The 72,089-nt window shown below is 36.8% G+C and overlaps 1 non-coding gene across 1 annotated transcript; it reads right to left on the minus strand.

Moving 5' to 3' along the window:
• Positions 1 to 39,743: 39,743 nt before the first annotated feature.
• Positions 39,744 to 39,850, minus strand: LOC131174228 (small nucleolar RNA R71). Its single transcript, XR_009144476.1, has one exon. It is a non-coding gene; the product is annotated as a small nucleolar RNA R71 (small nucleolar RNA).
• Positions 39,851 to 72,089: the final 32,239 nt, after the last annotated feature.

A 72,089-nucleotide genomic window follows, 5' to 3' on the forward strand; every position in this document is an offset into this window, starting at 1 on the left:
GAAATGTCATTGCCTATGCTTCATGCCAGCTTAAGCCACATGAGAGGAATTACCCTACACATGACTTGGAGCTAGCAGCAATAGTTTTTGCCTTAAAAATTTAGAGACACTACTTGTATGAGAAGAAATGCTACATATATACAGACCACAAGAGTTTGAAGTATTTGGGTACCCAGAAGGAACTGAATTTGAGCCAGAGGAGATGGTTAGAGCTGATAAAAGATTATGACTGCTTGATAAATTACCAGCCTGGGAGAACAAATGTAGTAGCTGATGCCTTAAGTCACAAAACCATGGCTAGTTTGAGAGTTTCACCTATATCCATGGTGCACGATTTAAGGGCATTACATGCAAATTTGGAGATAGATGATGAGGGACGAATGGTAGCTACTTAGCAAGTAAAGCCAGTGTTGATTAACCAAATTAAAATGGCAACTCAGAATCATGATGAATATGTGAAGTTCATAGAAGAGGCTCGAGATGGCAAGAAACCAAAATTTTCAGTGAATGATGAGGGCTTATTGCTATACCAGGGTAGAATGTGCATTCCTGATGATGTTGAATTAAGGCAAATTATTTTGAAGGAAGCACATGACTCACCATTTGCTATGACCCCTGGTAGAACTAAAATGTATAGAAACATGAAAGAACACTATTGGTGGATAGGTATGAAGAAACATATTTCAGAATATGTGGCCAAATGCCTAACTTGTCAGCAAGTAAAGGCAGAACACTAAGTGCCAGCAGGGTTGCTACAGCCATTGCAGATTCCCGAGTGGAAATGGGAAAGAATTACTATGGATTTCGTGATGGGACTTCCACGTACACAGAAGAATCATGATACAGTTTGGGTCATTGTGGACAGATTAACTAAGTTTGCACATTTTTTGCTAGTGAGAATGAACTACAGTCTAGACAGATTGGCTAAATTATACATTGATGAAGTGGTACGATTGCATGGAGTGCCATTATCCATTGTGTCTGACAGAGATCTAAGGTTCACTTCTAGATTCTGGGGTAGTCTTCAAAAAGCCCTAGGAACAAGATTGAACTTCAACACTGCATTCGATCCACAGATAGATGGCCAGTTTGAGAGAATCATCCTGATTTTAGAGGATATGCTTTGGGCTTGTGTGATTGAATTTGAAGGAAGTTGGGACACACACTTGCCTTTGATTGAATTTGCTTACAATAGCAGTTATCAGTCAAGCATTGGGATGCCTCCATATAAAGCTCTATATGGTAGAAAATATAGAACTCCCTTGTGTTGGGATGAAGTGAGTAAGAGAAAATTGATTAGCCCCGAAATTGTGCAACAGACGGAAGAAAAGATTAAGCTCATTCGAGACAGACTCAAGGCTGTATCAGACAAACAGAAGTCCTACATAGATCTGAAGAGACGGGATATTGAGTACAGTGTGGGTGACAAGGTTTTCTTAAAAGTTTTTCCACGGAAGAAGATTATGAGATTTGGCAAAAAGGGAAAACTAAGTCCTCGCTTCATCGAGCCATATGAGGTTTTAGAAAAAGTGGGTCCGCTAACATATAGACTTGCATTACCTCTGGAGTTGGAGAAGATCCACCATATTTTTCATGTCTCCATGTTAAGGAGGTATAGATCTGACCTATCCCACATCTTGCCAGTAGAGGAGATTGAGGTGAATCCAGATTTGACTTATGATGAAGAGCCCATAAAGATTGTGACATATGAAGTGAAACAGCTAGGGAACAAGCAGATACCATTGATCAAAGTGTTGTGGAACCATCATTCGGGCTAGAAAGCTACATGGGAACACGAGGAGGACATGAGGAGACAACACCCACAACTATTCAAAGATTGATACCAGGTAAAATTTTGAGATAAAATTTTCTTTTAAGGAGGGGAGTATTGCAACACCCTTATACTAAGTAGTTCTGTACATTCTACTATTCTGGTGACTAACGTCTGTCCGGACAACTAGAATGTCTGAAACTAAATTTAAATTACATAGAGAAATCGTAAACAAAAGTAATAAAGATTAAATGAAGTTTGATGAAAATAAGAGTAATGAAGCACAAATAGGTTAAATGAGCCTACGTCCTAGCGATGAGTGATCTACACGAAAAGTGACTATAAGTTCAGTTACTACCCTAAATTCGTGTGGGACCTTATTGGAGACCTTAATGAAGAATTATTTAGAAATTATTGGGAATGTGAAAATCATAGAAATAAAAAGGGAACAAGGACCAATAAGTGAATCAAAACCTAAAGACTCATCGGGTGTTATGGAAAAAAATGGACTATAACCCGGTGAGGGGCATTTTGGTCAATTCACTTTAAGAGTTGACTTTTGACCAAAATATACATTAATTTGAGTAATATTAAAACATTGAAAAAGAAGTAAAAATATGAATAAGAGTATGGAAAGAAAAGAAAATAAGTGAAAATCTAAATTTTATTTGAATTATGACATAAACATGACCTCATCATGACATAATTAAAATAATAATAATTAAATATTTATATTTGGATAATTATATAAAAAGACAAAAGAAAAAAAATTAAAATAAAAAAAGTCATCTTCCTCCTTTAAATGGCCGGCCTCACTCTCCCTCTTCCTTCCCTCACTTTCCTCCATTGTTAAGTGAATCTTAAGCTACCCTATTTTCATCCACAAATCCCACAAAAAATTAGTAGAAAACTTAGAATCAACACTAAATTAGAAGATTTGGAAGCAAGAAATTGGGAGAAAGTTGAAGATTAAGAAGATTGAGAAGAGCACCATTTACATCCAAGCTTGAATTACCTTATAATTTTTGAAATTGAGATTAATTATGAAGAATAAACATGAAAAATGAAAGAAATCATGCTTGTATGGGGGAAGGGAATTTTTGTCAGCCAAAGGAGAGTAAGGTTTTGATGTGTTTTAAAATAATTGAGTATGAATTCTAGCTTGATTAAGGTTGTATATGTGATTGGTGTATTGAAATTGCATGAATTTTGAAGATGAGCAATTAGGGTTTATGGGAAATTAGGGCTTTTGTGGTATGTTATGCAATTGATGTTTATAAGAGCAAATTATGGTCATTTGGTATGCTTTGGTTGAGAATTGATGTGAATTGATGAAAGGAATGAATGAATTGGTAGTGTGTTGAATTACTGGAATCTAGACACTTGAGTCCAGTGTGCTTAATAGCCTAAAAAGTGAGCTACACAACTCCAATTAGTATGAAACCAATAGGAAAAGAAAGCTAAGACATAATGCTAAATTTTTCATGAAGACATCAAGCCAAAAAAATAACCATAGGATACCTCAAATTAGGCTTGAATCTGGGTTACCAATTTTGGACCTGGAGAAAATGACCATATGAACAACTCACTTTAGAAAACTCTAAATTAGGTGATTCTTGAACCAGTGGAAACCTGAGACATAGGAGAACAATCCTTATAAGGACCATAGAGCCAAATTATGACTCTAACTTGATCAAATTACTAGACAAAGTTGGTCTAGCAAACTTGCCCTGATTTTAGACTAACCTGGAAATCCTGAACAACTACCTATCCGACCAGTTTTGGCAAAATTGCCATAATTTGAGCTACAAAATTGCAAATGTAGTAATTCCAAAGCTAAAATTCTCATAAGACAGAGACCTAAAGGCTTCATGTTTTGACCATAACCTAGTTCTTAGGAAAAAGTAGGGGAATTGCTAGGATAAGTCAGGAATCCCAAATCTGCAGCACCTTAGCAAATTGGCCCTGTGACCTCTAAATGGTTATCAAGCCATAACATTCTCTACAAAACTCCAATTAAAGAGATTCAAAATTATTTGGAAACCTAAGACAAAGACCTAAAACATTGGTTTAGGGTCTAGGGCTAAATTATGAGCTTAAGATGCCCGGATATGGAAAGCAAATTTAGGATACAAATCTGGAAAACCTGGAATTTCAGAATATGGCAACCAGAATAATGTTTAGTAATTTAGCCATAACTTGAGATCCAGAACTGCAAATTGAGTGATTCAAAAAGGAAACTAAAACTAAGACATAGAAGAATAACTTTCATTAAGATTACCTTCCTAAATTATGACTTGAACTAGGTTGAAATAGGGTTGTAAAGTCAGCGTTCCAAACTATCCAAAACAAGAATTTATTGAAATTGCATAGCCAACTTAGGAAATTCATTAGGCATTTATTGAATAACTTTTAGAGATAATTGAGATGAGTATTGAGACATTTTAATTGTGTTTCAGTAGAAAAGGAGACCTTCGGAGATAAGAAAAAGTAAATCAAGAGAAAGAAAATCCATTGAGGTTTGTGCACAACTAACCTTTTTCCTTGGTTTTAACCTTGTAATTGATTTGAATGAATTTATTTTGAATGAGTTATAATTTTTCTTGCATTGAGAACTTTAATTTAGGAAATGAATTTGTGAATGTGGAAAGACGGATGTTGGCCCTTTTATATTATTGTGGTATGGGGGTGGGCCAGTTTTGAATTGTCACACCCTACCCCTCTGTAAGGCATGACATGATCCCATAGTATACCTAATGAATTACCAACTCCGTCTACTGATAACCCATTAAATACACTACAAGGGATTTTAAAAACTTTTCTTACTTCTTTTACAGTGATGAGCACTATTTACAGGTGTTAAAAACCTTTTTCAACTGAAGTGATAGAACTAACACATTTGAATTAATTGGAATTTCTGTAAAAATTTTGGCAGAGTGCCATCTGTATTTTGGATAAAATAGTTATTCAGAAAACCTGTAAAAAGCACTTCAATATATTTCCAAATCTCAACTCCAACATATTTCTCACACAACATATTTCTCAACTTAAATCCACAGTGATTTTTCAAATATAATACAATTTTTACAAGTCAAAATAACTCATAATTATTTTACAACTTCAATGTACAATTTGAATTTACAACTGCTCAAAATAAAAAACAATATGTACATACAGTGAACATACATTACAGTACAAAATGCAAAATGTGGTATACTCGTTATACCCAAAAATCTCTCGCTGGATGTACTAGCAGCCTAGTCTGCTGCCCTGTCCGTCTGTCACACTGCAATGACAATAAAGCTATCATTTGAGACAATGTCTCAGTGGTGCACAACATTAACCAAATACAACTTTAAATCACAATTCATAAATCATATAAATGATGGATACGTAAAATCATAGTTAAATTCAAGACAATGAATGTCAGAAGGAATTTAACACAATATCACAATAAATCTCAGAAATCCAAACATAGTTAAATTCAAAAGACAGTGAATGTTAATAAGAATTTAAATTCATTTCACAATCTCACAATACATATCAATAAATCACAAACAGCTTAATCATGTTCCAAAGTTCAATTCATCCCAAAAGCCGATGGCTAATGAGGTATTCAATTCGTCCCAAAAGTCAATGACTAATGAGGAATAACATAGCTAGCTAGCAAAAATATGAGTACTCATCCAATTCGTCCTCAACAGGCACACATCTCAGCACTTCAGCCAGAGAGGGAATTCAATTCGTCCCACTAAACAAGCTAGCGAGGAACACAATCAATATACATGATAGCTGTGGTTTCAAATCATTTCCAATGCTTTTCAATCAATCAGTATCCATCAATATCATTCAAACAATTTTTCACAATTTCAAACCATTTACAATGCTTTCCAAGCAATAAATATTCATTCAAACACATTTCCACAATTTAAAACAATAATGTACAAATAGTCATAATTCATTTCAATTGAAAAATTCAAAAGAAATAGCTATTGTGCACAAACCTCTGATAACTGTCTCCTGGTCTTGACTCAGTGTTTCCTTCTTTTTTCCTGAGTCTTTGCTAACTGAGAAACACAATTTGAAGTGTTTTAGTACTAAATTAAACTGTCTCTAACGATAATGTTTGATAAATAATTCATTGAATGTTATTAATTGCTTAATCAACCTAATATATCGACCCTCAATGCATTCTAGGTAAATTAGGTTTTAATGTTACTAACATGTCACATTCGATAGTCTTTTAGGGTTGGTACATGTTACCAAGTTCATTTCCGCGTATACTGCATTTTCTTGCAATTTGCTGGATTCTGGGATACTAGTTTGACCTAGCCGGATGATATAGTTCCCTCGGTTTTCGGGTTTCGGTCAAAACTACAAACTTGTAGATCTATATCTTATGGAACGCAGGACAAAATTTCAGGTCATTCTGAGTTATGTAGACCAAGTTATGGTCATTTTACTATTGCTGGTCAGATTGCACCAAAATTGGCCTTTTTAGGTCACTTTAGGTCATTTTAGGTTCGGCCAGTTTTTGGACCCGAACTTGTGCAAGCTGATTGACTTGCTTATGGTCATTTCTGGGCTTTGGTGTCTTCATAAGACTTGTAGATATGGGTCTTAAATATTCATGGTTAAAATTTCAGGTCAATTGGACCTGTTTTGAGAGAGTTATGGCCTAAACACTAACTGCTGCCCAAATGGTCAATTTTCAGGCCTTACTTGCACTTAATCCGGATTTGGTCATTTTTCAAGCTACCTTGTAAGCAGAATTTTGGTAAGCTTCCTTCATGAAAGTTGGCACATTTTGTGCCTAGTTTCACCTTCAATTGGTCTCATACCAATTGGAGCCACACAATTAAAGTTCTAGGCCTAAAACTCAAACTGCCTTATTGCAATTCTTGCATACATATCAAACATCACTTTTAACACTCACCAAACTTAACATTCAAACTAATTCTGGTTGTACCACAACCTAAACATAATTTAAAATATGTTATAGGTCATTTTGGCAGCTTACAATTACATTCAATGTGCACCAACAAGTGCAGAATTTGTCCAATTCAATTTACAACAATTCAATCACCAATTCATGCTCATTTACATGTCCCACTTAACACCACCATACATACACTCAAACTACCATAACAACCAACACATTTTAACATCATTATTCCATAAACCAAGCATGAATTCCAGCATTTCTCAAGAGTTAGCAAACTGCCACAATGGTACACTTACATTCCATTACTTTCCAAGCTTTAAATCTCATTTTACATTTACATATACTAAGTATACATTACCCAAACAATTTCCTACACAATATACATTTAATCAATCATTTAATTCACCATTTACAAGCACAATTAAACTGCCTTCAAGGTGCTTCCATGGCTGCCAAAAGTGTACATTCCCATTCAACATTAAACCTCAAAAATTTCTTCATAAATCAAACACCCATAACACCCTTACAAACTTTAACAAAGCAACAATCAAAAACTCAACTTACCTATGGATGAGACTTCTTAAATCTTCACTAAAACTTCTTAATATTGGTATCTACTTCTTCCTTGTAAAGTGGGGATCAAGATTAGTGAAGGAACTTTGGTGTTTGGAGGTGAAAATGGAGGAGGTTTGAAGCTTCACTCAAGTTTCGGCTATGGAGGTTTCCTAAGGTTTCATTTCGGTTTGGTGGTCATCAAAGGTTGAAGATGAAGTTTTAGTGGAGTAATCTGCCCACTTAATACATATTATAATCCTTAGTGGTCCACTCACATAAAATCAATCATATTTTATGTTTAAATATGTTAATTACCTAATTTGAACCCTATTTTTGCTATTTATATTAGGTACCCCTAATTTAATTTTTCATTATATTTTCCAAGTGTAATATTATTTATTTTCAATGAAAATTTAGGTCAAAAGACAACTCGAGGTGTCAAATGACGACAATGCCCCTGTTCGGGTTGCATTCCCGATTTTTCGGTAACACCGGGTTTTGTCCGTTTTTCGATTTCTCACTTTTCTTTATACTAATTATTTAATTTTTCTTTGATATTTCTAATGATATTTATACTTCAATTGATGTCTATTTAAGTCCTAAAAATATTTTCCAGGGTTCCCCGCGGTCCAGGGCTAGCCAACGGTTCACGCCGTGACTTCCCGGTGCGGTCACCCATCGCTAGGGTTCTCGGCTCGCTTAACTTGGTTGCATTTCTTTACTATTATTTTTCCTTTGTTTTTCTTATATTTTCTTTTCTTGTATTTCATTATTTTATGTCTCCTCACTCATATCGAAGTGTAGTTCTAGGCATCCTAGCTGTCCGGACAACACTGGTCACCGGAACAGTAGCACGCACTACCGAACATAGGGGTGTTACAATTCTCCCCCCCTTAAATAAATTTCGTCTCAAAATTTTACCTGGCATTAGTCTCTGAACAGCTGTGGGTGCTGTCTCCTATATCCTCTTCACGTTCCCAAGTAGCTTCCTGGCCTGAATGATGGTTTCACAGCACTTTAACCAGGTGTATCTGTTTGTTCCTCAGCTGCTTCACCTCATACGCCAGAATTTTTATGGGTTCTTCCTCATATGAGAGGTCTGGATTTACTTCAATCTCTTCAACTGATAGTACATGAGATGGGTCAGATCTGTACCTCCTTAACATGGACACATGGAAGACATTGTGTATCCTTGCTAACTCTGGAGGTAATGCCAGCCGATATGCCAAAGGACCCACTCTTTCCAGAACCTCATATGGTCCGATGAAACAAGGACTCAGTTTCCCCTTTCTGCCAAATCTCACAATCCTCTTCCAAGGAGAAACTTTGAGGAATACCTTATCACCCACTGCATATTCAATATCTCTTCTTTTTATATCAACATAGGACTTCTGACGGTCTGATGTAGCCTTGAGTCTATCTCTGATCAATCTGATTTTTTCCTCTGTCTGCTGAACAATTTTTGGCCCAATCATCTTCCTTTCACCTACTTCATCCCAACATAAGGGAGTTCTACACTTCCTGCCATACAAAGCTTCATATGGAGGCATTCCAATGCTTGATTGGTAGCTGTTGTTATAAGCAAACTCAATAAAAGGCAAGTGTGTATCCCAACTACCTTCAAATTCAATCACACAAGCCCATAGCATATCCTTCAATATCTGAATAACCCTCTCGGGTGGCCATGCATGCGTGGGTGGAATCTTTGTCTTTGAAGTTCAATCTAGTTCCTAGGGCTCTCTGAAGACTACCCCAGAATCTAGAAGTGAACCTAGGATCTCTGTCAGACACAATTGATACTGGCACTCCATGCAGTTTTACAATCTCATATATGTATAATTTGGCCAATCTTTCCAGGCTATAGTCCATCCACACTGGCAAAAAGTGAGCAGACTTGGTTAATCTATTAACTATAACCCATACTGCATCATGACTACTCTGTGTCCTTGGAAGTCCTATAACAAAATCCATAGTTATTCGTTCCCATTTCCACTCTGGTACTGACAAAGGATGTAACAAACCAGCTGGAACTTGATGTTCTGCCTTTACTTGCTGACAAGTTAGGCATTTGGAAACAAATTCAGCTATATCTCTCTTCATACCCATCCACCAGTAATGCTCTTTCAGCCCTTTGTACATTTTAGTTCCACCAGGGTGCATAGCAAATGGAGACTCATGTGCTTCCTTCATAATGATTTGTCTCAATTCCACATCACTAGGAACGCACATTCTGCCCTGATGTAGCAATAAACCATCATCTCTCACAGAAAATTCAGGTTTCTTGCCCTGCTGGACTTCTTTCAGTAGCTTCTAATATTTTTCATCACTCTGAGCAGCCATTCTGATCTGATCAATCAACACTGGCTGTACATGCCATGCAACTACTGTCTGTCCCTCATCATCAATCTCTAAACTGGCATGCTGTGCTTTCAATTCATATACCATGGACAAAGGAGAAACTCTGAGACTTGCCATAGTCTTGCGACTTAAGGCGTCAGCCACCACATTTGCTTTCCCTGGCTGATAGTCTATTAAGCAATCATAATCTTGAATGAGTTCTAACCATCTCCTCTGCCTCAAATTTAATTCCTTCTGGGTGCCCAAATACTTCAAGCTCTTGTGATCTGTGTAAATGTAGCATTTCTCCCCATACAAATAGTGTCTCCAGATCTTTAGAGCAAAAACAATGGCTGCTAGCTCCAGATCATGTGTTGGGTAGTTCCTCTCATGCGGTTTCAGCTGGCGTGATGCATAAGCAATGACATTCCGATCTTGCATCGATACAGCCTAACCCATTGTGAGAAGCATCACTATAAATCGTGTATTCTTTACGGAGTAGGTAAAGTGAGGTGAGCTTGATTAAAAACCTCTTCAACTCATAAAAACTTTGCTGGCTTTTATCAGTCAACTTAAATTTTACATCTTTCCTAAGCATTTTGGTCATTGGATAATATAACATAGAAAACCCCTTCACAAATCGCGGTAATATCGGCTAAACCCGAGCTGCGAATTTACGTGATGTTCTTGGCGGCTTCCAATTAAGGATAGCTTCTACCTTCTTGGAATCTACCTTGATCCCTTGGTGACACAACATGTCCCAAAAAGGAGATTTCTTTTAGCCAAAATTCACATTTCGACAATTTGGCGTATAGCTATTTCTCCCTTAAAGTCTGCAGTACAATCCGCAGATGTCTGTCATGCTCTTCTGCATTCCTCGAGTATATCAAAATGTCATCAATAAACACCACCACAAATTGATCGAGATATGGTCTGAAGAGTGTTCATCAGATCCATAAAAGCAGCTGGAGCATTTGTTAACCCGAATGGCATTACTAGAAACTCATAGTGGCCATACCGAGTTCTCAGCGCTTTTGGAATACTCTGCTCTTGCACCTTCAACTGATAATAACCAGATCGTAAATCAATTTTGGAGAATACAGCTGCACCCTTCAACTGATCAAACAGATCATCAATGCGAGGCAATGGATATCTGTTCTTTATTGTCACCTTATTCAACTGCCGGTAGTCAATGCATAAGCGGAGAGTACCATCCTTCTTCTTAACAAACAACACTGGTGCTCCCCAAGGTGACACACTAGGGCGGATGAAGCCCTTTTCAAGTAATTCTTTCAATTGTATCTTCAACTCCTTCAACTCTGCTGGTGTCATTCTGTATGGCGTTATGGAGATTGGATCCACACCAGGCATAACATTAATTTCAAACTGCACTTCTCTTTTCGGAGGTAATCCTGGCAATTCATCAGGAAACACATCTAGAAAGTCATATACTATAGGGATGTCCTTCAATGCTGGACTCCCCACTTGGGTGTCTACCATATGTGCCAAGTATGCTTCACACCCCTTTCTGATCATTTTTCTGGCTAGTGCAGCCGAAATGATGTTTGATGGCAATAACTGCCTTTCCCCATGTATTACCACATCACTGTATTGAGGGAGACCAAAAGTGACTGTCTTCAGCCTACAGTAAATCATGGCATGATGCCTAGCTAACCAATCCATGCCCAAGATGATATCATAATCTCTGAAGGGCATTTCAATAAAATCAGACAGAAAAGTGTGTCCTTAGATCACCAAAGGACAATCTCTATACATTCTATTAACCCTGACCTCCTGTCCTAGCGGACTTGTTACTAGCACCTCAAAGTCCATTTGTGTACATGGAACAGCAATGCAATCAATGATGCTAGCACTCACATAAGAATGGGTAGAAACTGGATCAAATAACACAAACACATCTTGGTTAAAAGTTGAGAAGGTACCAGCCACAACATCAGATGTCTTGGCCTCTTCTCTCTGTCTCATTACATAGATTCTGACTGGAGCACTGTCTTGCTCTGATTGTTTCACTGTGCCTTGGCTGCCTGTTGGGCTACCTCTACCCCTGCCTCTACCTCTGCTGGGTGGTTGTGAACTTCTAGTGATAGGGCTCTGAACTGACCCTTCTGCAGTAGTAGGAGGTGGTCCAACTCTATGACTACTAGTGCAGTCCTTGGCAAAGTATCCTGTGCCTCCACAGTTATAACAGGCTCCAATAGCCTTGTAGCATATCCCACCATGATTTCTTCTATAAGTTTCACATTGGCGGGGAGGGTAAGAACCTCTGGTACTCTGCTGACCAGATAGAGGAGGCTTCTGTCCTGAATATCTTCCCCTACCAGACTTCTTGCCACCTCTGCCATGTCCCCCATGATTCCTCCTCTTTCCAGTAGGACCACTGGAACTCTGTTCTACTGATTTTCCCTCTTTCTCTATTTTCTCTGATTTCTTTTTCTCAGGAGCTACTTCAGACTCAATTCTTTCCAACTCTAGGGCTTGAGAAACAAGTTCAGAGAAGTTAGTGTGTTTGAACCCGAACACTTGTAATCTGATACTGGGCTTCAATCCAGTTTCAAACCTCTTGCATCTCTCCCTGCTGGTAGAAAGTAGACTTACTGCATAATGGCTTAGGCGGGAAAATTCTCTTTCATACTCAGCCACTGATCTGCTTCCCTGTTTCAGACTTAGGAACTCTTGTAGCTTTTGGTCTACATAAGCATTAGGGACATACTTTTGTCTGAATCCCTGAGAAAGTCATTCCATGTTAATACTGCAGGTTCTACCAGACTGTGGGGAATGGTTTTCCACCAGTCATAAGCATCCCCCTGTAGCAAAGATACAGAGTATTCAAATCTGAGCTCCTCCATGCAATGCAGTTTCTTGAATACCCTATCCATCCTATCTAACCGCTGTTTAGCTTTTAGAGGATCTACTGTCCCCTTGAACTCTGTAGCCCCATACTTCATCAATTTGTCATACTGCCTAGTAGGAGACTGCAGTTGTACCACTTGTGTCTGTATTGGGACTTGAGTAGGCACATTACCAGCCATTTGTTGGAACATTGCAGCCATCTGCTGAGCGAATTGAGCAGGAAACTGCGGTACTACAGTCTTTGGTCTTCTTGAACCACGACATTGTCTAGGCACAGGGCATCCTTGCACCTCGGCCTCAATAGATTGATCATTGACGATCACCCTCTTCCATAGTCAATGCGAGGATTTTAAATCTCCTGAACAAATAACATAAGGAGATTTCCTCCCGTTAGTGCATATTTATAATGTAATGTACTGTATGTATCAAACAATGATATTGAGCAGTTGTACTATGAAGAAAGAATATTCAAATAACAGGTGAAAAAAGAATTTAAAAACTAGCTTTGATACCACTAAAACATGTCACACCCTACCCCTCTATAAGGCATGACATGATCCCGCAGTATACCTAATGAATTACCAACTCTGTCTACTGATAACCCATTAAATACACTACAAGGGATTTTAAAAACTTTTCTTACTTCTTTTACAGTGGTGAGCACTATTTACAGGTGTTAAAAACCTTTTTGAACTGAAGTGATAAAACTAACACATTTGAATTAATTAGAATTTCTGTAAAAATTTTGGCAGAGTGCCATCTGTATTTTGGATAAAACAGTTCTTCAAAAAACCTGTAAAAAGCACTTCAATATATTTCCAAATCTCAACTCCAACATATTCTCAACACAACATATTTCTCAACTCAAATCCACAGTGATTTTTCAAATATAATACAATTTTTACAAGTCAAAATAACTCATAATTATTTTACAACTTCAATGTATAATTTGAATTTACAACTGCTCAAAATCAAAAACAATATGTACATACAGTGAACATACATTACAGTACAAAATGCAAAATGTGGTATACTCGTTATACCCAAAAATCTCTCGCTGGATGTACTAGCAGCCTAGTCTGTCACCCGTCTGTCTACTGCGGCGGCAATAAAAGCTATTCTTTGAGACAATGTCTCAGTGGTGCACAACATTAACCAAATACAACTTTAAATCACAATTCATAAATCATATAAATGATGGATACGTAAAATCATAGTTAAATTCAAGATAATGAATGTCAGAAGGAATTTAACACAATATCACAATAAATCTCAGAAATCCAAACATAGTTAAATTCAAAAGACAGTGAATGTTAATAAGAATTTAAATTCATTTCACAATCTCACAATACATATCAATAAATCACAAATAGCTTAATCATGTTCCAAAGTTCAATTCATCCCAAAAGCCGATGGCTAATGAGGTATTCAATTCGTCCCAAAAGTCAATGACTAATGAGGAATAACATAGCTAGCTAGCAAAAATATGAGTACTCATCCAATTCGTCCTCAACAGGCACACACCTCAGCACTTCAGCCAGAGAGGGAATTCAATTCGTCCCACTAGACAAGCTAGCGAGGAACACAATCAATATACATGATAGCTGTGGTTTCAAATCATTTCCAATGCTTTTCAATCAATCAGTATCCATCAATATCATTCAAACAAATTTTCACAATTTCAAACCATTTACAATGCTTTCCAAGCAATAAATATTCATTCAAACACATTTCCACAATTTAAAACAATAATGTACAAATAGTCATAATTCATTTCAATTGAAAAATTCAAAACAAATAGCTGTTGTGCACAAACCTCTGATAATTGTCTCCTGGTCTTGACTCAGTGTTTCCTTCCCTTTTCCTGAGTCTTTGCTAACTGAGAAACACAATTTGAAGTGTTTTAGTACTAAATTAAACTGTCTCTAATGATGATGTTTGATAAATAATTCACTGAATGTTATTATTTGCTTAATCAACCTAATATATCGACCCTCGATGCATTCTAGGTAAATTAGGTTTTAATTGTAACACCCCTCACCCGACTACAGTGTAGCCGAGCAAAGTGTGCTACATTCGGTGCCGGAGCACCCTATCTTATCTTACTTTATTCCTTTCATATTTTGATCTTATTATATTTTAATATTAATTATTTTTCAACGGAGAAACCAGCGGAGTTTCCCCTATTTTATTACCAGTTGACGTAATTTACTATTTACCTGTTTGAAAGTTTCAATAATATTTTACAAATAAAATCTCATCATTTATTTCATAACCATCTCATAATTCACATCTCATTCATATATCTCAATTTCATATTCATTTCCATGCATTATCTATATATTTCAAATCTGTCTTCGAATCCATACAATCTCATTCATGCTCAAATCACATAAGTAAAATTTTCAAATTTCTTTAATTTACATAATTTCATAATTTACATGATATATAAATTAATTACATATGAAAAAGCTAATTTATTAAATTACATTATATTTCTATTAATTACCTGCTCATAATCTACATTATAATACAATATCTAGCATTTTATACTAAATACAAAATATGATCTATATGGGCCCTATCTACATGCATTCTTTGAGAGGTGACAACCTTGAATACTCCAGCCATACGCAGATCTGGACTCCAAAAATCTTAGTCAAAGTACCTGCGAGAAACAAATCCATCGCGCTAAGCATTGCTGCTTAGTGGTGCAATAATAGAACAAGAAAATAAAATATACAAATAAAGAAAGAAAGAAGCATAATTTGAATATTTAAGAATCAATTTAATTTAATACAATGTGTCTAATATTAATTATCCTTTGTTCTAATTTGTTCCGCTTTGGAAGCGTTTAATTCCTAAATTCACAGAGATAATGTACAATATAGTAATTAATAAAAATACTCAATTTATATTCATATGGCAATAGAAGGTACATTTAAAATATTTAGTTAAGTTATACCTATTTTTGCAACTCTTTTATCATTTTATTTAACAATTTTTATGTGATTTGGATCATTTCATAATTCTAACTAATTCTTTTGAAGTCTTATTAACTCATTTATTTGATTTCTAATATTTTTAATTACTAATAGTCTTAATTTATTTCAATAAATTACACTGCCCAAGTAACCTACGACAGGCTGACTAAACTGGATAACGGGTCGTTGGCACTTTGGACAGCGGTGCCTCGTGCCTTCATACCATGGGGCCGGGCGTCAACCACGTATGCAGTCAGTATGGCTAAAAAGCCATGATAACACATAATCGGGCATAAAAGCCATGAATACAGGCATAAAGCCATGAATGTGGGCATAAAGCCATGAATACAGGCATAAAGCCTTGAATACAGGCATAAAGCCTTTCGCAGTACTGCTAAAACAATACCCTATTGGCATGCCAAACTATCCAATCTGACACACATGTCTAGGTAATACAAGGGCACATAATATCATTAAATATTAATATATTGTGTTTTATGACTTTATTATTTCATGATAAATTTCAATTATAATTCATACATTCATTTGATCATTTATATGATCACAATTCACATCAATTATCCTTTTATACCATTTTACTCAAAATACTTCTCCTCTCTACAATAATGAGAACTAATGTCTCATTTATACATTAATATGGTTTATTTATTTATTCATTATGTTATTCATATTGATCACAATTCTAAACAATGGTTCACATGTACCATTGTATTCAAAATATTTTTTCCTTTCTCATTTATACATTCAAGAATCTACTTATGTAATTACAAATTTTATATTTCAAGTTGAGTTACTAATATTTTATGAATTCCATTTGTGATGGGCATATAAGCCCTAACTATCTATTCACATCAATTAGGTGACTTATTTTTCATGTTTCAAGTAATCCATAAACATTTCATGGATTTCAAATTTATGGCCTTAATTCCTTTTTAACAATTTTGACTAGGATGCATAGTCTACATTTGTCATACAATTCTAAGCATTTAAGCTTAGAATTGGTTCTAGGTTTTCATCTAAATTTACTAATCATTTTGATTACTATTCACCTTACTAGTCAACCAAAATGTTGACTTTTTCATACTTAGTAGATATATTAATTCTAATTACACCAAGATCCCACATTTTGAGCTTTACATTTGCTAGTATTAATTGCCAATTGCAATTTAAAGTCCCCTAGATGCATTTCTAATTTCAAATTTTGAATTTCAAGTTTTGGTGTCACTATTCACCTCATTGGTCAACAAAAATGTTGACTTTTGGATAGAAAATAGGTACATTGGTTTTAACACCCCCAATGTACCACATTTTACATTTAAAACTTGTTGGAATTAACCACCAAATCCATTTCCAATCCTAAAACCAAAAGAGCAGAACTTTCAGTTTTTGTGACCCAAATTTACTGTTCCATTGGGTCCTGTTGCAGTGGGAATTTGAGGAAATGGTAAACATGAAAGTTGTTCCTTATTTTGTCTAGTTGAATTTCTTTTTTTGAATTACTCCATTTGGAGTTTTGTAGCTCCAGATATGGTCCAAAAACCACAGCTGGCCGGATTTCAATTCTACAGAATTTACCAAATCTACAGTACCATAAACAGTGACTGCCACTGCCATTTGGGTTAGGTTATGGTCATAATTTGGGGTAGGTTTCTTCATGAAAGTTGTTTGTCTATGTCTTAACTTGTTGCTGTAAAAATTTCAGGTCAATTGACCATTTCTACAGTGAGTTATGGCCAAATGAACAGTTACTGTTCATTTGGTCATTCTACAGAATTGAATTGCAGGGTATCCGGATTGGGGCTAACTTTTGGTCCACTTGCTTTGGTCTTTTGGGCATGGTTTCTTCAGCAAAATTGTGCCATTATAAGTCTAGTTTCATTTCCAATTGGCCAAACACCAATTAGACCTACACAGCCAAAGTTATGGCTGTCTAAGTGGGCTGGAATCACAGCCACCCTTGCTGCTGTCCCTAGGCAGCCTACCATTCCACTTTGCCATGCATTAGCTCACTTCAAATTATGATTAACTTGCCTCAAATGGTCACTAATTGACCATTAGAATGTCCTTTAATCATTTCATAAGCCAAGTCAAATTTTCACTCTCAAAACCCTAATTTTCCCTTTCAATTCACCCATACACCTAGTTAAGCACTTTCATTCATTCTATATGTGTATATACACCTTAAACATAATCTCTAATTCATTTTAAGTCCATTAAAACCATCAAAAACACTCCATCATTGTTCCTTCCTTAGGGCTGCCGAAATCCATGGGGTACATACACTTAACTTTTATTCATTTAATTTACAAATTCTCACTTATTTCAAGTCTCTAACATGGAATAAAAGAAGTATATTGTATAAATAGGCACTAACCTCTTTGCTCAACTTATTGAACTTGTGAAAACTCTAAAATTTCTCCTCTTTGTGGCTGCCTAGAGCTTCCTTAGGGTGTGTGGATAAGTTTTAGTGAAGGTGACTTAGGGTTTTGGGGTGAGGAAAGCATGGAAATTGAAGCTTTAGAAAGTTTGTTAATGGAGGAGTGAGGGAGGAGGTGTAAAACGTTTTGAAGAAGAAGGAAAAGGGCTGCTGTTTTTTTCACTTCAATTTTCTGCCCATTTGACTCATTTTAATTGGTTTATGGACATGTGTCACAAGGTGATTTGGTGAGAGTGCTTAATGACATAAGCATGAGGTCAAAATTGAAATTTTAGTTCATTTTCTTTTCTTTTCTTTGCTACTCATTTTCAATTCAATTTTTAGCAATATTTATTCACATTTTATGTCATAATAATTATTTACTCAACTGGACAAGTCGGCCAAAAATCGTCTCTGAAGGCGAAATGACCAAAATGCCCTCCGTTTGGCTTAACGGGTCAAAATTGTGCATCTGGATTGAAAAATTTTTCTAAATATTTTCTTGGCATTCTAATGCCATAGGAACCTCAATGACCCTTCTCTGGAGTCCCAAAAATTATTTTATAATTTTTCCCCCGGGTCTAGGGCTCCTAGTTGCGAGAATCGCAACTTCCCACTGGGTTACCCATCGCTAGGGCACCGGCTCGTTTAACTTAGTTGTATTTTATTTCTAAAATTTTTACTAAATTTTTCTTATTAATATTTGAGTTATTTATGGTTCCTCACTTTAGTTTAAATATTTTTCCAAACGTTCTAGCTGTCCGGACCGACACCGGTCATCGGAACAGTAGAATGTACGTAATTGCTACAATGAGGGTGTTACATTAATGTTACTAACATGTCACATTCGATAGTCTTTTAGGGTTGGTACATGTTACCAAGTTCATTTCCGCGTATACTGCATTTTCTTGTAATTTGCTGGATTCCGGGATACTAGTTTGACCTAGCCGGACGACATAATTCCCTCGGTTTTCGGGTTTCGGTCAAAACTACAAACTTGTAGATCTATGTCTTATGGAACGCAGGGCAAAATTTCAGGTCATTCTGAGTTATGTAGACCAAGTTATGGTCATTTTACTATTGCTGGTCAGATTGCACCAAAATTGGCCATTTTATGTCACTTTAGGTCATTTTAGGTTCGGCCAGTTTTTGGACCCGAACTTGTGCAAGCTGTTTGACTTGCTTATGGTCATTTCTGGGCTTTGGTGTCTTCATAAGACTTGTAGATATGGGTCTTAACTACTCATGGTTAAAATTTCAGGTCAATTGGACCTGTTTTGAGTGAGTTATGGCCTAAATACTAACTGCTGCCCAAATGGTCAATTTTCAGGCCTTACTTGCACTTAATCCGGATTTGGTCATTTTTCAAGCTACCTTGCAAGCAGAATTTTGGTAAGCTTTCTTCATGAAATTTGGCACATTTTGTGCCTAGTTTCACCTCTAATTGGTCTCATACCAATTGGAGCCACACCATTAAAGTTCTAGGCCTAAAACTCAAACTGCCTTATTGCAATTCTCGCATACATATCAAACATCACTTTTAACACTCACCAAACTTAACATTCAAACTAATTCTGGTTGTACCACAACCTAAACATAATTTACAACATGTTATAGGTCATTTTTGCAGCTTACAATTACATTCAATGTGCACTAACAAGTGCAGAATTTGTCCAATTCAATTTACAACAATTCAATCACCAATTCATGCTCATTTACATGTTCCACTTCACACCACCATACATACACTCAAACTGCCATAACAACCAACACATTTTAACATCATTATTCCATAAACCAAGCATGAATTCCAGCATTCCTCAAGAGTTAGTAAACTGCCACAATGGTACACTTACATTCCATTACTTTCCAAGCTTTAAATCTCATTTTACATTTACATATACTAAGTATACATTACCCAAACAATTTCCTACACAATATACATTTAATCAATCATTTAATTCACCATTTACAAGCACAATTAAACTGCCTTCAAGGTGCTTCCATGGCTGCCAAAAGTGCACATTCCCATTCAATATTAAACCTCAAAATTTTCTTCATAAATCAAACACCCATAACACCCTGACAAACTTTAACAAAGCAACAATCAAAAACTCAACTTACCTATGGATGAGACTTCTTAAATCTTCACTAAAACTTCTTAATATTGGTATCTACTTCTTCCTTGTGAAGTGGGGATCAAGATTAGTGAAGGAACTTTGGTGTTTGGAGGTGAAAATGGAGGAGGTTTGAAGCTTCACTCAAGTTTCGGCTATGGAGGTTTCCTAAGGTTTCATTTCGATTTGGTGGTCTTCAAAGGTTGAAGATGAAGTTTTAGTGGAGTAATCTGCCCACTTAATACCTATTATAATCCTTAGTGGTCCACTCACATAAAATCAATCATATTTTATGTTTAAATATGTTAATTACCTAATTTGAACCCTATTTTTGCTATTTATATTAGGTACCCCTAATTTAATTTTTCATTATATTTTCCAAGTGTAATATTATTTATTTTCAATGGACATTTAGGTTAAAAGATAACTCCGGGTGTCAAATGACGACAATGCCCCTGTTCGGGTTGCATTCCCGATTTTTCGGTAACACCGGGTTTTGTCCGTTTTTCGATTTCTCACTTTTCTTTGTACTAATTATTTAATTTTTCTTTGATATTTCTAATGATATTTATACTTCAATTGATGTCTATTTAAGTCCTAAAAATATTTTCTAGGGTTCCCCGCGGTCCAGGGCTAGCCAACAGTCCACGCCGTGACTTCCCGGTGCGGTCACCCATCGCTAGGGTTCTCGGCTCGCTTAATTTGGTTGCATTTCTTTACTATTATTTTTTCATTGTTTTTCTTATATTTTCTTTTCTTGTATTTCATTATTTTATGTCTCCTCACTCATATCGAAGTGTAGTGCTAGGCATCCTAGCTGTCCGGACAACACTGGTCACGGGAACAGTAGTACGCACTACCGAACATAGGGGTTTTACATGAATGCTTTTAGAAATATTTGAGAAATGGTGTGTTGCAAACCCTTTTGGGTTTTATGATGATTTGAATGTGGTTATTATTTTTGCAAATGTGATTATTGATTGAGAAACCTTTAAAAATTATTTTTAAACCACAGTTAGCATGACAATCTCTTACTGTCTTCCTCCTCCTTTTATGGGGTTGAGTTCGATTATGTGATCCTCCCTCCCTAGTTTACAAGTTGAGGTTGAGTTTCGATGAGTACTCATATAGCTAGCTAGCCACATCCCTCATTAATAATAATTAGTAAGGTTGTAGATTGCTTTGTCGTGGTGTACAACACAATATTGATTGAAAATTTTGTGTCATGGTCTAAACTGTGTGTTATTGGCAACACTTGTGAAATGTGATTCTCGAAATGAAATGTGATTTTAATTAAATGAATTGCTATTGATTAAAAATTTCTGTGATGTTTTCCTGATTATGAAAAATGAGATTGTTATGTTTTGACAAATTATGCTCTATATTGAGCTTTTAAATTATTAGTTGTGCACCACTGAGTGAAATACTCAGCGATAGCTTCTTTATGCTGTCGCAGATAAGGAGAAAGGCAAAGCAGCAGAGTAAGCTGCCTGTTGCTGTGGTTGAAGCTGTGTTTGGATCATTTTTTGGTATATTAGTTATAACCTTTGTAAATTTATTTTGAAGTAAATTTGTCCATGTGTATCTAAAAGACAAAATGAGCAGTTGTACAAATGAAATTGTAATAATATTTTGTTATCTTTTGGTTTTTAAATTTGTATAAGAACATTTATTTTGATGTGTATATGAGATGAGCACACTTTTTTGGTATTGGATGAATGAAAAGAAATTACTTGAGTTTGATTGTGTTCAAATTGTGTATGATATGTTTTTATAAATTGATTTTCAACAGATTTGAAAAACTGTTTTTACATAGTTTTAGCCGTCACCGCGCAAAGTTTTTGTAAAATTTTAAAAATGCTAATTTATTTTTTTATCAAATTTATGGCATATATCCAACCCAATAACACTTTAATGACTCTTTTATCATCGCTTTAAACTCTAAAATGAAATGGAATTGTTTTAAAATCTCTTGTAGTATATTTAATGGATTATTGGTAGGTGAAGTTCATAAATTCATTAGGTATACTATGGGATCATGTTATACCTTACAGAGGGATAAGGTGTGACACGGGGCCAAAAAACTCGACAGCAACTGGGAAGGTAGGCCTAGCAATTTTTGACATGACCCATTTATATGACATGACACGACACATAGTTATACCAGTTTGGGTTTGGTATAAATGGGTTTGGGTCATAAATAAGTCAATCTATTTATGACACATTAAAATTGTAGGTTTAATTGGATTGGCCCATCTAACCCAATTAAACACGTAATTACTCATTTATTTAATTGGGTTAATATGTTAACCTATATTATTTTGACCTATTTAAACCTGTAATGACCTATTTTATTTTTATAACTAAACTAAATTGTTTTAAACACTAACGCATTAAAGCAAAACCTAAAAATATACATCTTATTCATCTCTCATATCTTTACTGCCATACACTCTCATTGCTCTCTAGAAGTCTTTCATTTTCGTTCTTTCCTTGCTAATTCTTCATCCCTTTGGCCTACTCTAGTAGATATCTTTTATTTTTATTTGTTATTTTGGGGTTTCTTCTCTTTAGCCTCTCAGCACAGAGTAGATTTGAATAGTTCTCTAACAGATCCTCTATTATTCGATAGGTTGCTCCTCTATTGTTCAATAGACAAGTTATCCTATATTGTTGATTATTTTCTAATTTTTCATGACTGTTTATTATGTTTCATGGCTTATTGATTTTGGTTTTTTTTTTTCACGTCTATATACCTTTTACTTGTTGAATCATGAATGGGTTAAGTGATTTTCTTTTTGTTGGGATGGATTAAATGAGCATATCTTTTTTGTTGAATCATGAATGGATTAAATGAACATATCAATTGGCTTTTCTTTTTTGCTAATTTTGGTTGATTAATTAGCATTTCATGGTTATATATCTTTGGGCATTTTGAATCATGCATGGGTTAAGTGATATTTGCTGAGTATAGAAAATTTTATCAAAAATAATATCATTTTGCAGTTTTATAAGTAGGAAATATTTAAATTTGTTGCAGAAATAAACTTATTTTAGATTTGAATAGGAGGAGGAAAGCAAGTTCATGGAAATTGGAAGGACAAAAGAATTGGATATTTTACAATATTAGAAAGGAAATCAATTTCGATAACCAGAGCTTGCTTCCATGGCTCGTGATATTTTGAGTATCCCTATATCAACAATTGCCTCCGAATCTGCTTTTAGTACAGGTGGTCGAGTTCTTTATCAATACCGCATCTCACTTAAACCTGAGACAGTTGAGGCTCTTATCTACACAAGAGATTGGATATTTGGAGAAACTGATAATAAATTAATTTATTTTGCTTCATACTATATTTTTTATATTATGCTAATATACTTAATCATTGTAAATAATTATATCTATGCATTATTGACAGAAGCATCTGAAGCAAGATTGAATAATCTTACTGAGGATATAATGCAATTAGATATTAGTAAAGAAGATTCATCATCAATTCAATGCTCCAACGTCATCAACTATTATCTTACGAAAGACAATAGTGTTGGGAGCTTAATATTTATTGTAATTGTGTAATTTTAATTAACTTTGTCATTTGAATAATGTTTGGATATTTGGTTGATGCTTGGTTGATGTTTAAACATTTGAATGATTTTTAGTTGATCTTTAAATAATTGGATGTTTGGATATTTGAATTATTTTTGAATATTTAGGTGATGTAATTTTGATATTTTTTTAATGTGTCTTAACATGTTAAATAGGTTAAACGTGTCTAATGGGTTAAATGTGTCGTGTCATGTAAGATTTATAATTACCCACTTATTGAAACAAGTTAAACGTATTGTGTCATGTCATATGACACGTTAATAACCCATTTATTTAAACGGGTTACACAGGTTGTGTAACGCCCTCACTTTAGGTAATCCATACATTATACTATTTTGATAACTAACGTCTATTCGGACAGCCAGAATGTTTGGATCTACACTTAAACTAGAGTGAGGAGACATAAATTGATTGAATAAAGACTAAGTAAAACTAAGGAAAAATAAAAGAAATGAAATGCCAATAGGTTAAAGGAGCCGAGGTCTCAATGAAGGGTGACCCTAATAGGAAACGACTGTGAAGACAGTTGCCAACCCCAAACTCGTGGGGAACCCTATGAGATAAATATTTGGGACTTAATTGAAAGATTTATGAGGTTTAAATGACAATAAAAATGTCAAAGAAATGCCAAGAAAATACAAGAAAATTTAAGCCAATCGGTACAGACAATTATAATTCGATGAACACAACGAAGGGCAATTTGGTCATTTCACCCTTAGTTTTGAATCTTGACCTAAATGTCAATCAAAATGAGAGAGAATAAAATATTAAAAATAAATTAAAATCATGAATTTTATTATGGAAAAGGGAAAGAAAGAAAAGAAAGAAATAAAAATATAATGTTAATTATGATATAAGCCTTACCTTATAATGACCTAAGCATGACTTAGGCATGATGAAAAAATGACCTCATTAAAAACTTAATACAATTACATAAGATAAATATAAATACAAGAGACAAATTACATTAATTAAAAGTGACCATCTTCTTCCTTGGAACCTTGTTGGCCGAACCACCATTGATGAGAGCTTCCACCATTTTTCTCTTCTTCTTACTTAATTTTCTAGCAAATCCTACCACAAAACCCCTAAGTCCCTTCACTAAAAATTAATCCTACACCTTGAGGAAGCCTTAGGTAGCCAAGAATTGAAGAAAAATTGAAGTTCTAGCAAGTCCAAGTTGGTCACAAGTGAGGTTAGTGAACTATATAAGCTCTCTTCTTTCTTTAAGTGTTGTTAGCACGTTAAACTAAGTTAAAATTTCATAAAATTTAAAAGAATACCATGAGTAAATGGAACCCTAAATTTCATCAGCCATGGGAGTGATGGGAGTTTGATGAATTGATGAACATAATCGTATTTACTAGTGTTGATTAACAACTAGATATGAGTAGCATGTTTATTTACATGTGTTATGCATGAGTTGAGAAATTGAAGTTAGGGTTTTGACCCAAAGTTTGGGGGTTTTATGAATTGATGCCAAATTGACATTTTTGAGACCATCTATTAACTATTTAAAGTGCAATGAATGTGATTGAAGTTTGGTAGTTAGGTGGAATTAAGATTGGAAGTGTTGAATTTCTATTCAGGATTCTAGACATATGAGTCTAGCAAGGTTATGTGACCATAAGTAGAGCCACATTGCTCCAATTGGTGTGAGGCCAATTAGACATTAAATCTAAGACATAATGACATATTTTTCATGTGGATACCCTGCCTATAAACTGAACCTAACATGGCCTAAATTGACTTGAATCCGGGTAACCACTTGCTGGACCTGGAAAAATGACCATATGAACAGTAAATGTTCAAATGGCCATAACTCACTCTAGGAAGATCAGAATGACCTAATTCTTGAACCATTGGAAAGGGTAGACATAGGAGCACAATTTTCATGAAGAACACAGGGCCCAATTCTGCCTTTAACCCAACCAATTTGCTAGAAAACTTTAGGTTAACAATTCTGACCAGAGCCAAAATTGACCTGAAATTTTGGACTTTGACCTACCCAATCAGTTTTGGAAAAAAAATGCCATAACTCATTCCAAAAAACTGAAAATTAAGTGAAACCAAGCCAAAATTTCTATAAGACCTAGAACTACAATTTTGGTGTTTTGACCAAAACCTAGAAAGTAATGAAACTTGACCAAATTATTAGGACAAGTCAGTATCTCAAATCCTAAAATTTAACTAAATAGCCATTTGACCTCAGAACAGTTTTTATATCATATCTCCCACTAGGAAACTCAAATTGGGATGATCTAAACTGTTATGGAAACCTTAGAAATAGGAATCCAACTTTGATTTAGGAACCTTCCTCAAATTTTGAGTGTAAGAACCCTAAAATGAGAATCAAAGACACTGACCTGAACATGAAATCCTTAAGGTATAGGGTTCAAGAGTCTAGGTCAGTTAATTGGCCATAACTCACCCTACATAACCTGAAAAATTGTGATTTTTGAACCGGAGTGACCCTAAGACATAGGGTAACAACTCATATGAAGGAAATTAGACCTAAAAATGACTGTAGCATGCCTAAATGACTAGAAAATTTTTTATTCCAAAATCTGCCTGGTTCTGGAACCAGAAAAGGTCAATGAACCAGTTTTGGTAATTTGACCATAACTTGAGTTCTAAAACTCCAAAGGACATGATTCAAAAAGTAAAACAAGGATAAGACATAGAGGAACAACTTCTATGAAGGAAGTGTGGCCAAACAGTGGCTACATCTTGACCAAATTACTAAGTGAATTTAAGACACCAATTCTAGACCTAATGAAAGGTTCATGAAATAACTTACTATATGATATGGAATTAACCAAAATGATTTGCTAAATGATACACTTGAATTGTATAGATGTTTTTAAGCGCATTTGCATACTATTTCATAGCATTTAGGTAAGTTTTTTCATGCATAATAGTTGATTTCATTAGTTTTAGTAATTTCTATTGTAAAGCCCTTAATTCCATATTTTCTGCATCATTTCAAGTATTTGGGTGATGCCCCAGAAGTATAGGAGTGCAAAGAAAAGCTTAAAGGAGTCAAGAGACAGAGAATTGCTGCTGATACAAAGTACACGGGTCGTGTAAACCAAGCCCCAGACCCGTGTAACTCTCTGCCAGAAGAAAGCCAAGAGAATCGATGAGAAACACAAGTACATGGGTCATGTAAGTAGACCCGTGTAATCTGCAGGGACCCGTATAAGTCTCTGCCAGGTGCAAGCTTGAAGAACCTTATGGGAACAATAGTACACGACCCATGTAACCAGGTTTGTGTACTTGGCACAGATCCGTGTAACTTTCTGTGCCAAAACAAGATTACACGATTCTCCTCTAGCAAGTTACACGGCCCTACATTACGGGACCCGTGTAGTGACACACGGGCCATGTACTATGCTGCAGCCAGTTTTATAACTCGAATTCCCCTCCTGTTTTCTGATTAAAAGGAGACTCCCAAAGCCTTTTGGACTAAAAATGACCTAACCCTAGAGCAAACAATATGAACATAAAAGAAAACATTAGGAAAAAGTGTGGACGGTCGTCGGGACTATTGCTATCAAGCTCTACATTAAGACCAAAAGAAGTTTTCCAGCTGAAGCTCCACAAGATCAAAGTTGCAAACTCTCTTCGGTTCCTTCGTTTCATCTCCCTAGACAGATCTTCATTATTTTGTTTCTTCTGCAAAATTTTCTATTTACTGTTTTTTACCTTTTGTCATGATGTTTGCTGAACTCACCATGAGTGAGTAGTTTTCTTATTCTGGATTTGGGAGAGTAGCTCTTGTAATTATTATTATGGATGAACACTAAGATTTATTTATTGGATTTGAGATTCGTTTCTTGATTTAATTTCTTGTGATCTTAATGCATGCTATGTGCTGGTACCCACTTAGCCATGATTGTAGATGTTAATTAAAGGACTGAAAGGTGAAGATTAACATTAGAAAATCAAGATCTTGAACCTAGGAACTCTGACCTAGACATAGGCTGATACCTCTGTGGAACTTCAAAATTGGTCAAAAATCTTAAAGGATTTTAATTAATTTAATCACCACGAAAGTAGGGTTTAAGTTAATTAGAATACACCCTAGATGCCTTGAGAGAGGATTTAGGATAGCTTAGGACTGATTTCCATCAAGGAAAACGACCCTCAATCCAGTAAATAAACTAGATAACATCCCTAGTAAGATTCAAGTGTGAAATCCTAATTCCATAATTGTTTCAAATAGATCATTTCATTTTAAGTTTACCATTCTAGTGTCTAAAATTTACAAACTTTATTTCCTAATTATTCGATAGCCTAGACAGTGAAAATTATTGTGTAGATTGGTACTTGCTAAACAAATTCCTTGTGAGAACGATACTCTATTCATCACTTTATTACTTGTTAGCGATCCGTGCACTTGCGGTGGTTACAAAATAGCGAAACAAGTTTTTGGTGCCGTTGCCAGGGATTTTGGCTTTAGTAATATCAAGCGATAGGCAATTTAGCTGATTTAGGCTGTTATATTTATTATTTTATTTTATTTTACTAGTTGTATTTTTCTTCTTTTCTTTCAGGTTCCCGATCTCGTATATGACCAGAACAAAGCTAGAAGCAATTTTGGACTGTGAGATAGACAGAACTCCGAAAGCCATCAGGAGAGAAAGGAAACATCAAGAGCACGGTCAAGGAGATCCTGAAATTCCAACCATGGCCGATGATAATGATAAACCAAGACTCTTGAGAGATTACGGAGCTCCATCTGTTCAAGGATTTCAGTCCAGTGTCACTAGACCCACAGTGGAAGCCAATAACTTTGAATTAAAGCCAGCAACTTTGAATTAAAGCCAGCATAGCTCCAAATGATTCAACAAACCCAGTTTGCAGGTTCACCAACAGAAGACCCACACTATCACCTCCAGTGCTTTTGTGACACCCCTTACCCGTGTACAGTATACCCGAGTAAGTAATGCCACCTGGTGTACCGGCACACTCTAATATTCCTCAATTAATTTAGACAATGCTTTTGCATATAATTTATGAAATACAATTTATTTAAACCATTCATCAAAAGTATCATTCATTTAAGGTTCCGAAAATTTTAAAGAAAATCCGGTAGTCTGGCTAAAAATGGAGAAAACGTTCTTGAACTGTTAAAAACACTTCCAATAAACAAATTCATTCATTCTCAACTTCAATATCATCACAAAACTCAATATCAAGATTTGAACAATTTTTCAGTTTCAGGTTTCAACAACCTTTTCATTTCTCAACATCCATTTCTCATATACAAGCAATAAATACATGCTCAAATCTTGCATTCATAGTCATAACTTTCATTATTTATATAAACATCAAAATATATTACATGAGTTCAAGTACATATGAGAAAATACAAATCTGCTACAAAATATCAAAATGACAAAATGACACCTAGTGCCCTACCGATGCACTGCAGGTAGTGAGGTGACACGGACAGCGAGCGATCGGATGGACTCACCCGATCTGTGGTCTACTGGGCTCACGGTCGGAATCTCCAGTACCTACGCGTGGCAAAAGCAACGCGCTAAGCAATAATGCTTAGTGGTGCAATAATATAATAGAAGAAATTGACAAGAAAATAAATGTGTATGCAAAGTGTATGCTTTCTTTGTTTGATTTTGGTATATTCATTAATTCATTAACTTTGTTTACTTTTATTCATTTGGTTGCCCCAAGTAACCTACACTAGACGATCGGATCGGATAACGTAACCGCATCGGGTACCTAGTACCTCGGGCCGTCACACCATCGGTCACATATGCATCTCCCGGTGTGCAACAGAACAGCTAACAAGCTGTAAATAATATCATGCACAAGGCCAAGTCTCAATGCAAAGTCAGAATGGCTAAAAGCCATGAAATCACAGAATGGCATTTTTGCCATGTGCGATCGCTAATCTGAACCCTATTGGCATGCCAAACTATCCAAACCAATCTTGTTAGGTATACTAGGGCATTTGAAACTCTTAAATTCGTCAATTTGTGAATTTCAACTTTTTTGGTGTTACTATTCATCATTGGTCAACAAAAATGTTGACTTTTAGAATAAAAATGTGTACATCAACTTTGGCACTCCCAACATACCACATTTGGTGTTTAAAACTTGTTGGCATTAAGTGTTTTTGCCATTCCAAAGTGTAACTCAACACAAACAGATTTTTCAGTTTTGGTGAGTCAACTTCACTGTTCCATTGGACACTGTTACTGTTGGAATTTGAGAAAATGTAAAACATGAAAGTTGTTCCTTATTTTGTCTAGTTGAATTTTCTTTTTTGAATCACTCCATTTGGAGTTTTGTAGCTCCAGATATGGCTCAAAAACCCAGGCTGTCCGGATATGCAGTCTGCAGAATTTTACCATATCTACAGTGCATGAACAGTGACTTGAGTCACTTGGTTGAATGGGTTCTGGCCATAATTTGGGGTAGGTTCCTTCATGAAAGTTGTTTGTCTATGTCTTAACTTGTTGCTGTAAAAATTTCAGACCAATTGACCAAATCTACAGTGACTTATGGCCAAATGAACAGTTACTGTTCATTTGGTCAAATTCTGCAGAGGCAGTTTCAGGGTTCCGGATTGTGGCTGAGTTTTGACCCTTTTTCTTTGGTCTTTTGGGCATGGTTTCTTCAGCAAAAATGTGCCATTATAAGCCTAGTTTCATGTCCAATTGGCCAAACATCAATTGGACAAGCACAGCCCAAGTTATGGCAGTGCAAAGGGACTGAAATTTCAGTCCCTATGCTGCTGTCCATAGGGCAGATTTCACCTCACTTTGCCATAGCATTTTTCAGTCCCATTTATGGTCAACATATCTAAAATGGTCACTAATTGACCATTAAAATGTGCCCTAACAATTTCCTAAACCAAGTTTACATTTTGCTCACAAAACCCTAATTCAAGTTCATGTTTTACACAACTTACCTTTGTTAACTTTTAATCCATTATTCTTGTGTTTATCAACTTCTAATATAATTCTAGATCACTTCAAGCTCATAAAAACACTCCCTCCTATTCCATAGCTAGGGAAGCCAAAATTCAAGAGCTCATACACTTAGGTTTTTGGTCATTTAAATCACAATTCTCACTAAGTTTCAAGTCCTAAACCATGAAAATAATGAGTTTTTAAGTTATAGTTGCACTAACCTTGTGTGGCAGATTTTTCCAAGCCTCTAAACCTCAATTTCCTTCCTCTTGTTGGCTGCCAAGAGTTTGTTTAAGATGTGGGATTAATTTTTAATGAAGGGACTTATGGGTTTTAGTGAGTGGATGAAGAGAAAATCAAGTTCAAAGCTTGATAAAAATGGTGGAGGGAGAGGGAAGAGGGAAACGGCTGAAATGGGGAAGGCATGGCTGCTCACGTTTTTGGTCTTCTTTTGGTCTTTATTTAGTCTTATTTATCTCTTTTATTTGTTGGTTAAATGGGTGCTTAAGTGTGATTGGTTGGAAATTACAAATGACATCACATTGATGTCATAAATTGCATTTTATTGCATTTTTCTTTTCTTTCCTCCACTACTCATTTTCAATTTAATTTCTAGCAATGTTTCTTCATATTTTATGTTATATTAATTATTTACTCAACTGGACAAGTCGGCCAAAAATCACTTTGGAAGGCGAAATGACCAAAATGCCCTCCGTTTGGCTTAACGGGTCAAAATTGTCTGTACCGATTGAAAAATTTTTCTAGGTATTTTCTTGGCATTCTAATGCCATAGGAACCTCAATAACCCTTCTCTGGAGTCTCAAAAATTATTTTATAATTTTCCCTGTCTAGGGCTCCTCGTTGCAGAACTGAACTTCCCTCCGATTACCCATCGCTTGGGCACCTACTCGTTTTACTTGATTGTATTTTATTTCTAAAATTTTTACTAAATTTTTCTTATTAATATTTGAGTTAATTAGGTTCCTGACTTTAGTTTAATTATTTTTCGGATGTTCTAGTGGGGACCGACACGATCAGGAATAAGAGGATGTACGGAGTGGTTACCGGGAGGGTGTTACAACTCTTCCCCTCTAATTTAAATTTCGTCATCGAAATTTACCTGATGCAAACAGTTGAGGGAACTGTTGCCTCATCGACTCTTCACTTTCCCAAGTTGCCTCCTCGGTGTTGTGGTGCCTCCAAAGCACTTTCACCAATGGAATTTGCTTGTTCCTCAATTCTTTTACTTCCCGAGCCAGGATCCGTAGAGGTTCCTCTTCATATGTCAAATCCATTGTATTTCAATTTCTTCTCCGGAGATGACATGCGAAGGATCCGAGCGATATCTTACGAGCATAGACACGTGGAACACATTGTGGATCTTGTCCAGCTCTGGTGGTAAAGCTAGCCTATAGGCCACTGGACCCACACGTTCAATGACTTCATATGGGCCAATGAACCTAGGGATTAACTTACCTTTCCTTCCAAACCTCAATACCTTCTTCCATGGTGACACCTTGAGGAACACTTTGTCGCCAACCACATATTCTATTTCTTTTCTCTTCAGGTCGGCATAAGATTTCTGTCTGTCTGAGGCAATCTTTAAGTTGGCTTTGATTGATTTCACCTTCTCCTCACTGCTTTCACTGTGTCCAGCCCTACCGCTTGTCTTCGCCCAATTCAGTCCAGCACACTGGAGTTCTACATTTTCTCCCATACAGTGCTTCATATGGGGCCATTTGAATGCTAGCTTGGTAGCTATTGTTGTATGCAAATTCTGCCAGTGGGAGGTATCTATCCCAACTTACCTCAAACTCAATGACACAACTCCTCAGCATATCCTCAAGGACCTGACAAGTATTTCACATTATTGTTATCATTTCAATTCAATATTTGTATCAATTTCATGGGTTTCAATTGTTTACCTGGATTACTCTTTCTGATTGCCCATCCGTCTGAGGATGGAAAGCTGTGCTGAAATGGAGTTGTGTACCCAAGGACTCATGCAACTTCTTCCAGAATCTCGATGTAAACCTTGGGTCTCGGTCAGATATGATGGAAAGTGGAATTCCATGCAGTCTAACTATCTCACTGATATACAATTCTGCTAACTTCTCCAGTGAGTAGTCAGTCCTAACTGGCAGAAAGTGTGCTGACTTTGTCAATCTATCAACTATCACCCATACTGCATCATGTCTCTTCCGGGTGAGAGGTAGACCACTTATAAAATCCATGGTGACCCGATTCCATTTCCATTCAGGTATGCGTATAGGCTGTAGCAACCCTGATGGAACTTGATGTTCTGCCTTGACTTGCTGACATGTTAAGCATTTAGTCACATAGTCAGCTATGTCCCTCTTCATACCAGGCCACCAATCAAGCTTGGATCATGATACATCTTTGTACTTCCTGGGTGCATAGCATATACACTGGTGTGTGCCTCTTTTAGAATACTGGCTTTCAATTCCCCATTATCTGGTACACATAGTCTTCCTTTATAATACAGACACCCATCTGCTTTCATCACATAATCAGTTGCTTTTCCCTCTGAGACCTTGCTCATAATAGCCATTAACTTCTCATCTACCTTCTGCCCATCTAACATCTGTATGAGTTTGGCCTCACTTGCAACTCAGCCAAGATAGCTCCATCTCGGATCAAAGTTAGACGGGTATTCAATGATCTCAAAGCTGTCATGGATTTTCTGCTCAAAGCATCCGCAACTACATTTGCCTTCCCAGGATGGTAGTCAATTACACAATCATAATCCTTTAGGAACTCAATCCATCGCCTCTGTCTAAGGTTGAGCTCCTTCTAGGTTGGCAAATATTTCAGGCTCTTGTGGTCTGTGTAAATGTAGCACTTTTCCCCATACAAGTAGTGCCTCCATATCTTCAGTGCAAAGATAATTGCTGCAAGCTCTAGATCATGGGTAGGGTAGTTCTGTTCATGTGGCCTTAACTGCCTGGAAGCATAGGCGACCACCTTCCCCTCTTGCATCAATACACACCCTAGCCCATTATGTGAGGCATCACTATAGACCACAAAGTCCTTTCCGGACACTGGCTGTGTTAACACTGGTGCCTCTGTCAACATAGCCTTCAATTTCTCAAACTGGTGCGACACTTGTCATTCCAACAAATCGACATTTTTGTGTAACAACTTGGTCATTTGAGCGGCTATTAGGGAAAATCCTTCACAAATCTTACGTAATACCCACTAGCCCCAAGAAGCTTCGACCTCGCTTGTATTTACGGGAGGCTTCCATTCCATCATCGCTTCTATTTTCTTGGGATCCACCTAATCCCATCAATCGACACTATGTGTCCAAGGAATGCAATTTCACTCACCAAAAGTCACACTTGGACAACTTAGCATACAGACTCCTTTTCTCTCGTGGTTTGCGAACAATCCTCAAATGCTCATCATGTTCTTCCTCGGTCTTGGAATACACCAAAATATCATCAAGAAAGACCACTACGAACCGATCTAAGTGTGGATGAAAGATACGGTTCATAAGGTCCATGAATGCTGCTGGTGCATTTGTTAGGCCAAAGGGCATCACTAGAAACTCATAATGCCCGTATCGGGTTCTGAATGCAGTCTTGGGCACATCTACATCCTTCACCCTCAATCGATGATACCGATGCGAGATCAATCTTAGAAAATACTCCTGCTTCCCTTCAACCGATCAAACAGATCATCAATTCTAGGCAACGGATATTTGTTCTTCACGGTCACTTTATTCAATCGCCAGAATCGATGCATAGTCTCAAAGTCCCATCCTTCTTTTTCACAAACAAGACCGAGCTCCCCATGGTGACACACTGGGGCGTATGAACCCCTTATCCAGCAACTCTTGCAATTGAGTTTTCAACTCACTCAATTCAGTGGGTGCCATCCTATAAGGAGCAATGGAAATGGGTGTCAGATCTTGCATTACCTCAATAGCAAACTCGACTTCCCTTTCTGGTGGCAAACCAGGCAATTCTTCAGGAAACACATCTGGGAAGTCTTTTACTGTGGGTATGTCACTCAAGTTTGGCTTAGCCTGCCTAGTATCCACCACATGTGCTAGGTAGGCTTCACAGCCTTTTCTCATCATTCTTCTTGTAACTGTGGCTGAGATGACATTGGACAGGAAATCTGTCCTTTCCCCCACAACTGTGATCTCATTACCCTCTGAAATTTTTAGAGAAATTCTCTTCAATTTGCAATCAACTATTGCCTGATGACGTGACAACCAATCCATTCCCAATATCACGTCAAACTCATGGAAGGGCAACTCAATTAGGTCTGCCAAGAATTCATACCCCTGAATCCTCAATGGGCAACCCTTGTATATTTTGTTCACTACCACATCAGGCCCAATGGATTAGTGACCGTAATGTCTTGGTCACTCTCCCTACCAATATCCCCTTTCTACGGGTAGGTTGATGCAAATGTAAGAATGAGTGGATCTGGATCCACCAATGCATGCACAGGAGTATTGTAGAGGAGAACGCACTCGATGACGTCCGGCATCTTGTTCCTCCCGAGCTCAAGGCATAATTTCGCGGTGGCACGTTATCCGGTCTCTCACGCTCGATGCGAACCTCGTGATGGTCCCACCGCCGGATTTACGGACCTTCTACCCCTTGGTGGTGCGGGAGTGCAGTCTGTCTACTTGTGTCGGGCGGTGTAGTAGTTCTGCGTGGGCAGTTCCTCAGTTGATGTTCTGTCAACCCACATCTCAAGCAAGCACCAGTCACTCTCCAACATTCCCCCTTGTGCCATTTCTGACAGTGTGGACACGCAGAAGATGCTGGGGCTGGTCCCCTGAACCCCATCCCTAGAGAGCATCACCGATGGTGTGGGTGACCTCTCCTAGGGGTGAATCGTAACTGGGCCTGAGGTGACCACGACCACTGTGGTCGACTCGAACTCGTGCGGGAGGACCCTTAAACTTCTTCCCAAATCCAGGGTGGAACTAGACGACTGGTCCCCTCTTCGTTGTCTCTCCTTCCAGTCCGCTCATTGATTCTCACTTTTTCAACCCTTATTGCAGCTTCCACTAGCTTGCTAAATTCTGTGATTCCCAAGGCAGTGAGCTGTATCTTGATATTGCCATTCAGTCCCTCTTCAAATCTCTTGCACCTTTCAGCTTCGTTAGGGACTATTTCCCTTCCATAGCGGCTTAACCGAACAAACTCCTTCTCATACTCGGCCCCGACAACCATCTGCCTCGAGTTAATGAATTCCCTTCTTCTCTCTTCCAGGTATACAGTACCCACATATTTCTTCTTGAACTTAGAGAGGAAGAAGTCCCAAGTTACAGCTTCGGGCTGCACTTCACTGGACACAGTGTCCCACCACCCGTAGGCATCGTCTTGTAACAAGGATATAGCAACTTCTAAGTTCTGCTCTGGGGTGCAGTGGAGTTGTTTTAAGACTCGCCTGCCTGCTCAACCAATTCTACCGCAATGCAGTCATCTTCTCTCTTGCCATAGAAGTCCACAGCTCCAAACTTCCTTAACCTTTCCAGGTGTGATTTCTGCTGTGGAGCTGGTGGTGGTGGTGGTGCTGGCATTACCCCAGCCATCTGTCTAAAGAAGTCGGCCATTTGTTGGAACATGGCCTGTGGAGGCTGAGCAGTGCTCGCTTGAGTCAAGTGAGCAGATTCTCTCATGCCCCAGGGCCTCACCGCCGCATGTGGAGCATGACTCTCCACTTCCTCCTCGACTGCCCTCTGCGATGAAGGGTCCATATCCTATTTAACAAAGACAAACAGATCTGCGTTAGTGTCACCTCGACTCTTACAAATGCAATGCATGGTATGGACTCAATCTAGGCCCAGAAACGCCTAAACCGTGCTCTGATACCACTAAATGTGACACCCCTTACCCGTACAAGATACCCAGTAAGTAATGCCACCTGGTGTACCGGCACACTCTAATATTCCTCAATTAATTTAGACAATTCTTTTGCATATAATGTATGAAATACAATTTATTTAAACCATTCATCAAAAGTATCATTCATTTAAGGTTCCGAAAATTTTAAAGAAAATCCATGAGTACCTGGCTAAAAATGGAGAAAACTGTTCTTGAACTGTTAAAAACACTTCCAATAACAAAATTCATTCATTCTCAACTTAAATATCATCACAAAACTCAATATCAACATTTGAACTATTTTTCAGTTTCAGGTTTAAACAACCTTTTCATTTCTCCACATCCATTTCTCATATACAAGCAATAAATACATGCTCAAATCTTGCATTCATGGTCATAACTTTCATTATTTACATAAACATCAAAATATATTACATGAGTTCAAGTACATATGAGAAAATACAAATCTGCTACAAAATATCAAAATGACAAAATGACACCTAGTGCCCTACCGATGCAATCGTAGGTAGTGAGGTGACACGGACATCGAGCGTAATCGGATGGACTCACCCGACCGTGGTCTACTGGGCTCATGGTCGGAATCTCAGTACCTACGCGTGGCAAAGCAACGCGCTAAGCAATAATGCTTAGTGGTGCAATAATATAATAGAAGAAATTGGCAAGAAAATAAATGTGTATGCAAAGTGTATGCTTTCTTTGTTTGATTTTGGTATATTCATTAATTCATTAACTTTGTTCACTTTTATTCATTTGGTTGCCCCAAGTAACCTACACTAGACGCATCGGATGGATAACGGGTAACCGCACCGGGTACCTAGTACCTCGGGCCGCCACACCATCGGTCACATATGCATCTCGGCAGGTAATGTAACAGCGACTAACAAGTCAGAATAATATCGTGCACAAGGCCAAGTCTCAATGCAAAGTCGAATGGCTAAAAGCCATGAAATCACTGCACTGCATTTTTGCCATGTGCGATCTTGCTAATCGAACCCTATTGGCATGCCAAACTATCCAAACCAATCTTGTTAGGTATACTAGGGCATTTGAAACTCTTAAATTCGTCAATTTGTGAATTTCAACTTTTTGGTGTTACTATTCATCATTGGTCAACAAAAATGTTGACTTTTAGAATAAAAATGTGTACATCAACTTTGGCACTCCCAACATACCACATTTGGTGTTTAAAACTTGTTGGCATTAAGTGTTTTTGCCATTCCAAAGTGTAACTCAACACAAACAGATTTTTCAGTTTTGGTGAGTCAACTTCACTGTTCCATTGGACACTGTTACTGTTGGAATTTGAGAAAATGTAAAACATGAAAGTTGTTCCTTATTTTGTCTAGTTGAATTTTCTTTTTTGAATCACTCCATTTGGAGTTTTGTAGCTCCAGATATGGCTCAAAAACCCAGGCTGTCCGGATATGCAGTCTGCAGAATTTTACCATATCTACAGTGCATGAACAGTGACTTGAGTCACTTGGTTGAATGGGTTCTGGCCATAATTTGGGGTAGGTTCCTTCATGAAAGTTGTTTGTCTATGTCTTAACTTGTTGCTGTAAAAATTTCAGACCAATTGACCAAATCTACAGTGACTTATGGCCAAATGAACAGTTACTGTTCATTTGGTCAAATTCTGCAGAGGCAGTTTCAGGGTTCCGGATTGTGGCTGAGTTCTTTGGTCTTTTGGGCATGGTTTCTTCAGCAAAAATGTGCCATTATAAGCCTAGTTTCATGTCCAATTGGCCAAACATCAATTGGACAAGCACAGCCTGTTATAGCAGTGCAAAGGGACTGAAATTTCAGTCCCTATGCTGCTGTCCATAGGGCAGATTTCACCTCACTTTGCCATAGCATTTTTCAGTCCCATTTATGGTCAACATATCTAAAATGGTCACTAATTGACCATTAAAATGTGCCCTAACAATTTCCTAAACCAAGTTTACATTTTGCTCACAAAACCCTAATTCAAGTTCATGTTTTACACAACTTACCTTTGTTAACTTTTAATCCATTATTCTTGTGTTTATCAACTTCTAATATAATTCTAGATCACTTCAAGCTCATAAAAACACTCCTCCTATTCCATAGCTAGGGCAGCCAAAATTCAAGAGCTCATACACTTAGGTTTTTGTTCATTTAAATCACAATTCTCACTAAGTTTCAAGTCCTAAACCATGAAAATAATGAGTTTTTAAGTTATAGTTGCACTAACCTTGTGTGGCAGATTTTTCCAAGCCTCTAAACCTCAATTTCCTTCCTCTTGTTGGCTGCCAAGAGTTTGTTTAAGATGTGGGATTAATTTTTAATGAAGGGACTTATGGGTTTTAGTGAGTGGATGAAGAGAAAATCAAGTTCAAAGCTTGATAAAAATGGTGGAGGGAGAGGGAAGAGGGAAACGGCTGAAATGGGGAAGGCATGGCTGCTCACGTTTTTGGTCTTCTTTTGGTCTTTATTTAGTCTTATTTATCTCTTTTATTTGTTGGTTAAATGGGTGCTTAAGTGTGATTGGTTGGAAATTACAAATGACATCACATTGATGTCATAAATTGCATTTTATTGCATTTTTCTTTTCTTTCCTCCACTACTCATTTTCAATTTAATTTCTAGCAATGTTTCTTCATATTTTATGTTATATTAATTATTTACTCAACTGGACAAGTCGGCCAAAAATCACTTCGGAAGGCGAAATGACCAAAATGCCCTCCGTTTGGCTTAACGGGTCAAAATTGTCTGTACCGATTGAAAATTTTTTCTAGGTATTTTCTTGGCATTCTAATGCCATAGGAACCTCAATAACCCTTCTTTGGAGTCTCAAAAATTATTTTATAATTTTTTCCCCGGGTCTAGGGCTCCTCGTTGCGAGAACCGCAACTTCCCTCCGGTTACCCATCGCTTGGGCACCGGCTCGTTTTACTTGATTGTATTTTATTTCTAAAATTTTTACTAAATTTTTCTTATTAATATTTGAGTTAATTAGGGTTCCTGACTTTAGTTTAATTATTTTTCCAGACGTTCTAGCTGTCCGGACCGACACCGGTCAGTCAGACGATGGGATGTCTGAGTGGTTCTGGGAGGGTGTTCTGACTTTCTTGCCTTATGTGACACATTCAAGATGAATGGAGTGTCTGATCAAGCAATAAGACTCAGAGCATTCCCATTCTCCCTTCGAGACAGAGCAAGGAAGTGGTTACTTTCTCAACCGGCTGGAACGTTCACCACTTGGGAGAACCTCTCTCAAGCTTTTTCTAGCAAGGTATTTTCCATCGGCAAATACTGCAAAACTAAGGTTTGAGCTCAACACCTTCAGACAAAAGGAAGGAGAATCACTCTATGACGCATGGGAAAGATATAAAGACCTATAGAGGGAATGTCCACACCATGGCATAGAAGATTGGCTATTAGTGCAAAATTTCTATAATGGGTTACTACCCTCCACAAGGAGCACAGTTGATTCAGCTGTAGAAGGTGATCTAATGGAGAAAACAGTACCACAAGCACTTGAACTTCTAGAAAGGGTTGCATACCATAATTATGAGTGGTCGAATGAAAGAGGAAATGCAAGGAAAACTGTAGGGATCCTAGAAGTAGATGCCCTAAGCAAGATAAATGCTTAGTTTGATCAGCTCACAAGGAAACTCGAAAGAATGCAAGCCAACGCTGTTGGTACAAGTAGTCAACATGAAGACAGCTACGGAGGAGGATACATGAGTTCAGGATACAGTAATTTCTATGAACCCTCCTCAGAACAGATGAACTACATGATTAATGGAGGAAACTTCAACCAGAGGCAGCCAAACAAACAATATTCAAATACTTACAACCCTGGATAGAGGAACCACCCAAATTTCTCATGGTCCAATCAGTGAAACCAGCCAATAAACAAGCAACAAGGGTACAAACCACCAGCACCAACTGGATTTCAGAACAGAGGTCAAAACTTTGCACAACCACCACTACCTCTCTAGCCTCAACAACCTGAACCAAAAATGACTATGGAAACCATGATGGAAGGATTTCTAACAGCTCAACAACAAAAAAACTGAATTGATAAAACAGCTGACTTCTAGAATGGACCATCTTGCTACTCATAACAAGATGCTAGAGAATCAAATCGCTCAACAAGTAAGTTCTTTAAGTAAGGCTGCTGGCAAACTGCCTAGCCAATCAAAAATGAACCCAAGGGAGCATTGTAAGGCAGTTACACTGAGGAGTGGGAAAACTCTAGTACAACTAGAGGTACAATCGACAGAGGAAACCATAGAAAATTCTGAAGGCCAAGCAGAGAAAAAGGAGGAAGAAGCTAAGAAAGATCAGGAAGAGGAAGCAAGGAAGACAAAAAAATTACCAGAGCCATACCAACCTCCTCTACCTTTTCCTCAGAGATTTCAGAAAGCTAAATTGGACAAGCAGTTTGGGAAGTTTTTGAAAGTTTTACAGAAACTTTACATCAACATCCCCTTCACTGAAGCACTTTCTCAGATGCCATCTTATGCCAAATTTCTTAAGGAAATTTTGTCCAAGAAAAGAAAGCTAGAAGACTATGGAACAGTAGCTCTAATAAAGGAATGCAGTGCCATTCTGCAAAACAAACTGCCTCCAAAGTTGAAAGATTCAGGAAGCTTCTCCATACCCTGTCTCATTGGTAACAAGAAAATAGATAAGGCCCTCTGCTATCTTAGGGCAAGCGTCAGTTTAATGCCTCTATCGATATGCAAAAAGCTAGAGATCGAAGAACTGAAGCCCACAACAATCTCGTTGCAATTGGCTTATCGATCTATTAAATATCCTGTGGGCATACTTGAGAACATTCCTATCAAAGTGGGAAAATTCTTCATTCCAATGGACTTTATTATCCTTGAGATGGAAGAAGATGTTCAAATTCCTATCATCTTGGGAAGACCATTCTTGGTAACTTCCAGAGTTATCATAGACGTCAAAAATGGTCGATTAACTCTCAAGGTAGGAGAAGAAGAAGTGGAGTTTAACTTGTTCGACACAATGAAACACAAATTTGAACCTGATGAATGCTTCAAGGTTGACATAATTGACGAACAAATTGAAAAAGAATTTCATATGACACATCCTAAAGATCCTCTTGAAGCATGTATTGTGCACAGCCACACAAAAGATGATGAAAATATAGAAATAGTAGCCTGTGCACAACAGTTAATAGTTTATCCATCCCTACCTTTAGCTAAGGCTTCCGAGATGGAAAAGTTAAAGGAGGAACAAACCACAGTTAAGCTCCAAGAAAACGCCAAACAGGTAGAGCTTAAACCTCTCCCCTCTTCATTAAGGTACGCATTTTTGGACTTAAAATTCTAAATATTCTGTATATGTAGTTCCTAAGAAAGGTGGGACAACTGTTATCCAAAATGCAAATAATGAACTAATCCCTACTAGAGTAATCACTGGTTGGTGAATGTGCATAGATTATAGAAAATTGAACAGTGCTACCAGAAAAGACCATTTCCCTCTCCCCTTCATCGACCAAATGTTAGAAAGGTTAGCGAAACACTCTTATTTCTATTATCTAGATGGGTATTCGGGATTCTTTCAAATTCCTATTCCCCCAGAAGACTAAGAAAAGACAACATTCACTTGTCCCTATAGAACATTTGCATATAGAAGAATGCCTTTAGGTCTTTGTAATACCCCTGCTACCTTTCAAAGGTGCATGATGGCTATCTTTTCTGATTATATTGAAGATATCATGTAAGTTTTTATGGATGATTTTTTTGTCTATGGAACTACTTTTGATGATCGCCTAGCTAATTTATCTAAGGTGTTGCAAAGATGTGAAGAATCAAACCTGGTCCTAAATTGGGAAAAATGCCATTTCATGGTAAAGGAAGGCATAGTTCTGGGACATTTGATATCGGAAAGAGGAATTGAAGTTGATAAGGCAAAAATTGAGATCATTGAAAACATGCCAACCCCAACATCAGTCAAGGGAGTGCGAAGCTTTTTGGGACATGCAGGATTCTACAGAAGATTCATCAAGGACTTTTTCAAAATAGCTAAGTCACTTACTAACTTGTTAAGTCAAGATGTTCCCTTTGATTTTAATGAAAATTATCTTCTCTCCTTTAACAGGATCAAAGAAGCCCTAATATCAGCACCAATAATGCAGCCACCAAATTGGGAGCTACCATTCGAGGTGATGTGCGATGCGAGTGACTTTGCAGTTGGAGCAGTGCTCGGGCAAAGAAAAGATAAAAAGCTCCATGCTATTTATTATGCTAGCAAGACACTTGATGATACGCAAATCAATTATGCCACCACAGAGAAGGAATTTCTAGCAGTGGTGTTTGCAATGGACAAGTTCAGATCTTACCTCATTAGGTCAAAAGTTATTGTATTCACAGATCATGCTGTAATTCAGTACCTTATGAACAAGAAGGAAGCAAAACCAAGGCTAATTCGATGGATTCTACTCCTGCAAGAATTTAACCTTGAAATCAAGGACAAAAAAGGATCTGAAAATGTAGTAGCTGACCATCTTTCCAGATTAAAATTAGAGTACGCAAAGGACTTTGAAGATTTGTCAATTGATGATTCATTTCCTGATGAGCAATTACTTGCATTCTCCAAAGCTCCATGGTACGCTGACTTTGTTAATTTTCTTGCATGCAGGATACTGCCTCCAAACATGACTTATCAGCAAAGGAGGAAATTCCTACATGATGTGAGATATTACTTATGGGAAGAACCCCTACTGTATAAGAGATATAATGATGGGCTGATAAGAAGATGCATACCAAAGGAAGATATGGAAAGTGTCATTTATCACTGCCATTCATCACTATATGGAGGACATTTCGGCACCTCAAAAACTGCAGCTAAGATTTTGCAAGCAAGGTTTTACTGGCCACATCTGTTTAAGCATGTAAGATCCTTTGTGCTAGGTTGTGATCAATGCCAAAGAACATGTACCAGTTCAAAAATGAATGAAATGCCACTGCATGGTATACTTGAGATAGAATTGTTTGATGTATGGGGAATAGACTTCATGGGCCTATTTCCCTCTTCCCGTAGAGGCAAGTATATTCTGGTTGGAGTGGATTATGTGTCAAAATAGGTAGAAGCAATTGCGACACCAGCCAACGATGCTAGAGTGGTCACAAGTTTCCTTAAGAAGAACATCTTCACAAGATTTGGCACACCATGAGCAATAATCAGTGATGGAGGAAGTCACTTCTGCAACCAACAATTTGAAACACTATTGAAAAAGTATGGAGTGACTCACAAGGTGGCCACACCTTATCATCTTCAAACCAGCGGTCAAGTGGAAATCTCAAACAGGGAACTGAAGCAGATTCTGGAGAAAATTGTAAACAGATCCAGGAAGGACTGGTGCATGAAGTTAGATGATGCACTATAGGCATACTGTACTGCATACAAAACACCAATTGGCACAACACCCTTCTGACTGATTTATGGAAAATCATGCCATCTCCCTGTTGAACTTGAGCATAAAGTTTACTGGGCAATTCAGGTACTAAACTTTGACTTCAAGGCTGCTGGTGAGAAAAGACTCCTACAACTGAATGAGTTGGAAGAAATCTGACAGGATGCATACAAAAACGCCAAAATTTTCAAAGATAAAACCAAGAGATGGCATGACAGGCGCATAGCAAGGAAAGAAATAAAAGAAGGAGATCTTGTCCTCTTATTCAACTCTAGATTGAAACTCTTTCCAGGGAAGCTTAAATCAAGATGGTCCGGACCTTTCAAGGTCACCCAAGTCTTCCCACACGAAGCAGTAGAAGTGTAGAGCGAAACCTCAGGTGCATTTAAGGTCAATGGGTAGAGGCTGAAGCCTTACTTTCAAGGAGAACCCATATAAATGGGAGTCAATTGCACTCTCGATCCTCCTACCGACAGACCATAAACAAGCAAAGTCCCGCTAAAGACTATAAGCAAGCACTTTTTGGGAGGTAACCCAAAAGTTTTTCTGAACTTTTTTTTTCTCCTTTTTTTTTCATATTGATTTTTGTTTCGTACTCATTAGTATTTCATTTTGTAGGATTTTTGGAAAGGGGATAGAGATCAAGAGAGGAAAGGAATCACCAAGTCAAAATCACAAAAGGAAAAATTGGAGAAAACAAGGGAAGTAGCTCTATTGCTAAACTTTACATCCATTTCATGTATTGTGATAATAAAATTTTTCATTTGCCAAAAATTTGAAAAATCAAAAAATTACACGGGTGGTGTATTAGTTTTACACTCCCCATGTAACTTTCTGAAAGTCCATAAATTTCTTGCATTTTTAACTCTTCAAGAGATAGAAAGTTACACGCGTCCATAGCCTAATTTACACGGGCCGTGTAATGTCTCTAGCAGAATAGCTCAAGACCAGAAAGTTACACGGGCCTTCTTGTATTTGGCACGGGCCGTCTAACATATCTAGTAAAGAAACTCGAGAGACAGAAAGTTACAAGGGTCCCAGAGCTCATTTACACGGCCGTGTACTATAATAGATTTTGAAAAATTTCGGGCAGAAATTTACACGGCCCTACATGTCGAGACCCGTATAGTGATACACGACTCGTGTATTTCGTTGCAGAAGCTACTCCTGTGGCACAAAAAGCGCGCAACAAATAGTCCTAACGACTCTTTAAATACACCCCTAGCATTAAAACCCTTCATAAACACAAAACCCTTCATCTCCTCCCTTCCAAACCTATAAAAACCTCTCAAATCTCATCTCCCTTGATCAAAATCCTACTCTTCTCCTTCCCAAAAACCCATCCATGGCCCCTATGAAGAGATCTGCAAAAAGGATCGGCTCTTCTTCAAGGAAAAGAGGAGAATCCTCACCTTCTCCACCTCAGCCTCCAACCTAATGCCCAAGAACGAGGGTAGCCACTCCCCAACCATCTCAACAAGCCCCTCCTCCACCGCAACCACAGCCACAACCTGCTCCACAACCTAAAATCTCCATTCTTTGAGGATTTCGTGATGATGCCCACAAAGCAATGTGCACCCGACTCCACGCCCGAAAAATAAGCTCCACCAAGTACATGGATTTTCCACTTTTGGAGCAAATCGGGTTGCAAGATGAAATCAATGGGCTACTTGACAGCATTGGGTAGACAAGGTTCGCCCAACTACAATTGTCAGCCTACAAAGACACCATGCTGGAATTTTTAGGTAGCTTCAAGGCCACCTTATAGCCCACCGATAAGGAGGATAGGGGCAGGATTGAGTTTCATCTCCTTGGTGTCGACCGGGTAATGAACTTGGATGAATTCAATGCCATCTTTAGCTTTGACAGCACCAGCCACCAAGAGATTCCAAGGAACCGCATGCTGTATAACAACATCAACTTCTGGGATTCCATTGCTCCTGATACAGAGTTGTACAACTCCAGCAAATCTACATCCATGGGCATCACTAGTCCAGCACTGCGATATATGCATCGGTTCGCTGCCCACACCATCATGGGTTGTGGTGACAACCTTAGCGTTTTCAACGCCACGGAACTATTTTTCTTATAATGCATGATAACTTAACAACGCTACAGCACTGACTTCTTTTTGTGCAACCATCTTTGATGCCTCTGTCAATAGTCTACCGGGCACATAATGCTTGGAGGCCTTATCACAACCATTGCCCTCCACTTTGACTTTATTCCAGGACGTCACAGACTGCGCTTTGTTACTAGAACATCAAGAATTGATCAAACTATCTGCATATCCATGGGGATATGTAAGAAGGTGGGCAACAAATGCTACTTGGTGGATGCCGAAGGAAACACCATCCCTCAGAGAGACGAGGCAAGAGAAGGACCTGGCTAGACTTCATAGCCTTAAGAAGAAGGGCAAGGGCGAATGTTCGAAGAATCCCCCATTCGAGTACCTCCATACACACCACCACCAACAGATCCAGTCCTTGCATACCTGCAGCCCATGGAGACCACAATATACGACAGGATGTGAGCTATCGATGACAGCCTCCAGGAAGCACACAACAAGCTGGACATGCTAATGGACAAGCTAGATGAGGAGGATGAGGAAGAAGAGGAGCCAGGATCACTAGCATCATCATCATCATCATCATCAGAGGCCTTTTAGAGATAGGATTATAGGATAGAATCTTTATTATAATATCTTACATGCCTTAGTCCTATACTGCAATCATAGGTCTCTTTTATTTGCTTTATGTTCAAAAATTTTACATGCTTAATATATAATATGCTTCTTTAAAATATTTGTACATTTCCTCTAATTTTGCATATTATTTTAACATTGAGGACAATGTCTGGTTTGCGTTTGGGGGGGGGGGGGGGATACAATTGCATTTGCATATCATTACATGCACATCATTGCATTGTTTAAATTCACCTACATTATTCTTGTGTATCAAAATTTTTGAGAATTTTTGAAAAAATTTGAACTTTAAATTGTGAAACTTAGCATCATAATCAAATTCTAGCAAGCTAATAATTGGACTCCACGGGATAGAGAAATGAACGTATCTAGATAGGCAAAAAGGGATTCTAACATGTTATTTGTGAAGAAACTAATCTCTCTAACGGAACTAGACTAGTTAAACCTCTTCATAACTATTAATTTATCACATTGAACTTGTAAAATTAGGAGAAAATTTTTGAAATACAAGCAAACCTAAAAAATTACCTCACTAGCTCTAGAACATATCTCTTGGACCTATCAAGGTGAAATCCTAGCATATGCTTGATGAAGAGATGATTAAGGCATTCTTTGATATAGCCTCACTAAGCCTTAGCCACCCCTAATTAATGTATATCCCTTGTAGCCAACTTGAAGCCTATGTTTATCCCTTAAAATTTATTGATTACCCATGTCATTTGCCTAGCTCCCAGCCTAAACACCTACCATACCCTTTTGAGGAAGCAATATGCATAAGGAAAATGAATAGAGAATTTAGAACTCAAGGAAGAGTGCAAGTGTGCAATAAGGACAAAATGGACATAAAAAAAAGAACAAAAAAAAAAGAAAAAAAAAAGAAAAAAAAAAGAGAAAAGAAAAGAAGTCCCAAGATAAGCACCATGGAAGCATGCTTGGCACTGCAAGAAGCCAAAAGCCCTTCCTCTCCATACAAAATTAGTATTTTATGCATACACGCTATCCTCATATTTTCATTCTCTAAAAACCTTTCATTGGCAACCAAGTCATTATTCCCTTAGCCCCATTATAACCCTTTTAAAGACCTTTTGATCTTTTGAAAAGTGCATGCTACATTAGTGGAGATAGAAAATTTGAGATATGCCTATGGAGTTGGAATTGAAATACTTCATCACAATTGCTCACAAAAGAGGCAAATTTGGGGGAGTTAGTGTTTCTCAAATCTATCCCGATAAAACAGGTTGTTTGTGGCTTGTTAATGGTCTTGTATAGAGGAATAATTAGTCGAAACACCATGAAATGAGGTGAAGTTCCAAACAAGCAGCTATTAGAACCCTTATGCCTTGAAAGAGGGAAATTGATATGAAGGTTGGAGGAGTTCAATTATATGCTTATTAATTTGATGGTTATATTCCTAAGTATCCCCTGAAATGTGTTTTAAAACAGAGTTTTGTTTTGCTTGAAGACAAGCAAAAGTTTGAGTTTGGGGGTATTTGATACACTTGAATTGTATATATATTTTTAAGCGCATTTGCATACTATTTCATAGCATTTAAGCAAGTGTTTTCATGCATAATAGTTGATTTCATTATTTTTAGTAATTTCTATTGTAAAGCCCTTAATTCCATGTTTTCTGCACCATTTCAAGTGTTTGAGTGAAGCCCCAGAAGTATAGGAGTGCAAAGGAAAGCTTGGAGGAGTCAAGAGACAGAGAATTGCTGCTGATACAAAGTACACAGATCATGTAAACCAAGCCTCAGACTCGTGTAACTCTCTGCCAGAAGAAATCCAAGAGAATCGATGAGAAACACAAGTACACGAGTCGTGTAAGTAGACCCATGTAATCTGCAAGGACCCGTGTAAGTCTCTGCCAAGCGCAAGCTTGAAGAACCTTATGGGAACAATAGTACACGGCCCGTGTAACCAGGCCCGTGTACTTGGCACAGACCCGTGTAACTTTCTATGCCAAAACAAGATTACGCGATTCTCCTCCAGCAAGTTACACAGCCCTACATTACGGGACCCGTGTAGTGACACACGGGCCGTGTACTATGCTGCAGTCAGTTTTATAACTCGAATTCCCTTCCTGTTTTCTGATTAAAAGGAGACTCCTAAAGCCTTTTGGACTAAAAATTACCTAACCCTAGAGCAAACAATATAAATATAAAAGAAAACATTAGGAAAAAGTGTGGACGGTCGTCGGGACTGCTGCTGTCAAGCTCTACATCAGGACCAAAAGAAGTTTTCCAGCTGAAGCTCCACAAGATCAAAGCTGCAAACTCTCTTTGGTTCCTTCGTTTCACATCCCTAGACAGATCTTCATTATTTTGTTTCTTCTGCATAATTTTCTATTTACTATTTTTTACCTTTTATCATGATGTTTGCTGAACTCACAATGAGTGAGTAGTTTTCTTATTTTGGATTTGGGAGAGTAGCTCTTATAATTATTATTATGGATGAACACTAAGATTTATTTATCGGATTTGAGATTCGTTTCTTGATTTAATTTCTTGTGATCTTAATGCATGCTATGTGCTGGTACCCACTTAGTCATAATTATAGATGTTAATTGAAGGACTGAAAGGTGAAGATTAACATTAAAAAATCAAGATCTTGACCTAGGAACTCTGACATAGGTTGATACCTCTGTGGAACTTCAAAATTGGTCAAAAATCTTAAAGGATTTTAATTAATTTAATCACCACAAAAGTAGGGTTTGAGTTAATTAGAATACACCTTAGATGCCTTGAGAGAGGATTTAGGATAGCTTAGGACTGATTTCCATCAAGAAAAACAACCCTCAATCCAGTAAATAAACTAGATAGCATCCCTATTAAGATGCAAGTGTGAAATCCTAATTCCAGAATTGTTTCAAATAGATCATTTCATTTTAAGTTTACCATTCTAGTATCTAAAATTTACAAACTTCATTCCCTAAATATTTGATAGTCTAGACAGTCAAAATTACTGTGTAGATTGGTACTTGCTAAACAAATTCCTCGTGGGAACGATACTCTATTCATCACTTTATTACTTGTTAGCGATCCGTGCACTTGCGGTGGTTATAAAATAGCAAAACACTAAACATAAAAGTGACATGAATATGTATGTGGGACTTATGTTTCCTATCACAAGTAATATGAAAATGCTATGAAACACAACTAGTACATAACATGAAATAATGAAACAATAAGTACTTAATAATACTACTTTGCCCAAAGTATACCTAGACTTATGTATATAGCATGGATCGATTTGTATATCAATTAGGGACTACAGATTGCATTACTGCCCACATGAATAATCATTAAGAGACAATATATGTCTGATATGGTTATTCTACAGGCTTCATGCCTGCCCGTTGGCCATTGTGCCTGATATAATTTCTGGCTTTATGCCTGCCCGCTGACCTTGTGCCTGACATGACAGATGTATACATGATAGACATGAAGGAACGGAAGCGTGAAAAACACAAGTTTATACCATTGAATTCAAAAATTTTCACCTAGGGTCACATGCATCATGCAAGATTTATTTTTATATATTTGATTTCAATGATAAACAACATATTAAAACTCTTTTAATATGTTTTTGGATCTGTATTTGCCATTTAAGATTTTAAAATTAATCAGATTAATTTTAGAACCCTAGATTAAATCAAGAACGATTACACTAACCTCTTGATGCACTGCAGCGTGTCTGCGCCTTTGAGATTCGTCTTCAGGACACCAGATGTTGTCCCTCTAGCTTGTCCACACCAAGAACACCTATGGCAGCCCTTGAATAGCTTCTAAAGCTTTTTCTATTAATTAGAAAATCAAGTTCTGCCTTTTAAGAGATTAAAGATGTAAACAGGACACTAGAAATAATTTCTAGTGTTCTTAATTCAAGAGATTGATGGCTAATCTCTTTGAATTGATAAGAGATGAAGAAGAAGAGATAAAAACCCTCAAAGTGGCGTGACAAAGGAGTGTGGCTGCTGGTTGTGTTTTATTTTCTCATAACAACACTTAAATAGCTAGGTTAACACATTAAACCCTTGCCACATGTCACCCTTTGATTAGCTCTAGGTTTAAGTGACCCAATCACATTGTGCCAAGTGTCAAACCTATATTTAATCTTGATTTTAATCATCTTACATGATTAAAAAAAACATTTGGCAAGCTTATGTGTTATGCCATGTGTCACCATCTCATGGTGCCACGTATCACACTGCAAAATGACCAAAATGCCCCTGTGTCTTAATTTTGAGTTCTAAACCCAAAATAATTATTTTCTTCTTCTAATTAATTTATATCAAATATAAATTAATTAATTAATCTCTATTAATTAATTTCTCATTAATTAAATTCATATTTAAACACTTTAAATATAAATTTAACTTATATTATACATCCAATAATCAAGATTTGATTTCAAGTCATGCTGGGGACTTTGCAATCTAATTGCAAATCAAACCTATTTAATTAATCAATTAAACTCTTTAATTAATTAATTAAATCATATTTAAATAGGTGATAACTTGTGTATGTGTGTGACTTACTAGGCTCATCACTAATTGGCAATGAGACATGATATCAACTCTTAATATCATTAGAACTCTTTCTTACCATAAATGATTTCTCTAAATCATTTTATGAACCTCATAGACCATGGTTAACACCTAGCATAGCATGCCATGGCCACCCAATTAGTAATAAGGTTTACCTTAAATGAACCTATAATCATATGTTACCATGCACTAGAATCTCTCTGTTACAAAATCCCAACTCAAGCTGGAGTCATGGTTTATGTCAAACTCCATCTGCTATGAATATTATGTTCTCTTTTGATTCCAGTTCTTGATTAAAAAGATTTTCTCATCAGAAACTCTTTTCTGAATAAATCTATCTGTCCTGGCCAGGAACTTGAAACATCAAGAACAATTAAATGAACATAGGATTTTATCTCTATTTACTTAGAGGAACAGATTCCATCTTGATCAACACCTACCTCCATATATAACTAGTAGGAGCCAACACATGCCCATATACCCATACACAGTACAAGTATGAAAGCAGTATCAAACTCAAACTACCTATATACAAGATAACTGTGCTATCTCAGGTCTAAAGATTATATGCACTGATATGATTTATGACAAAACATTGACAAGAGTAAACTCCATGTGCTTGTCATAAGTGTCACTGGTTCGGCCTACTTATCATTTATAAGTGCCTATCATGTTTGTTATATGGCATGAGACTCACCATTCCATCTTATTTATATCTCATATAAATAACTTGGGAACAAACATGAATACAATCTTTATGGATAAGTCATGTCCTTATTATGAAGTATCCTCGATTGTGAACCTATTTATGATACTTTGTGCTAGAAATATTGTCACTCATATTCTTAACAACTTAAGAATAATATTTCTAACAAAATATCAATGGACCTTTTCTATTACACATAAATATATTATATAAACAGAAAAGTGGAAATGCCATTTATTAATAAAATATGTACAAGATACATACTAAATGATATGCTCTAGGGCATACTACTAACAATCTCCCACTAGCACTAGAGCCATTCATTACAATATCTTAGACCTATCTTCTCAAGATGTCGGTCTAATTGAGTCTGTGACATAGGCTTAGTGAATGGATCAGCTGGATTTTCAGCTGATGTTATTTTCTGCATGGCTAAATCGCCTTGCCCAACTATATCTCTGATAATGTGGTAGTGCCTTTCTATGTGTTTGGATTTTGGGTGAGACCTTAGTTCCTTAGCCTGTATGACTACTCCATTGTTGTCACAGTGTAATGGAACCGCGACTCAATGGAAGGAACTCTGTAAGTTACATCACGAACTTTTTAATCCAAATAGCTTCCTTTGCAGCATCTGATGCAGCAATATACTTAGCCTCTGTAGTGGAATCTGCAGTCGTGCTCTGTTTGGAACTCTTCCAACTGACTGCACCTCCATTACAAATGAACACATATTCAGAGGTAGACTTTCTATCATCGATATCTGATTGGAAATCAGAATCAGTATAACCATCTAATTGCAAGTCTCCACCTCCATAAATCAAGAATAAATCCTTAGTTCTTCTCAAGTACTTAAGAATATTCTTGACGACTATCGATGTTCCAAACCTGGATTGGATTGATACCTGCTAGTCAAACTAACAGCATATGCGATATCCGGCCTAGTACACAACATTGCATACATTAAACTTCCAATAGCCGAAGCACATGGAATCCTGGCCATCATAAACCAATTATCTCTTTCTTCAGGTGTCTTTGGAGACATCTCTTTAGAAAGATGGATACCATGTCTCACTGGTAACAATCCTCTCTTAGAATCAAGCATGTTAAACCTTTTTAACACCTTTTCCAAGTATAGACTTTGGGATAAACCAATTATTCGTTTCGCTCTATCTCTATGGATGCGAATCCCAAGAATATAGGTTGCCTCCCCTAAGTATTTCATGGAGAATGTATTTGACAACCATACCTTTATAGTCGTCAACATACCTGTGTCATTACCCATCAACAGTATGTCATCCACATATAAGACAAGGAAAGTGATAGCTCTGTCACTAACCATCTTATATACACATGGCTCATCCTCATTTTTGATAAAACCAAAGGATTTAATGGCTTCATCAAAACGGATGTTCCAACTCCTCGAAGCTTGTTTCAACCCATAAATGGATCGCTTTAGCTTGCATACCTTGGAACCATTTTGGGATTCAAAACCCTTAGGTTGTTCCATGAAAATGTTTTCTTCAATGTATCCATTGAGAAAAGCTGTTTTGACATCCATCTGCCAAATCTCATAATCATAGTACGCAGCTATTGCTAATAAAATCCTAATTGATTTAAGCATGGCAACAGGTGAGAAAGTATCCTCATAGTCGATTCCTTGCCTTTGGCGAAACCCTTTCGCTACTAGCCTTGCTTTATAGGTCTCTACCTTTCCATCAGAACCAATTTTCTTCTTGAAAACCCATTTGTTCCCTATAGGTACAATACCTTCAGGTGGGTCAACAAGATCCCAAACTTGATTCTTATACATAGAATCAATCTCGGATTTCATAGCATCAATCCATTTTGAAGAGTCTATATCTGATATAGCTTCTTCATAGGTAAGTGGATCATCTCCATGATCTACTTCTTCATGAGTAGACAACTCTTGTTCTTCTTCATGAAGAAAACCATATCTCACTGGTGGGTGAGATACCCTGGTTGTTCTACGAGGAACAGCTATAGATGTTTCATCAACGGGAATAGGTTGACTAGATGGATCTATATCCATCTGATCTGTTGGTTGGTCAGAATTCTCCAATTCTAACTCTATTTGCCTTCCTTTGCCTCCTTCTTGGACAAATTGTTGTTCAAGAAATGTGGCATCTCTACTTATCACAACTTTTGTGAAGTAAGCAAATAAAATAATATCCAAAACTATCTTTTGGATATCCAACAAATCGACCTTTTTCTGATCTGGTCTCCAATTTATCAGTGTTTAGCTTTTTGATATAAGCTGGACAACCCCAAATCTTAACATGCTTAAGATTTGGTTTTCTTCCATGCCATATCTCATAAGGTGTGGAAGAAACTGATTTTGATGGAATCCTATTCAGAATATACAAAGCTGATTCTAATGCAAATCCTCAAAAGGAGATTGGCATATCAGTATAGCTCATCATACTACGTACCATATCCAATAGGGTACGATTTCTCCTTTTAGATACACCATTCAGCTGTGGCGTTCCTGGAGGAGTCAGCTGAGAAACAATGCCATGCTCTCTCAAGTATTCATCAAATTCAGTACTTAAATATTCACCTCCACGATCTGATCGAAGAGCTTTAATATTCTTTCCTGTTTGATTTTCTACTTCAGATTTAAATTCTTTGAACTTTTCAAAAGATTCATGTTTGTATTTCATCAAATACAAATACCCAAACCTTGATTTATCATCAGTAAAGGTAATAAAATAATGAAAGCCCAATCTATCCATTTCTTTAAATGGACCACATACATCACTATGTATTAGCTACAAAATATTTTCACTCTTAGCCTGTCCAACAAAGGGTGATCTAGTCATTTTGCCACAAGGCAAGATTCACAAGTTGGAGTAGGCTCAGAGTCCAATAAGGATAGAATCCCCATTTTCTCCAATTTTGTAATCCTATCTTACGCAACATGACATAACCTTAAGTGCCAAATATATTTTGAACTTGAGTTGGTTTTCTACGGCATTGCATTCATTTAGATTGCTATACTCTGGCCAGTGGAAACACTTTCTTACTGGCAATGGAAACACTTTCCTATTGGCAATGGAAACACTTTCCTTTGCCTTCATCAGCTTTAGTCTTCCTTTTCTGTTTAGCTATTTTCTTAGAAGGACCAGGAATCTGAGGTTTCTTTTTCTTATTGCCCTTCTTCTTGTTGGACTTTCCAGTAGAAGAAGATGCAACCAAAGCTACCTCTTTTCCTTTATTGCCTGGCATATTCTTTTGGGCAATAACCAGCATGTTGAGTAAACCAGCTAAGGTGCATTCCTGTCTAGTCATATGGAAATTTGTCACAAAATTCCCAAAAGACTCAGGAAGGGACTGAAGGATCAAATCCGTCTGTAGTTGGAAATCCATGTTAAAGTCAAGATGTTCCAACTGCTCAATCATCCGAATCATCTTGTGGACATGATCCCCAACATTCTGTCCCTCAGACTTCCTCATACGGAATAGCTGTCTAGATATCTCATACCTAGCATTCCTGCTGTGCTCACCATACAACTCTTGTAGGTGAAGGAGGATCTCACTCGCACTCTGCATGTTCTCATGTTGCTTCTGTAACTCATTACTCATGGAAGCAAGCATGTAACACTTAGCTCTCATATCATGCTCCTTCCACTTGTCCAAAGTTTCATGTTCCTCTTGTGTGGCCTCTGGAGGTAAGGGACCAGGAACATTTGAATCTAGAACATATCCTATATGTTCAAGGTTCAGGACAAGTTTCAAATTTCTTAGCCAATCAGACAGATTAGGTCCTGTCAACCTATTGTGATCAAGTATGCTTGCAAGGATATTGGATGGTGGTGGTTGTTTTGTGCTCATTTTTATCAGAAAATTAACTGCAGAAAATAATCAGATTAATTAGTAAATGTATCATGTAATTAACCAAAATGATTATGGTCTTTTAATCAAATTGGTCCTCCCACTAACTTAGCGAATCCTACACTTCCAAAGTAGAAAACGGAAATCCTAGTTGGATGGATTTCTAATGGGTGATTGAATTCTTATAATTCTATTGATCATCCTCAGGTACATCCATTATTGGAATTACAATAAACTATAAGTGAGCAACTCTTTGCCCATCACATCTCATGTGAGGTTCAATCCTTTACCTAGCCCCTAATGCTCAAAATCTCAGGTACATCCATTATTGACTTATCTTGCATTAGTTAAGTTGATCCCATTGAGCCAGTAATTATGCAAATAATTTTAATGTCCTCAGGTACATCCAATATTGGCCACTAAACCATTTACATATTTACAACATCTCATGCTTAACAATTATTCTTAAGAAAATCTCTTAAATAAATTGCATCTTATGCAACTATTTAAAATTTCTTAAAATAATTGCCCCAATGGAGGGCCTATGTTATAATTACTTTAATTATAGCATTTCCAACTTAATCATTTATTTGGAAGATTTTATGGTCATTCTATTTACTATTAAGGTCTCACTTTGCACATTATCCATTTAGCATGCATATATCATATAATTGCATACATTCCCATACATCTCATGCATTCATGGATAAGCAGTAAATATGGTATAATCATGGACTTTCTAAGGGATTCAATTCTGAGCCACAAAGACTTGAATCGGGCATTCCTAGGTGCATTTCATTCATTCATTTTACAAGAGTTGCTGAAGGAGTACATAATCAACACTTGATCTTGAATTCCTCCCACTGGTCCCACTAATGCTCTTGACCTCCTTGAACTTCTTGCAATCCAATATTACATAGTAATCCTTGGCATACCAAGGCGAATTTACAAGAACTTAAATAAATGAAATTACAACCCAAAAATTATTACAAACTTAATAATACATGCCAAAAAAAAAATTAAAATAAATTAATTAATTTACAATCCCAAAGAAACATAAAAGAAATAAATCCAATCCATTGGTCTTTTATAGTCCATGATCATCCATCATGCATATCACTATTTAACAATTAAATAAAACATACATACTTAAATTAAATTGAATATCTCATATTCAACTTAGAAATCCAGATTTGAATATGATTCAAATAAATTTAAAAATTCAGATTTGAATCTCATTCAAACAAATTTAAAAATTCAGATTTGAATCACATTCAAACAACTTCAAAAATTCAGATTTGAATCACATTCAAACATTTTTTAAAAAATCAGATTTGAATCACATTCAAACATTTTTTAAAAAATCAGATCTGAATTTTATTCAATCAATTTTAAAAAATCAGATTTAAATATGATTCAAACAACTTTAAAAATTCAGATTTGAATCACATTCAAACAACTTTTAAAATTCAGATTTGAATCACATTCAAACAATTTTTAAAATTCTGATTTGAATCATAATTTAATTGTGTGATAAAACTACTAATTAAACACTTTAATTAGTCAAAGAATAGGCCTTAGATCATACAACAATTGCAGAATTAAAAGCCAAACCTTAAACCACCCATGGATGCCAAACCATTCGTACAATTGATGGTAATTTTTCAATTATTCCGCCAACTTGCTTTACAAGCAGCAATGAACTTGTGATCTCATTTTCAAACACACAATTAAATCATATAATCAACAATCTAAATGGCAAATATAGTGGCTCGATACCAATTGAAGGCAGGCGTGAAAAACACAAATTAATACCATAGAATTCAAAAATTTTCACCTAGGGTCACATGCATCAAGAAAGATTTATTTTTATATATTTGATTTCAATGATAAAAAACATATTAAAAGTATTTTAATATGTTTTGGATATGTATTTACCATTAAATATTATAAAAATAATAAGATAAATTTAACAACCCTAGATTAAATCAAGAACGATTACACTAACCTCTTGATGCCTTTGCGGCGTGTCTGCGCCTTTGAGATTCGTCTTTAGGACACGGATGTTGTCCCTCTAGCTTGTCCACACCAAGAAAAACTATGTCAGACATTGAAAAGCTTATAAAGCCTTTAATATTAATTATAAATAAAAGTTATGCCTTTTAAGAGATTAAAGATGTAAACAGGACACTAGAAACAATTTCTAGTGTTCTTAATTCAAGAGATTGATGGCTAATCTCTTTGAATTGATAAGAGATGAAGAAGAAGAGATAAAAACCCTCAAAGTGGCGTGACAAAGGAGTGTGGCTGCTGGTTGTGTTTTATTTTCTCATAACAACACTTAAATAGCTAGGTTAACACATTAAACCCTTGCCACATGTCACCCTTTGATTAGCTCTAGGTTTAAGTGACCCAATCACATTGTGCCAAGTGTCAAACCTATATTTAATCTTGATTTTAATCATCTTACATGATTAAAAAAAACATTTGGCAAGCTTATGTGTTATGCCATGTGTCACCATCTCATGGTGCCACGTATCACACTGCAAAATGACCAAAATGCCCCTGTGTCTTAATTTTGAGTTCTAAACCCAAAATAATTATTTTCTTCTTCTAATTAATTTATATCAAATATAAATTAATTAATTAATCTCTATTAATTAATTTCTCATTAATTAAATTCATATTTAAACACTTTAAATATAAATTTAACTTATATTATACATCCAATAATCTAGATTTGGTTTCAAGTCATGCTGGGGACTTTGCAATCTAATTGCAAACCAAACCTATTTAATTAATCAATTAAACTCTTTAATTAATTAATTAATTCATATTTAAATAGGTGATAACTTGTGTATGTGTGTGACTTACTAGGCTCATCACTAATTGGCAATGAGACATGATATCAACTCTTAATATCATTAGAACTCTTTCTTACCATAAATGATTTCTCTAAAACATTTTATGAACCTCATAGACCATGGTTAACACCTAGTATAGCATGCCATGGCCACCCAATTAGTAATATGGTTTACCTTAAATAAACCTATAATCATATGTTACCATGCACTAGAATCTCTCTGTTACAAAATCCCAACTCAAGCTGGAGTCATGGTTTATGTCAAACTCCATTCGCTATGAATATTATGTTCTCTTTTAATTCCAGTTCTTGATTAAAAAGATTTTCTCATCAGAAACTCTTTTCTGAATAAATCTATCTGTCCTGGCCAGGAACTTGAAACATCAAGAACAATTAAATGAACATAGGATTTTATCTCTATTTACTTAGAGGAACAGATTCCATCTTGATCAACACCTACCTCCATATATAACTAGTAGGAGCCAACACATGCCCATATACCCATACACAGTACAAGTATGAAAGCAGTATCAAACTCAAACTACCTATATACAAGATAATTGTGCTATCTCAGGTCTAAAGATTATATGCACTGATATGATTTATGACAAAACATTGACAAGAGTAAACTCCATGTGCTTGTCATAAGTGTCACCGTTCGCCTACTTATCATTTATAAGTGCCTATCATGTTTGTTATATGGCATGAGACTCACCATTCCATCTTATTTATATCTCATATAAATAACTTGGGAACAAACATGAATACAATCTTTCTGGATAAGTCATGTCCTTATTATGAAGTATCCTCGATTGTGAACCTATTTATGATACTTTGTGCTAGAAATATTGTCACTCATATTCTTAACAACTTAAGAATAATATTTCTAACAAAATATCAATGGACCTTTTCTATTACACATAAATATATTACATAAACAGAAAAGTGGAAATGCCATTTATTAATAAAATATGTACAAGATACATACTAAATGATATGCTCTAGGGCATACTACTAACAAGACATACTAATGTCTAACTAGTATACTCCCGTATATCCAGTCTTTATAGTCTGTTATAGATTACTTAGGCACTAATATGAATTTAATAAGACTACATATGAGATAAATGAATAGAAAAGATCCTGATAAATTTAATTGCTCGCAAAGTTCAACAAATATGTAATTGACTCAAAATTTATGAAATTTTACATGGAATATTTATCTTCAATTATTTAGCTATTTTTACTCCTATTTATGCACCACTAAGCAATTTGCTTAGCGCGTTGGTTTTACTATGCGTGGGTACTAGAGACCAATAGCAGCAGCAGTAGTAGTGCCAGATAGGGATTGCATCAGATCTGCTATAGTGTTGGTGTCACCTCAGCAATCCATTTTTGGTAGGGCCTATGTGTATCTAGATTTTGTATTTTGTTCATTGTACATAAGTAAACAATATAATTCATTTTGTGGTTGTAAATAACTTGTAAATTATTGTATATGAATTTTATTATTGTATATGAAATTTTATATGAATGAATAAAATATATTTACTTGAAATTTATATGAGTAAAGATGATATGATATGACACATAGAAAGGTGAAATGGATATGAACTGTTTTAACAGGTGAATGGTGGAACCCAGCCATACGCTAATAAAATAGAGGTGACTCTGTTCAGGTTTCATTAAAAATAAAATGGAATAAAAAAAAATTTCAATACATGGACAAATATGAATAAATGCAAATTAAATTAATATGGTATAAGACAAGACAAGATAGGGTGCTTCAGCACCGAATGTGGCACGCCTTGCTCAGCTAAACTGTAGACGGCTTGCTCACCGAATGTGGCACGTCACAGGTCTCGCTGTGTAACCTGTGTCATAAACAAATCCATGTTAGGGTTGAGCATTTTGACATGATTAGTTAAACAAGCCATGTTTGGGTTAGCCATTTTCATGTTATACGTGTATATTGACATGACCCATTTATGACCCGCGAACATGAATTGCCAGCCCCATGGGAAGGTCCCTACGTTGTATCTAGAGTCATTTGCCCTGAATCTTACACGATCGTGTGGTAGTGATCTACCACGGGCATGGAATATTTGTAACTTATGCAAATTCTATCAATAAAGACTTCTGCGCTTCTTATACTTATGAATATTTACTAAGGTGACTTCTCACCCGATTAAAGCCTCAAAGAGGCACTAAGGTGATTTCTTGCCCACCTAAGAGCCCTAAAGAGGCCATAAGGTGACTTCTTGCCTAATTAAGGCCTCAAAAAGGCACTAAGGCAATCTCTTGCCCACCTAAAAACCCTAAAGAGGTCATAAGGTGACTTCTTACCCAACTAAAGCCTCAAAGAGACACTAAGGCAATCTCTTGCCCACTTAAAGCTCTAAAAGATTACTTAAGTAAGACAATTTCTCATTCACTTATTAAATTTCTTAGACGACCCTACTTCGATGAACATTTAGAAAATTTCTTAAAGTTATGAAGTAGTGTTTATTATTCGAAGGCATTTTGTCACACCTTACCCCTCTGTAAGGCATAACATGATCCCGTAGAATACCTAATGAACTACCGAACTTCACCTACCGATAACTCATTAAGTACCCTACAAGGGATTTTAAAATAATTTTCTTATTTTTTATAAGTGGTGAGCATTTTCTAGTAAGTATTTAAAACATTTAATTAAAATTAAAACTAGTTAAAACTTTTAGCCTATTTTATTTTTCCGCAAATTTTATAAAAATTTTGACAAAGTTCCCTCTGTATTTTGAGAAAACAGTTCTTCAAATACCTGTAAAAGCACTTCTAAAAATTTTTCTCAACAATTGCTTCAATTTCATACTCAATCTCAATCAATTTCTCAACACATTTATCAACTTTCAAATTTCAAATCCACTATCCAATGATCATCAAAATACTAGCAATCCATTTCATTCAAATTAAATAAAATAGTTCCATTCATATTTCATTAGAAACAAAACAATTTAGATACATCATTACAAAATTTACATTAAGATAATTTCAAACTACAATATATATTACAACTTTATACAAATTTTATACAAACTGCTCAAGACCCATTTTTACATGTTCATACATTTATATGCAATACATATATCAAAAGAAATATTTACAATTAGGGTATAAATTATACCCGATGACTTCAAGCTGATAGCTCCTCACACCTCAGCAGCTCAGTCTGCTGCTCCTCTAGTCTCTAAATCTACGACAGCAATAAAAGCAATCGCTGAGTACTAGGACTCAGTGGTGCACAACACATTAAAATAATCTTTATGCAGAACTTAAATCATATTTATTCAAAAATTCGACTGAACATGAGAATTAAACACAAAACATGGGTTATGAGATTTTAATGCAAACCAAGTTCGTTTCGAAGTATTAAAACACATTTCATAAAACCCACAGTTAGATCATGCCATTCGAAACAAATAGAATCTCAATAGCCAGAGGCTAAAGAGAAATCACATCACAAGGCTAGCTAGCTCAAATATATGGATATCCATTCACATCCTCTTCTACTGGCACACCTCAACACTTCTCCAGAGAAGGAATCAAAATTTGAAACTAATTACCCCCACTAGTCGTGCTAGTAAGGTGTTCAAATATATAGTCATGACACTGTGGTTTCAAAACTTATCTTAACAATTTGCTAAATATTGTCATTTCAATATACATAATAACTTTTAACAATTTAAATCAAAACATCATAAGAATGCCATAATTCAATATTTCACATTATTCAAAACAGTATGCAAAAGATGATTATAAAAAGTATACGTTGTGCACAAACCTCAAACGAGTCGCCTGTTGGGCTTGACTCGACTCCTCGGGTTCTGTCCCGATATTCTTTTCCACTGAAACACACAATTTCATAGTGTTTCAGTACCATAACTTAGCATAAATCCAATAATAAATTTAACTTCACTTTTACCTAGCTCTAACATGCTAAATTCGATGTTCTTGAAATTTTATGTTTCGGGTTACTATTCACTGCACTATTAAAGTCAAATTATTTACTTTCTAAGGCTTAATAGGCATGGGAATTCCAACTTTACCCACATACCACATTTTGGTCACCAAACTTATTGGTTTTGGTCATTTTCTCAAAACTTAGGTCTTTTAGGCAAAATTGCCAAATTTTCAGTTTTGGTGTCCCTAATTGTACTATTTCATTGGTCAGTTTACTGTTGGAATTTGGCAAAACTTTCTTCATAGAAAATGTTCCCTATTGTCTTAAGTTTATTCTTCTTTTTGAATCACTCCAATTGGAGTTTTGTAGCTCAAGTTATACTCAAATTACTATTACTGTTCATGCTGCAGAATTTGGTTCTACAGATTTATTGATCCAAATTCGTTCAGCAATTTGATCAAGTTATGTCCATAATTTGGTCTAATTTTCTTCATATGAAATGTTCTATTATGTCTTAGGTTTCCATCGATTCAAGAATGCCTAAATCGGAGTTTTCTAGAGAGAGTTATAGCCATTGAAACTTTACTATTCAAATGGCAAATCTGCAGTCTGCAGATTCAGTGACCCAACTTTGCTCAGTAATTTGATTGGGTTAATGGCATAATTTGGGTTGGTGTTCTTAATGAAAGTTTTAGGTCTATATCTCATCTAACCACTGGTAAAATTTCAGGTCATTTTGACCTGCCTAGCTCGAGTTATGACCAAATAAACAAACACTGTTCATTTGGTCAGGTTGTGTAGGGCAGCCTGCGATTTCTCAACTTCGGTCACTTTGTGCACTAGGTTTTAGTCACTTTTTGGGAAGGCTTCCTAAATGAAAATTGTGTCATTTAGTGCCTATTTTCATCCCCAATTGGTCCCATATCCATTGGATTTGTAAAATTTCATTTTTTGTCCCTCAAAGGAAATTTTGGTCATGCTGCCAGCACATGACCTTATCCAATCCAAATTGGCTTTTAATTCCAACACTTCTAACACACCTCATTTGGTCACAAATGACCATTTTTCACTTCACATTAGGTCAAAGACACCATTTGCAAATTTCTCTAAACTTTTGCCTCAAAACCCTAGGTCTCAAACCCTAACCACTCTAATCCATTGCAATTAACTAATTCAAAGCATATAAACACAATCTTTTAACTCATTCAAGCATTTTAACATGTTTAACTCAATCAAACTCATGCAAATCACTCTCCCCTCCCTGCTGGACGAATTTCAGTTTAGTCCCTCAAACATATTTTTTTTTATTTTAAGTTTATTTCTATGTTCTTGATGCTATACATACACTAATTAAACTAAAAACTTGAAGTTTGCATTACTTACCTTGTTAGGTGTCTTTGAACTTTCACTTCCTCTCAATTTTCTTCAATTCTTTGATGACCAATCTTCCTCTCAAGTGATTAAATCAAGTTTTTGTGAAGCAAGTATGGGAGGATTTGTGGTTTACTGGTGGTTTCAAAGCTTGAAGCAAGCTTTAATGGAGGTTTACAATGGTGAGGGAGAGAGAAACGTAAATGGTGAGGAAGATGAGGCTTTTTACTTTTTTTTTTCTTTTCTTTTCTTTTGTTTTTATCCTTATGGAAGACTCAAAAATCCATTTAATTAATTTATTAATTATATGACTTATGGCATCATGCATGATATCATGCATGATGTCATCTTCCTACACCTTTTTAACTTTTTCATTTTCTCTTTCTTTTTTCTATTAGTTCTTTAATTTAATTCTCGATTCCGAAATTTTTTTTTCTCGAATTTTATTTGACAGTTAGGTCAGGAGTCAGCTCTCGGGGTCAATTGACCAAATTGCCCTTCACCGGTTCAACCCGGTTTGCAAATAATTCAATATTTCTTTCGGCTCCCTGACCTAATTATTTGACTAACTTAACAGTTTTTTTTCATAATTTTCTCTTTTCCACTGTGTTTGTAAGGGTCCTAAGGACAGCAGCATCACTTTTTAGTGTTCGAAATTTGAGTTTAAAATGACTTCGCAGTCATTCCCTAGAAGGCCACCCATCGCTATGACTCTCGGCTCGTTTAACTTCTTATGTTCTATTTTTCTTATTTATACTTAACTAATTGGTCATTACTAATTATTTGTGCTTATAGCTTCTCTAGTTATCTTAAGTGTGGTTCTAATCCCCTTAATTGTCCGGACCGACACCGGTCACTGGAACAGTGAAATATACCAGGCTATGCAAACGGGGGTGTTACAATTCTCCCCCCCTTAAATAAATTTCGTCTCGAAATTTTACCTAGTATCAATCTCTGAACAGCTGTGGGTGTTGTCTCCTCATGTCCTCTTCTCGTTCCCAAGTAGCCTCCTGGCCCGAATGATGGTTCCACAGCACTTTTACCAATGGTATCTGCTTGTTTCGTAGCTGCTTCACCTCATAAGCCAGAATCTCTATGGGTTCTTCTTCATAGGTGAGGTCTGGATTCACTTCAATTTCCTCTACTGGTAGTACATGAGATGGGTCTGATCGATACCTCCTCAACATAGACACATGGAAGACATTATGTATCTTCTCCAATTCTGGAGGTAGTGCCAAACAATAAGCCAAAGGATCCACTCTTTCCAGAACCTCATATGGCCCAATGAAACGAGGACTCAGTTTCCCCTTTCTGCCGAATCTCATAATTCTCTTCCAAGGAGAAACTTTGAGGAAAACTTTCTCACCCACTGCATACTCAATATCCCTTCTTTTCAAATCAATGTAGGACTTCTGACGATCTGATGCGGTCTTAAGTCGATTTCGGATCACCCTAATTTTCTCTTCAGTTTGCTGAACAATTTCGGGTCTAATCATCTTTCTTTCACCCACGTCATCCCAACACAATGGGGTTCTACATTTTCTGCCATACAAAGCTTCATATGGAGGCATCCTAATGCTTTATTGGTAGCTGTTGTTGTAAGCAAACTCAATCAAAGGCAAGTGTGTATCCCAACTGCCTTTAAACTCAATCACACAAGCCCGTAGCATGTCCTCCAAGATCTGAATTACCCTCTCAGACTAGCCATCTGTCTGTGGGTGGAATGCAGTACTGAAGTTAAATCTAGTTCCTAGGGCTCTCTGAAGACTACCCCAGAATCTAGAAGTGAACCTAGGATCTCTGTCTGATACGATGGATACTGGCACTCCATGCAGTCTCACAATCTCATCAATGTACAACTTGGCCAATCTTTCTAAACTGTAGTCCATCTGAACTGGCAGAAAATGAGCAGATTTAGTCAGTCTATCAACAATGACCCAAACTGCATCATGACTCTTCTGTGTCCTTGGAAGTCCCATCACAAAATCCATCATTATTCTCTCCCATTTCCATTCTGATACTGGTAGTGGATGTAACAACCTAGCGGGTACTTGATGCTCTGCCTTTACTTGCTGACAAGTTAGGCATTTAGAAATAAACTCTGCCACATCTCTTTTCATACCCATCCACCAGTAATACTCCTTTAGCCCCCTATACATTTTTGTGCCACCAGGGTGCATGGCAAAAGGAGACTCATGTGCTTCCTTCAAAATGATCTCCCTCAATTCAACATCATTAGGAACACACATTCTGCCCTGGTGTAGCAATAGACCATCATCTCTAATTGAGAATTCTGGTTTCTTGCCCTGTCAGACTTCTTCCATCGACTACGATACTTCGATCATTCGAGCGACCATTCTAATCTGATCAATCAACGCTGGCTGTACATGCCATGCAACTGCTGACTGCCCATCATCATTAATCTCTAAACTGGCATGCAATGATCTTAACTCATGTACCAAAGACAAAGGAGTAACCCGTAGACTTACCATAGTCTTGCGACTTAACGCATCAGCCATAACATTAGCTTTCCCTAGCTGATAGTCTATCAGACAATCATAGTCTTTTATCAACTCTAACCATCTCCTCTGTCTCAAATTCAGCTCTTTCTGAGTGCCCAAATACTTTAAACTCTTATGATCTGTGTAGATGTAACACTTTTCCCCATACAAATAGTGTCTTCAGATCTTAAGAGCAAACACAATAGCTGCAAGCTCCAAATCATGTGTCGGATAATTCCTCATGCGATTTCAGCTGGCGTGATGCATAGGCAATGACATTTCGATCTTGCATCAATACACAGCCTAACCCATTATGAGAAGCATCACTATAAACTGTGTATTCTTTACCCGGAATAGGTAAAGTCAGGATTGGAACTTCAGTCAAACATCTCTTCAATTCATCAAAACTCTGTTGGCAATTATCCGTCCACTGAAATTTCACATCTTTTCTAAGCAGCTTGGTCAATGGAGATGCCAACATGGAGAATCCCTTCACAAATCGACGGTAATATCCAGCTAAACCCAGAAAACTGTGAATCTCTATGACATTTCTGGGTGGCCTCCAATTAAGGACAGCTTCAATCTTATTTGGATCTACCTTAATGCCCTCTTTTGATACTACATGCCCTAAAAAGGATATCTCCTTCAGCCAAAATTCACACTTCAACAATTTGGCATATAGCTGTTTCTCCCTCAAAGTCTGCAGTACAATCCACAGATGTCTATCATGCTCTTCTGCATTCCTCGAATAGACCAATATATCATCTATGAATACCACAACAAACTGGTCGAGGTATGGTCTGAAGATAGTGTTCATCAGATCCATAAAAGCAGCCGGAGCATTAGTTAACCCGAATGGCATGACCAAGAACTCATAATGGCCATAACGGGTTCTGAAGGTAGTTTTAGGAATACTCTGCTCTTGTACTTTCAGCTGATAATATCCTGATCTCAGGTCAATTTTGGAGAACACAGCTGCACCCCTCAATTGATCAAACAAGTCATCAATGCGGGGTAATGGATATCTATTCTTTATTGTCACCTTATTCAACTTTCGATAATCAATACACAAGTGGAGAGTGCCATCTTTCTTCTTTACAAACAACACGGGCGCTCCCCAAGGTGACACACTAGGGCGGATAAAGCCCTTGTCAAGCAATTCTTGCAATTGCACTTTCAACTCTTTTAGTTCTGCAAGTGCCATTCTATATGGCGTTATGGAGATTGGGTCCACACCAAGCATAACATCAATTTCAAACTACACCTCTCTTTCTGGAGGTAATCCTGGCAATTCATCAGGAAACACAACCGGAAAGTCACAAACCGTAAGGATGTCCCTTAGTGCTAGACTCCCCACTTGGGTGTCTATCACATGTGCCAAGTATGCTTCACACCCCTGTCTGATCATTCTTCTGGCTAGTGCAGCCGAAATGATATTTGATGGCAGTAAATGCCTTTCCCCATGTATTACCACATCACCATACAAAGGGAGACTAAAAGTGACTGTCTTCAGTCTACAGTCAATCATGGCATGATGCCTAGCTAACCAATCCATGCCCAAGATGATATCATACTCTCTGAAGGGCATTTCAATCAAGTCTGACAGGAAAACATGTCATTGGATCACCAAAGGACAGTCTCTATAGATTCTGTTGACCGGACCTCTTGTCCTAATGGACTAGTTACTAGCACTTCAAAATCCATTTGCACATAAGGAACAACAAGTGAACTGATTATGCTAGCACTAACATATGAATGGGTTGAAACCGGATCAAACAACACAAATACTTCTTGATTAGAGATAGAGAATGTACCAGCTACCACATCAGAAGTCTCAGCCTCTTCTCGTTGTCTCATTGAATAAACCCTGACTGAAGCACTTCCTTGTGCCGATCGACCAATCGTGCCTAATCGCTCAAGCAGTGCCTCTACCTCTGCCTCTTCCTCTGCCAAATGACTGTGAACCTCTGGGAGCAGGACTCTGAATAGATCCCTCGGCAGTAGTAGGAGCTGGACCATATCTCGAAGACGGAGCACTAGTGCAATCTCTTACTAAATGACCCTTGCCTCCACAGTTAAAGCAAGCTCCAGTGGCCCAATAACACTCCCCCCCATGAATCTTGCCACAAGTCTCACAGGGGCGGGCAAAATGTGAACCTGCCGATCACGGCCGGACCTAGGGGTTTCGTCTGCAGAATCGGCCCCTACCGAATCTTCCACATCAACCCCTGCTGGGTCCACTAAACTTCTTTTTCTTTCCAGAGGTACCACGTAACCCGCCTCCGACTTTTCCCTTTGTCTTTCTCTGATTTCTCAGCTTTCTCTGATTTTTCTTTCACTGGGGTTGCTTCTGATTCTATTCTCTCCAACTCAAGTGCTTGAGACATGAGCTCTGAGAAATTGCTGTGTCGAAATCCCACAACTTGCATCCTTATGCTAGGCTTCAAACCCATCTCAAATCTCTTGCATCTTGCCTTGCTGGTAGAAAGGAGACTCCCAGCATAATGACTTAAGTGGGAGAACTCCCTCTCATACTCTGCCACTGATCGGTTCCCTTGTTTCAGACTCAAAAATTCTTGTAGTTTCTGATCAACATATGCATCTGGGATGTATTTCTATCTGAATTCTCTGATGAAGTCATCCCAGGTCAGCACTGGTGGTTCAGCCAAGCTGTGGGGGATGGTCTTCCACCAATCATATGCATCCCCTTGCAGTAGCGACACAGAATATTCAAACTTCAGTTTATCTGGGCAGTGCAGTTTCTTAAACACTCTGTCCATTCTTTCAAGCCATTACTCTGCCTCTAAAGGATCCACTGTACCCTTAAATTCTGCAGCCCCATACTTTAATAACTTGTCATACTGTCTGGCTGGAGGCAGTGGTTATGCCATAGGTGTCTGGGGTGGAGCTTGAATAGGCATACCCCCAGCCATTTGTTGAAACATCGCAGCTATCTGCTGTGCGAACTGTGCAGGAAACTGCGACATTTGTGGGGCTGGTGCTACGGATCCACTGACATTCGGTAAAGATGGGGCTTCCCCTTGTGCCTCAGCTTCAACAGACTGCTCAACTGAGCGATCCCCTTCTTCCATTTCAGTCTAAAGTAGGGTATCTCCTGAACAAGTAACACATAGAGATTTCCCTTCGTTAGTTCATATTATGATGTAATGCACTGTATGTAACAAATATGGACATTGAGCAATTGTACTTAACAAGGAAAGACACAAATTCTCAAGTTAAAACATACTTCAAAAAATTTGCTCTGATACCACTAAAACATGTCACACCTTACCCCTCTATAAGGCATAACATGATCCCGTAGAATACCTAATGAACTACCGAACTTCACCTACCGATAACTCATTAAGTACCCTACAAGGGATTTTAAAATAATTTTCTTATTTTTTATAAGTGGTGAGCATTTTCTAGTAAGTATTTAAAACATTAAATTAAAATTAAAACTAATTAAAACTTTTGGCTCATTTTATTTTTTCGCAAATTTTATAAAAATTTTGACAGAGTTCCCTCTGTAGTTTGAGAAAACAGTTCTTCAAATACCTGTGAAAAGCACTTCTAAAAAATTTTCTCAACAACTGCTTCAATTTCATACTCAATCTCAATCAATTTCTCAACACATTTATCAACTTTCAAATTTCAAATCCACTATCCAATGATCATCAAAATACTAGCAATCCATTTCATTCAAATTAAATAAAATAGTTTCATTCATATTTCATTAGAAACAAAACAATTTAGATACATCATTATAAAATTTACATTAAGATAATTTCAAACTACAATATATATTACAATTTTTATACAAATTTTATACAAACTGCTCAAGACCCATTTTTACATGTCCATACATTTATATGCAATACATATATCAAAAGAAATATTTACAATTAGGGTATAAATTATACCCGATGACTTCAAGCTAATAGCTCCTCACACCTCAAAGAAATTTCACGCTGCTCCTCTAGTTCTCTAAATCTGACAAAGAATAAAGCTATCGCTGAGTACTAGGACTCAGTGGTGCACAACACATTAAAATAATCGTTATGCAGAACTTAAATCACATTTATTCAAAAATTCGACTGAACATGAGAATTAAACACAAAACATGGGTTATGAGATTTTAATGCAAACCAAGTTCGTTTCGAAGTATCAAAACACATTTAATAAAACTCACAGTTAGATTATGCCATTCGAAACAAATAGAATCTCAATCGCCAGAGGCTAAAGAGAAATCACATCACAAGGCTAGCTAGCTCAAATATATGGATATCCATTCGCATCCTCTTCTACTAGCACACCTCAACACTTCTCCAGAGAAGGAATCAAAATTCGAAACTAATTACCCCCACTAGTCGTGCTAGTGAGGTGTTCAAATATATGGTCATGACACTGTGGTTTCAAAACTTATCTTAACAATTTGCTAAATATTATCATTTCAATATACATAATAACTTTTAACAATTTAAATCAAAACATCATAAGAATTCCATAATTCAATATTTCACATTATTCAAAATAGTATGCAAAAGATGATTATAAAAAGTTTACGTTGTGCACAAACCTCAAACGAGTAGCCTGTTGGCCTTGACTCGACTCCTCGGGTTCCGTCCTGGTATTCTTTTCCACTGAAACACACAATTTTATAGTGTTTCAGTACCATAACTTAGCATAAATCTAATAATAAATTTAACTTCATTTTTACCTAGCTCTAACGTGCTAAATTCAACGTTCTTGAAATTTTATGTTTCGGGTTACTATTCACTGCACTATTCAAGTCAAATTATTGACTTTCTAGGGCTTAATAGGTATGGGAATTCCAACGTTACTCACATACCACATTTTGGTCACCAAACTTGTTGGTTTTGATCATTTTCTTAAAACTTAAGTCTTTTAGGCAAAATTACCAAATTTTCAGTTTTGGTGTCCCTAATTGTACTGTTTCATTGGTCAGTTTACTGTTGGAATTTGGTAAAACTTTCTTCATAGAAAATGTTCCCTATTGTCTTAAGTTTATTCTCCTTTTTGAATCACTCCAATTAGAGTTTTGTAGCTCAAGTTATACTCAAATTACTATTACTGTTCATGCTGCAGAATTTGGTTCTGCAGATTTGTTGATCCAACTTCGTTCAGAAATTTGATCAAGTTATGTCCATAATTTGGTCTAATTTTCTTCATATGAAATGTTCTATTATGTCTTAGGTTTCCATCGGTTCAAGAATTGCCTAAATCGGAGTTTTCTAGAGAGAGTTATAGCCATTGAAACTTTACTGTTCAAATGGCAAATCTGCAGTTTGTAGATTCAGTGACCCAATTTTGCTCAGAAATTTGATTGGGTTAATGGCATAATTTGGGTTGGTGTTCTTCATGAAAATTTTAGGTATATATCTCATCTAACCACTGGTAAAATTTCAGGTCATTTTGACCTGCCTAGCTCGAGTTATGACCACTGTTCATTTGGTCAGGTTGTGCAGGGCAGCCTACGATTTCTCAACTTCGGTCACTTTGTGCACTAGGTTTTAGTCACTTTTTGGGAAGGCTTCCTAAATGAAAATTGTGTCATTTAGTGCCTATTTTCATCCCCAATTAGTCCCATATCCATTGGATTTGTAAAATTTCATTTTTTGTCCCTCAAAGGAAATTTTGGTCATGCTGCCAGTACATGACCTTATCCAATCCAAATTGGCTTTTAATTCCAACACTTCTAAC

This window comes from Hevea brasiliensis, chromosome 15, assembly GCF_030052815.1.
Source record: "Hevea brasiliensis isolate MT/VB/25A 57/8 chromosome 15, ASM3005281v1, whole genome shotgun sequence".
NCBI lineage: Eukaryota > Viridiplantae > Streptophyta > Magnoliopsida > Malpighiales > Euphorbiaceae > Hevea > Hevea brasiliensis.